Raw genomic sequence first — 71,270 nt, forward strand, 5'->3', positions numbered from 1 at the left:
GTCCAACAGGCTCCACATGTTTCTGCACTACTCTACTACTGTGCTGAGAGGAGACTGTACTGAAGCTGTCAGCTGTACCATCAGCCTCTGAGGCTGCTCTGCTCTCTGTGTCACACACTGCTACTGTACATGAAGACTGCTGTCAGCTCGGCTCAGCTCCACTCATCACTAACTTCATTTAGAGCAAACAGAGCTCTGCTGTAACAGGAAGCAGCAGAAAGTCAGAGGCTTCGCCGTGAGGAGCGCAGACCTCTCTGTCATGTCAGGTGTTTTCAGGAAGGGACGTCACTTCACAGACCTTCACAACTCGAGTCAGCATCAGACGGACACACGCACAATAAACATCCACGGTAGCTGGAATTTCCCTCTCAGCTCCGGTGTTTCCTAGTGGAAAACGCCAGGACATGAAATGAAAAGAGTGAAACGATCCGTTGCCTTGAAATCCAAAGAGGAAAGCGACGGCGGGGATCCACACGGTGTGTATCCAGAAGTAAAGCATGGTGTCCTTTAATCAGCTGCAAAAGCTCCGCGCTCTTCCCGACGAAGCTCCGTGTCCAGCGGTTCATTTCCAGAAGAGAAAGCGCTGCAGATGAAGCCGAGCGGAGGAAGAAATCCCAGTGTGAACGCTGCTGATGAACACAAGAGCTGGAGACTCTGTCTCTGCTTCTTCTGCTGCTTTCACACGGACATTAGCGACCCCTACCGGAACTGTTATCCAGAGAGGAAGAGACTGTGTGTGTGTGTGAGTCCTCTGTCTCTGTGTGTGCGCTCAGTATGTTGCTACTAAAGCAGCGTTTTATGGTTCAGGACTGACAGCAGGACTAATCTGGACAAGTCCAACTCATTTCATTCAGCTCCACAACCATGATTTGTCACATGGAGTGAAGTGAAGCCAGTGAAGAGGAGGGGAGAGAAGCTCCTGACCTCTAAGAGCCTTGTTTCATAATTCATTTCCAGCCCACAGTGTTTCTGTCCTCCAGCAAACCTTTGCATGTCAGTGTGTCAAGCTGATGTTGGTGAATCTGAGGCTGTGTTGACTGAGAGAAGAAGCTGTGAGATCTTTTAGACCCTGAGGACTCACTCTGGACTGATTTGATAGATGCTCCACAAATAAAAGTGCTTCTAAACTCAACTAACTACTACTCCTCATAGGGACTGTCTGCAGGAACTGAAGCTGCTTTTGGTCAAACAGATATTCATGTGTTCACTGTTCACTCAGGACCATTCAGCTGGGTTGGTGAATTCAGCACCAAGGACAGCAGCAGCTGAACTGTACACAACTGACAACAGATAGATGGAGTGTGTACAACATTCATGTTAATATATCTGCTGAAATCCTGTTGGAAGTAGCATAAAGTGGCCTCCAGGCTGATGGCAGTAACCTGCTGCAATTAGCCAATAATGAGCCCATTAGCCTCTATAATGAAGTTCACACATATTATTATTTGCAACACAGGATGAAGACAATTAGTTAAAAAAAAAGAATCATTTGAAGGTTTATGAGAGTTGCTTCTTTGACTACTTGAAGCATTAACAAGCTCTCAGTCAGCACCATGGAAAGAGGCAGAGACGACTGCTGTTCTCTCTACAGTACAAAACAATTATAACTGTTTACAGTTTATTTTTCTCAAATGGTTCCATTTTTTCAGTGTTACTTCAAATTGATGAAATCACAGTTCCATTATCATCTCTTATTTTCATCCTACATTTTTGTTTTTTCGCAGATCCCAAGTCCAGTTTGTCCCAAGTCTGGACATAAAAGCAGTTAAAACACAGTCATGCAGAATGTAGATCATTTTCTCAAACAGCTGCACCAGCACTGAGTTAGTCACAATTATTTCTATAGTCACTGCTATAGTTAAAGTTATAGCCCATAGTAGGGCTGGCTCAGGCAACTGAACCATCCCTTAGTTATGCTGCTTTAGGCCTAGGCTGCTGGGGGACTTCCCGTGATCCTCTGCACACCTCTTCTCTCTTTCTCTCATCAGACCCACTCTCTCATGTATTAGCATTTATTCCATGTCATTAACTCTGTCCTCTCTGTCCCGTAGTCCTGTGCTTGTTTCTCTCTGGTCTCTCTTTCTCTGTACCTTACTGCAGCTTTTTGCTTCTGTGCTCTGTTTCCTATCAGAACTGTAATCTGCTGAGCACACAGTATCCACTAACTGTTCTGTAATCTGAATGCTGGCCCTCTAACACTGTTCACTGCCAACCCTGTTTGTATCATATTTTATATGCAGCATGTCCTTCTCCTCCTCTTCTCCATTCCTAGCTGTCCTATCTTCCTCCTTTTCCTCCTTTCACCCAGCCCAGCCATCAGCAGGAGGGTCCCCCATCTGAGCCAGGTTCTGCTCAAGGTTTCTTCCTGTTAAAAGAGTATTTTTCTTGCCACTGTCGCCTTAAGTGCTTGCTCTGGGGTCAGACTCTGGGTCTCTGTAAAGCACTTTGAGACAATTTTGAATGTGGAAGAAAAACAAAAATATGAAAAAAAAGTACAATAAAACAGACCAGCAGGTGTTGACAGAGGGTTCCTGTGTGATGATGTGTGTGTCTGCAGGCTGTCAGGATGTCTGATCACTGAGGAAGACTGAGCTTCTCTGGCCTCAGCTCTGAGCTCTGAGGGCCAGCATCCAGATTACAAAACAACACCACATTCACTGAACCTCTGTATCCTGGGTTTAGTCTCTGGTCGTCTGGTTCCTCAGTGTCTCTGTGTAGGGTGTAGCAGAGAGAGTCTCCTCCTGTTAGAGAAACTCTCTCACTGTTGAACAGGTAGTTCAGTCTGTACATGTCTGTCTCTTTCACTCACACACACCTTTTTAGATTCATGTATTAAAGCAGTTTATTTGTTAAACTCTTCTAAATGATTCCTTGTAAACCTCTTCCTCTTCCAGTCCTTTAAAGATGGAAGCTACGATTATTACAGGAGAAAAATGTTGCTGACTTTTACTTTTTTAAGATTCTATTCATGACCTTGTCCTTTTACATTAAAAGCATCATTGTGAACATCAGTGTTTTGTCTTTCTCTGAATCTTGGGACAACTGAGCTGATTCAGTTCAAACTAAAATGCTGCCACAGTTTATCTGAAAGATCTGAGAAAAAACAAAGAAACTTTTTAGCTTCATGTGTCATTTTTACAGTGCATACCGGGTGTTCACCCTGTTTTTCATGTTTACAGTGAATCCTCTGGCTGCTGATAATACTTGTGTACTTTTACTGCTGATGTTGTCATTGGTCATTTTCATTTTCACACTGCATCACATATTTCTGACAGTCCTTTCCCTTGTGATGTTTTCCATGTTGTCACCCTATTTGTTGCAGTGCAGCCTAACTTCCACTTTACATCTGCTGCTTTTTATTTTTTACAAGTTCATGTCACTGTTGTAATATTTTACAGTGCATCCCCTGGTTGTAAGTTAGTCCAGAGCTCATCTATGACCATCATTGGTTATTGGATATATCCTGTGTCACCTTTGTTGCCATTTTACACAGTGCACAGCCTCCATTAAATTCTTTTAAAGCATATTTCCTATAATAATCAATGTTTAGCCAAGCCATATAAATACTAAACACTTCATATAATGTATGTTTTGCACATTGGTAATTAATTTTACACAGTATTTAACATACGTTATTTTAGTAATAAATTAATTTAAGCAACAAATAAATCTGGTGAGTCACTTGGGAGCCGAAAGAGCTGCTCTTCTTAGTGAGCCGAGCCATAAGAACCGGCTCTCTTAAAAGAGTCGGAATTCCCATCACTGTACTCCACGCTTGCTGAAAGTTTACTTTCACTTTGACCGAAGTTTGTGGCGCGGATGATTTTCTCTGTCTGAAGGTAAATGTCCGCACTTTGAATGTTTTACTCGTCAACACTTCCTGTAGTTACCTGAATTATCTGATATTCGAGTTTTTTGGATGTTGTGTTTTTGTATTTTTGTTTTTTTAAACTGCGTTGAGGTGTTCAGTTGTGTAGACTCTGAGTTGTGAAGTGGCAGGAAGAGGTCCGTTATTTCACATGGCGGCGCGAAGAGACGCAGCGGTTTGTGTCTCTTCATTCATTCATTATCCACCATGTTGTGTGGATATTTGCAATAGAAGCGGTGGAGTCAGAGTAGAAGCAGAGTGAGCTGATGGTCAGTAGCTGAACACGGAGCCTTTGTTAGTCTGTGTCTCCACTTACTGCTGACTGAAGGCAGCTTTTCCTGCCTGAATCAGCCTGTGGAGGAGGCGGACCTGAGCCGCTGCTCTCCCGCAGTCTGAGCCGCTAAATGCGGTCTGAGCTCGGCCGGACAGCGGCTGGAGAACAGCTCTGACTTTCTCTGTCATTAGATGAACTCTACGGGACTGAGCTCAGAGGGACTGACAGGGTTTTTCAGGCTCTATGTGATTTTCAGAGAGACAGTTAACACTCCATCCACAGAGTCAGAGGCCTCCTGGTCCTATCAGGACAAACTCTACCTGATGAATTAGATGATAAAGACCCAAATCCATAAATACTCTCACAATAAAGCATCTCAGCAGCTCTGATAGGTGATTATATCTCTGTGGCTGGTCACAGTACAAACAGAAAAACTGTCTGTCAGGACATATTGTTATATACTGTTTTTATTGATGTCTATCTGTGTCTCCTGTTTGGTTTGGTTTTGGTTTGTTGTTGCTGCTTCATTTAGTTCAGACTTTACTATTAGAAAAGGTAGGAAAGTGCCAGGGGCCCCAACTAAAAGGGCCCCTGGCACTTAATAATACTGAGGAGAAATGACCTGAATCTCAGTTGTTTTGTGTGGAATAATCACCTGCAGCTGTTTCATCAAGTCATTTTCTACAGAAACACTGCAGACAAACAGATTGTCAGATAAAATCAGTGGATCTCAGTCCATCTGTGTGTCAGTGAATGGAAATGGTCGTCTCTGAATCGTGTGTGAAAGATATAAAAGGAGTTTAACCACGTGACTCTGAATAAGACACTTCAAAACATTTACCAGTATGGCTCCTGTCCAAAAAGGTGGGAAAAGACACTGGACCTGTGCTATGGGTCGACACAGGGGGTGTATAAATCTCTTCCTCTCCCTCCTTTGGGCTCCTCTGATCACAGCTGTGTGCATTTGCTGCCCACATATAAAACTGTTTTAAAGAGGGAGAAGAAAAAGATCAGGGACATAAAGGTCTGGACAGATGAGTCAATGCTCTGCCTCCAGGGATGTTTTAATTGCACGGACTGGGATGTTTTCACACAGTCCTGTGGGGATGATTTGGACTCACTGGTGGACATAACATGCTCATACGTGGTCTTTTGCAGGGATATGATCATTCCCTGTAAGCGTGTTAAAATATTTCCCAGCAACAAACCATGATTTACCAAATCAGTCAAAGCAGGATTAGAAATCAAAACTGGAAAACAAGATGGCAGCAAACAAACTTCAGCCGGGGCAAGTATGAAAACTACTGCAGGCCTTCAGAGCACAGAGCGCAGTACTCGTGTCTTTTTAGATGGTTGGAACTCAGACACAGAGCTGGATAATGCTCTGAATTGTTTTTACTGTTGTTTCAATTTTAGCACAGAAACTCAGCAACTGAAACATAAAGTTAAAGACACTATGCACTTTAACATTGAGCTGTGTGATGTCAAAAAGACGTTCTGTGTGGTAAAAGTGAACAAAGGTCACGGCCCCGATAATATATATGGATGTTTAGTGAAGTCCTGTGCACATGAACTGAGTCCTGTGTTTCAATATATTTTTAATAAGTCCTTACAGACACAACATGTCCCTAAGCTCTGGAAAGATGCTGTGGTTGCTGTCCCAAAACACTGAATGATGTTAGAGCAGTCACCCTGACTTCAATTTGAATGAAAACCTTAGAGAAACTGGTCAGATCTGAGGTCCTGAAGCAAACTGAACATGCAGTAACATGTAACATGAACAAGTAACATGAACCTGAACCTGAGGATGATTTCAGTTGATGTGCAGATGAATGATTTGTGTTTTCTCTCCAGATGAAGGTAGAAAGTGTGTGTGAGCTGATGTGGATGTGAATTCAGCATCATGAATCAGTGTGAGGACAGAGAGGAGGGAGCCCCTCCCCCTAAAAGAGTCTATGTGGGGACCATGAGATCCAGACCAAAAGCTCAGAGGTGAGATGAGGATCTCTAACTGTCCATGACTCTTCTCCATGTCAGAGCTCAGCACTCACATCACTGCACCATCATTATTCACACTCAAAGCTCTGTGTGTGTTGTGTTGAAGGCCAGAGCAGCAGCACACACCAGACTCTGCTGGACCTGAGCCCAGCTGTGTGTCCATGAAGAGTGACTGGTCAATGGTTGAGCCCATTAATTTCAAAGGACAGCCTCGCTCTGCTGCAAAGAAGTGAGCTGCAACTGACTACATGTTTTCTTCTTCACTATGAGAACACTGTATGAATAATAGATATGTTGTCCCTGTCCCCATGTCCCTGATGGTCCTAATCTCTGTGTCCACCAGGATCCATCAGAGACCAGACTTCCCTGTACCTGAGCCCAGCTGTGTGTCCATGAAGACTGACAGGTCAATGGGTCTCCCCATTGATTTCAAAGGACAGCCTCCCTCTGCTGCAAAGAAGTGAGCTGCAGCTGAGTTTAAAATGTATCAGACAGCTGTCCTGTATAACTGGTCTTCTATGAAAGATGAAGTGATTGTGTTTTGTCTCCAGGCTTCATGAATGACACAGTACATGAACATGATCAGGCTGAAACACAGGCTTTAGTGGCAAAGCTGATGTTTCTCTTTTCAAGAAAAGCACTTCTTATGTTCTTATATGTGTCATTCAGATCAGAACTAAAACCCCCTGTAACTCAGCACCTATCCAGTTCCAGTGTTTGTGTTAGTGTCCTGTAGCAGAGGTGAGACTTCTGTCAAACCCAGTGTGAGTCCTTAAAACTCCTCATTTAAAAGGTGGACTTGTTGTGATGACTCTAGGTCATGAGGTACAGAACTGATTGCTTGTTTCCTCTCATTGAGAATGTCACAGCACAGTAGTGTTTGCTTTAATCAGGACAGTCACCACAGAACATAAAAGCAGCTGTTGTTTGTGTACAAAGCATAAAACGCTCACAGATGCTGCAAACATAATGTGAGCTAATTCTTCATGATTCCTCCACAGAGTGGACCAGGAGAGCTCAGAGGTTCCCAGTGCTCAGTCTGCCCAGCAGCATCAAACACACCTGGACTCCATATTTATGGTCTGTACATGGACAACAACTACTTTGACATCTGTTGTGTTGACAATAATCTCCATGCTGCACTTTTTAGAGCAGTGGATTGTCAGTGTGTCCAACATGGATCTGATGTTTGGCTCCATGGTTTTACTTTGATTGTGTCATTCATATAGTTTTCTGTTCCAGCTGCTGGAGGAGAACATTGTCACTTTTGTGAAGAAGGAGCTGAAGAAGATCCAGAAGGTTGTGAGTCCAGATTACCCAGAATGCTCAGAGAGTCAGAGGGAGGATGAGGAGATGTTGGACGCTGAGGATGAAGAGCAGAGGAGGAGCAGCAGAGAGGCTTTTGTGAAGATCACAGTGAACTTCCTGAGGAGAATGAAGCAGGAGGAGCTGGCTGACTGTCTGCACAGCAGTAAGAGGATTTCTCTAAAGATTCAACATGAAAGACAAATGGGACATTTACTAATGTCTCAAGACATGGAGGGAAATATGTTCATGTGTGTTCTTTAGGGGGATGAACATGTCATGTTTTCTTTATGAATCAGTCATTGATGTTGTTTCTTGTTTGTTCATTCAGGACATGTTGCTGCAGTTTGTCAACGTAAACTTAAATCTACTCTGAAGAAGAAGTTCCAGTGTGTGTTTGAGGGGATCTCTAAAGCAGGAAACCCAACCCTTCTGAATCAGATCTACACAGAGCTCTACATCACAGAGGGAGGGACTGGAGAGGTCAATGATGAACATGAGGTCAGACAGATTGAAACAGCATCCAGGAAACCAGCCAGACCAGAAACAAGCATCAGACAAGAAGACATCTTTAAAGCCTCACCTGGAAGAGACGGACCAATCAGAACAGTGATGACAAAGGGAGTGGCTGGCATTGGGAAAACAGTCTTAACACAGAAGTTGACTCTGGACTGGGCTGAAGACAAAGCCAACCAGGACATACACTTCACATTTCCATTCACGTTCAGAGAGCTGAATGTGCTGAAAGAGAAAAAGTTCAGCTTGGTGGAACTTGTTCATCACTTCTTTACTGAAACCAAAGAAGCAGGACTCTGCAGGTTTGAAGAGGTCCAGGTTCTGTTCATCTTTGATGGTCTGGATGAGTGTAGACTTCCTCTGGACTTCCACAACACTGAGATCCTGACTGATGTTACAGAGTCCACCTCAGTGGATGTGCTGCTGACAAACCTCATCAGGGGGAAACTGCTTCCCTCTGCTCGCCTCTGGATAACCACACGACCTGCAGCAGCCAATCAGATCCCTCCTCAGTGTGTTCACATGGTGACAGAGGTCAGAGGGTTCACTGACCCACAGAAGGAGGAGTACTTCAGGAAGAGGTTCAGAGAGGAGGAGCAGGTCAGAGGGATCATCTCCCACATCAAGACTTCACGAAGCCTCCACATCATGTGCCACATCCCGGTCTTCTGCTGGATCACTGCTACAGTTCTTGAGGATGTGTTGGAAACCAGAGAGGGAGGAGGGCTGCCCAAGACCCTGACTGAGATGTACATCCACTTCCTGGTGGTTCAGTCCAAACTGAAGAATGTTAAGTATGATGGAGGAGCTGAGACAGATCCACACTGGAGTCCAGAGACCAGGAAGATGATTGAGTCTCTGGGAAAACTGGCTTTTGAGGAGCTGCAGAAAGGAAACCTGATCTTCTATGAATCAGACCTGACAGAGTGTGGCATCGATATCAGAGCAGCCTCAGTGTACTCAGGAGTGTTCACACAGGTCTTTAAAGAGGAGAGAGGACTGTACCAGGACAAGGTGTTCTGCTTCGCCCATCTGAGTCTTCAGGAGTTTCTGGCTGCTCTTCATGTCCATCTGACCTTCATCAACTCTGGAGTCAATCTGCTGTCAAAAAAGAAATCACCTTCCAACAGTTCTAAACTGTTCAGAGACAAACCTGATCCAACACAGCTCTACCAGAGGGCTGTGGACAAGGCCTTACAGAGTCCAAATGGACACCTGGACTTGTTCCTCCGCTTCCTCCTGGGTCTTTCACTGCAGACCAATCAGACTCTCCTACGAGGTCTGCTGAGACAGACAGGAAGTGGCTCACAGACCAATCAGCAAACAGTCCAGTACATCAAGAAGAAGATTGAAGAGACTCCCTCTGCAGAGCAAAGCATCAACCTGTTCCACTGTCTGAATGAACTGAATGATCGTTCTCTAGTGGAGCAGATCCAACAGTCCCTGAGTTCAGGACGTCTCTCCACAGATGAACTGTCTCCTGCTCAATGGTCAGCTCTGGTCTTCATCTTACTGTCATCAGAAAAAGATCTGGACGTGTTTGACCTGAAGAAATACTCTGCTTCAGAGGAGGCTCTTCTGAAGTTGCTGCCAGTTGTCAAAGCCTCTAACAAAGCTCTGTAAGTGTATAGGTAGTTGGATTTATTCATCATTATATAAAGACTCTGCTATTTTATTCAGCAGGAGGGAAAATAAATTCCTCTCTTCTTTAATTTCTTATCATCATCTCTGAGCTCTGAGCTTCATCACATTGAATCTGAATTAAAATAATGGATCCTACATTAAAGAGCCAAGTCTCAGCTTTAATTTGAGCAGGTTGACATCAGTATAGAAAGAACTGTGTGGGAGATTCAGCCCTTTTAGTGCTTCAAAAGTAACTGGACAAATACACATGAAGTGAAACAAACTCGTCACATTTAATATTTAGTGTAAAATCCTTTGCAGTCATTGACTGTAGTATCCATTATTATATTTTAAAGTGAATGTGCTGAGATCCCAAATAACATATCATGTCTAATTGTCCAAATAGTTACGGCACTGACTGTGCATGTCTGTTTATTACTGATTGTATCATATTTAACTGTCATGTCTCCAACTTGTTGAGAATAAAACAAAGGATTTGAATCAGAGCCAATGAAAGATGATCATCAATGTAGAAACTCCTCATTGGTTAGCAGGTGGATAAAGTGCTGATATTTCTGCTTCACTCAACAAATCTGTGTTTGATGTTTGGCCCAGTTTTCAAATGCAGGTCTGTTCGTTTGCTGTGAGCTGCAGAGCAAACTGAGAGTTTTGTTCCTTTGATTGTCCTTTCAACACAAATGTTATTTGACTTTTTCTTCATTGTTTCCTCTTCAGACTGAGCAGCTGTAACCTCTCAGAGAGAAGCTGTGAAGCTCTGTCCTCAGTTCTCAGCTCCCAGTCCTCTAGTCTGAGACACCTGGACCTGAGTAACAATGACCTGCAGGATTCAGGAGTGAAGCTGCTGTGTGGTTTTCTGGAGAGTCCACACTGTAGACTGGAGACTCTGAGGTCAGTTCACTGTCTGTTACTGTTGTAGATCTTATATCTTTAATCCACAACTGAACCTGGTTTATCTTCATCCAGAACTTGAATCTATTCATCTTGAATGAATGAGATTTGAAATAGTTGTTGTTCCATATTGTGACTTTTTCTTATCTCAGACTAAGAATTATTCCTTCAGTTTCACTTCATTTCAGTCTTTTGTCATGAATAATGTCTGTTGACTTCAATGAAACCTTCAGAACTCACACACTCGTATTTGTCACAGTCAGCAGACTAATGTTTTCTAAATGAAGTGTAGAAAATGTCCAGTGTGAGTTGTTCAAAGTCCATTTTTATCACAACAATATACAGAAGATCCTCACAACTAATATTTGTGCCAATCAATTGAAAAACACTTGAAGTTCATTTCAATGAAGTGTCAGAAATGTCAGTTTGTGTGTGTGTGTGTAAATTGTGGTCTTTTCTCATTGAGTTGAATTGACTTGTTAAATGTGTTAAGGAGCAAAGACCACAGTGTTGGTTTATAGATAGATAGATAGATAGATAGACTTTTTTCATCCCTCAGGGTGAAATTATGTTACAGCAGCAAGTGAAACACAAAAAGAAAGGAAAGGACAAGTTGACAGCTAACTGGCAGCACTTAGCAACTCTACAAAATACAGTGTAACAAAGTATAAAGACATTAAGAGTGAATGTGTATATATATACATATATATATATATATGACAAGAAAAATAACAATATTAATAATAAAATAAAATAAAAAAATAAAAACAGGGAGGAGAATAATATGTACAATAATATATACAATGTTGTAAAATTATAACCTGTCAGGTGTGCAGTGTGTACATTTATAATAGAAAAATAGAGCCATGGTTCTCTAATGGTGGTATGTACAGTTGTGCAGCAGTGTATAGTTATGTACACATAATATACATATACTAGGGGTGTGCGATATGACGATATTAGATCGTGAAGGATTAGAAAGTGTTGACGATCTGCCAGAGGAGAGAGATCATATTATCGTCTATAGGGCACATTCATTCCGCCTCACGTGAACATGACCAACCAATCATGGCGAAGTACGAGCAGTGCTGATTTTTTTTTTTTTTTACTAGCCCCGCTGTTTCAGTCAAGCTGTAGCGGGTAGCCTTGGCCAAAAACGAAAGTGAAAGCTTGGAGTTGGTCCCCAAAAAGAACTCCACTTCAGTCGTATGGACAGTGTTGGGGAGTAACGGAATACATGTAACGCCGTTTCTGTCTTGGCCAACACATTCCTGTCCCGGCTCTGTTTTGCCGGCTGTGGCTCAAGTTTTCGCTCCTGCTGCTCCTCGTCTGACTCCATTCTGACCGACTGATCAGGCGAATAGCTCGTTTATTTACGTTTGTTTTCGTGGAGCTGGGGCTTCTGGGAAATGCATCGGGTTGCCTTCGTTCATTTAGAGAATAAATATAAAGTTGTGAAACAGAGAAGTATACGGAGCCCCTCTGGTGACATTGGATAAAAAAATAATAATTACGAGATAGTAACGCGTGGCCACGAGATAACGCGAGGCCACGAGATCGTAACACGTGGCCACGAGATATTTAATGCGTGGCCACGAGATAGCGTTATTATCTCATGGCCTCGCGTTATTATCTCGTGGCCACGCGTTATTTTTTTTTTATCCAATGTCACCAGAGGGGCTCCGTAGAAGTATCGTCACGTAATCCATTGATTTCAACAATGTAACTGTATTCTGAATACTATCTATTTAAACTGTAACTGTAATGGAATACAGTTACTCATAATTTGTATTCTGAATACGTAACGCCGCTACATGTATTCCGTTACTCCCCAACACTGCGTATGGAACTGGTTTGGGTTTTCTCCAAACGACAAAGCGCAAACAACTGTCATTTGTAAAGTTTGCACAGAGAAGGTTCGAGCTTCGGATGGAAACACAACGAACCTCTTTAACCACCTGAAGAGGCAGCATCCGGAACTATTTGCTGAGAGCCAAGCAGCGAGGCCAACCACACATCAGCCAGTGGTAACGGCTAAAGACATTACACAGAAACAACCAACTATAACACAATTCAATTCAATTCAATTCAATTCAATTTTATTTATATAGCGCCTTCCACAATCAAAATTGTCTCAAAGCGCTTTACAGAGACCCAGAGCCTGACCCCAGAGCAAGCACTTAAGGCGACAGTGGCAAGGAAAACTCCCTTTTAACAGGAAGAAACCTTGAGCAGAACCTTGCTCAGATGGGGGACCCTCCTGCCGATGGCCGGGCTGGGTGAAAGGAGGAAAAGGAGGAAGATAGGACAGCTAGGAATGGAGGAGAGGGGGAGAAAGACATGCAGCATAATACAGACAATGTGGGTCAGTATTTACATTACAGTTAGTGAACAGTTATTGGATAATGTGTGCTCAGCAGATTAGAATTATGAAACAGAGCACGGAGGCAAAAAGCTGTCATGACTGGTAATTATTTACATTACAGTTTGCAAAGAATATTAATCAAATATTTATCTGTAGCAGAACGGAACATTAAACATGTTAGAAATAGATCATTGTAAACAATAAACAGCAGCAGGTGGGTGGAGCCAGGACCATAGGACAAGCAGCTCCGGAGCCAGAGGTACCTGCAGAAAGGTACAGAGAAAGAGAGACCAGAGAGAAACAAGCACAGGACTACGGGACAGAGAGGACACAGAGTTAATGACATGTAATAAAGGCTAATAAATTTGAGAGTGGGTCTGAGGAGAGAAAGAGAAAGAAGAAGAAGTGCGCAGTAAATCATGGGATGTCCCCCAGCAGCCTAGGCCTATAGCAGCATAACTAGGGGATGATTCAGTTGCCTGAGCCAGCCCTACTAAGGGCTATATCCTTAACTGTAACAGTGTCTATAGAGATAATTGTGACTAACTATAAGTTTAATAAATAACTAGGACTGTAACTACAACTAATTATAAGCTTTATCAAACAAGAAGGTTTTAAGCTTCGTTTTAAAATTAGAGAGGGTGTCTGCTTCCCGAACCCAAACTGGCAGTTGGTTCCATAGGAGAGGGGCCTGATAGCTAAAGGCTCGGCCTCCCATTCTACTTTTAGAGATTTTGGGAACCATAAGCAAACCTGCATTCTGGGAACGAAGCAATCTGTTAGGATGATATGGTACTATCAGCTCTTTGAGATATGAAGGAGCCTGGCCATTGAGGGCCTTATATGTAAGGAGAAGGATTTTAAAATCAATTCTGGATTTTACAGGAAGCCAATGAAGAGAAGTTAGTACAGGAGTAATGTGATCTCTCTTGCTAATTCCAGTCAGTACTCTCGCTGCAGCATTTTGGATCAGCTGGATGCTTTTTAGAGAGTTAACTGGACATCCTGATAATAGGGAATTACAGTAGTCCAGCCTAGAAGTAACAAAAGCATGGACTAATTTTTCAGCATCACTCTGCGACAGAATGTTCCTAATCTTACTGATATTGCGCAGGTGAAAGAAGGCGGTCCTAGAGACTTGTTTTATATGTGAGTTAAAGGACAGATCCTGATCAAAAATAACTCCAAGGTTCCTCACAGTTGTACTGGAGGCTAAATTAATGCCATCCAGAGTAACTATATGATTAGATAAACTGTTTCTGAGGTGTTTGGGACCAAACAAAATAACCTCAGTTTTGTCTGAATTCAGAAGAAGAAAGTTACAGGTCATCCAGGCCTTTATGTCTTTAAGACATGCCTGAAGTATGGTTAACTGATCTGTTTCGTCTGGTTTCATAGATAAATATAGCTGGGTATCATCCGCATAGCAATGGAAATTTATTCCATGCTTCCTGATAATATTGCCTAGGGGAAGCATGTATAAGGTGAACAGTATCGGTCCAAGCACAGAACCCTGTGGAACTCCATGACTTACTCTGGTATATATGGAGGGATCATCATTAACATGAACAAACTGGTATCTATCTGATAGATATGATTTAAACCAGTCTAGTGCTCTTCCTTTAATCCCAATAACATGTTCCAATCTATCCAATAGGATATTATGATCAATGGTGTCAAATGCAGCACTAAGATCTAGCAGGACAAGTATAGAGACGAGTCCATTATCTGATGCTATAAGAAGGTCGTTGGTAACTTTCACCAGTGCTGTCTCTGTGCTATGATGAACTCTAAATCCTGACTGAAAAACTTCAAACAAACCGTTCCTATGTAGATGGTCACACAACTGAGTTGCAACAGCCTTTTCAAGAATTTTAGAATTAAAGGGGAGATTGGATATAGGTCTATAGTTTGCCAAAATGTCAGAGTCCAGAGAAGGCTTTTTAAGTAAAGGTTTGATAACTGCAACCTTAAAAGCCTGTGGAACATATCCTGTAACCAACGAGAGATTTATCTGATCTAATATGTGAGTGCCAATCAAAGGCAACACATCTTTAAGAAGTCTGGTCGGGATAGGATCCAAAAGACATGTTGATGATTTAGATTTAGAAACTATTGAAGTCAATTCAGCTAGATCTATGGGAGAGAAACAGTCTAACGACAAATCAGGACTGGCAGACATTTCTAAAGATGCTGTTCTAGACATACCTACATCATTAACAGTTGTAGGCAGGATGAGATGGATTCTGTCTCTAATGTCTACTATTTTGTTGCTAAAGAAGCTCATAAAGTCATTACTAGTGAGAGCTAGAGGGATGGATGGTACAACAGAGCTATGGCTCTTTGTCAGCCTGGCTACAGTGCTGAAAAGAAACCTAGGGTTGTTCTTGTTTTCCTCTATTAATGATGAGTAATAGGCAGTTCTTGCCTTACGAAGGGCTTTTTTATACGTTATAAAGCTGTCTTTCCAGGCTAGGCGGAATTCCTCTAAATTAGTGGATAACCATTTCCTTTCCAGCTTTCGTGATATCTGTTTTAAAGTACGTATTTGTGAACTGTACCATGGAGCTAGCTTCCTCTGATTACTGACCTTCTTTTTCAAAGGGGCAACAGAGTCAAGGGTTGAACGCAATGAAGCAGCAGTATTATCAACTAGATAGTCTATATCTGCTGGAGTAACGTTTAGGCCATTGCCCTCTGTAAAACTGGCACATGGCAGCGGAGATAATGAAGATGGAATAGCTTCCTTATATTTGATAACAGCATTATCAGACAGAAATCTACAGTAGTTAATTTTTTTCTCAGATGCTGTGCAGTTCATTATTGTAAATTCAAATGTTACTAAAGAATGATCAGATAAAACAGGGTTAAGAGGGAATACTGTCAAATATTCAGCTTCTATGCCATAGGTTAGTACAAGATCAAGGGTGTGATTAAAACAGTGAGTTGGTTTGTTAACATTTTGTAAAAAGCCAATTGAGTCTAATACTGAATAGAAAGCAGTCTTAAGGCTGTCATTGTGGGTATCGACATGAATATTAAAGTCGCCCACTATAATTACTCTATCCGCACTAAGCACTAAATCAGATAAAAATTCAGTGAATTCAGACAAAAACTCTGAGTGCAGGTGGACGATACACCACAGCAAATAGTACTGGTTTTTCTGTCTTCCAATTTGGATGTGAGAGGCTGAGGATAAGGCTTTCAAATGTACTATATTTCGGCTTAGGTCTAGGATTAATTAATAAACTTGAGTGGTAGATTGCTGCCACTCCTCCTCCTCGGCCTGTGCCTCGAGGAATGTGATAATTAATATGACTAGCAGGGGTTGACTCATTTAGACTGACATACTCTTCCTCCTGCAGCCAGGTCTCAGTCAGACAGAATAAATCAATCTGCTGATCCATTATCAAATCATTCACTAACAGAGATTTAGACAAGAGAGATCTAATGTTTAATAGCCCACATCTGATTGTGGTGTTTTTAGGTTCAGATGCTTTTGTAGTATAAATTTTTTTGAGGTTTTTATGAGTAACACCTCTTGCATTTTTTAATTTATGCACTTTTTGTTGACGGGGAGCAGACACAGTCTCTATAGGGTAAAGGGAATCGTTAGAATGGTAGGAATAATAAGAATCATGAGAATCATGGGTGGGTGACAGCTCTAGAGAAACTGCAGAGAAGCGTGTAGGACTGCAACTCTGCATCCTGGTCTCAACTCTGGGTTGTCATGACTTTGGTTTTCTAATGAAATCTGTCATATTTCTAGATATGAGAGCTGCACCATCCAAAGTTGGATGGATGCCGTCTCTCCTAATCAGACCAGGTTTTCCCCAAAAAGTTTTCCAGTTATCAATGAAGGCCACGTCGTTTGCTGGACACCACCTAGACAGCCAGCGACGGAATGAAGACATGCGGCTAAACATGTCATCACTGGTCAAATCGGGCAGGGGTCCAGAGAACACTACAGAGTCCGACATTGTTTTGGCAAAGTTACACACCGACTCCACATTAATTTTAGTGACCTCCGATTGGCGTAATCGGGTGTCATTACCGCCGACGTGAATAACGATCTTACCAAATCTACGTTTATCCTTAGCCAGCAGTTTTAAATACGATTCAACGTCGCCCGCTCTGGCCCCAGGGATGCATTTAACTATGGTCGCTGGAGTCTCTAACTTCACATTTCGCAAAATGGAGCTGCCAATAACCAGAGTTTTTTCCTCAGCGGGTGTGTCGCTGATTGGGGAAAATCTGTTTGAAACATGAAGCGGTTGATGGTGAACCACGGGCCGTTGTTTCATGCTATGTTTCCTTCGGACTGCCACCCAGCCGCCCTGGCTTCCCGGCTGCTCGGGAGCTGCCGGGGAACGGCTGACAGGAGCTAACGTAGGACGGCTAGCTGTAGCTAATTTAGGCTGGTCCGCATCAGCTACAGGGGACTGACTAGCTAGCGCTGCTACGGGGCGATTATCTATGGTGCGGAGCCGAGCCTCTATTTCCCTAAGTCTCGCCTCCAATGCTACAAAAATGCTACATTTATTACACATACCATTATCGCTAAAGGAGGCAGAGGAGTAACTAAACATCTCACACACCGTGCAAGAGAGAGGAGAGACAGCAGGAGAGATAGCAGGAGAGAGAGAAGCCATTGCTAACAGCAAGCCTTTGATAAAAGCACGCTGTGTGAGAGAAGTAGCAAACGGTGGAAAGAGGTGACTCTTTTATCTTTAGGGCTAAGTTTTTACATAGAGAATAGTTTGGTTCTAAATTAACTTCACTGTAAAAATGAACTGATAAAATCGTGATCATGATTTTACCATTAAAAAACCGTGATGTGATATTTTTGCCATATCACCCACCCCTAATTTCTCCTAAAGACAGATCACATCTCTCTGATCACATCATGTTGAAAAGAATTCAACCTTATTGGTTTGTTAATTGTGTTTGTGCTCCATCAGTTTTGTGTTGACGACAAATCATCATTCAGTCGTCTGCCACGCTCGTCTAAATATTTCATCCTTTCATATTTAAATATGTGCAGCTCTGATATTGTCAGTCCATTAGTTTCATTTGTACCTTTTGGTAAAAGTCAGCCCATGTTGCAGCTAATGGACGTGAAGCTAACAGCAGCAGGTAGCTCACAGAGAGAGATCATCTCTAGCAGCTGTCACTGTTCACTGAGCTCAACTGGAGAAAAATATCCTGGAGTCAGAGAAAAATCCTGGACAGTAAAAATGTTTTTCTAATGGAGACGGCCTCATGATAACTTAGTGGAGTCAGATCAGAGTTCTCAGTTATTCCAAATGGTTTTCCTTAGGGCTCCAAATAAAAGTCAAAGACTTGAGCAGGGTTTATCTAAAGGGCAACAGGAGCAGAGTCATGATGGGGACATGTTGGACAGGACAGTTTTTCAGCTTCCAGAGGTTGATGTTGTGGTCCATCAGTCAGTGAAGGTGAGGCTGTAGAGTGTGTGAGGGACATGAATTCTTCTGGAGCTTCTGGAGAGGAGAAAGGACTCTCTGTTGTCATGACTACAAAAAGAAGGCAGCTGAGACCAGTCACAGTGTTTGGGATTTAGAGCAGGTACACACTGGATATAGATGTGAAAAAGCTGCTGTTCCCTAACAAATCCCACTTTATTTAACAATCATCTGACTGTTGAATCTCTGAGAAATGAAACATGGAGTGAACGAAGAGATCTTTGGATGACAGAGTTTAGGAAAGTTTTCAAAGCTCTGTTATGAATGAAAACCACTTTGTGCTCAGTCTCTGTTGAGTTGAATGAATGTTTTCGTTGTGGATCCAGGAAATAGACTCTACACATGAGAGACATGATAGAATGTGTTGAACTGCTCCTTCCTCCACCAGCCTATAATACCAAACTGCAGTGAGGACAAGCTCAGCGGGAGTCTGTTCTCTGAGCAACTAATTCCAGTAAGAGCAGTTTCCAATGAGCAGATCTCACACACCGACAAACTACAGTCTCCATGACTGGAGCGTCTGGGGTCAAAGGTCAGAACCACCCTCAGGACTTATTACAGAAGACAGTGCAACAGTGATTCATCAGTGTACAGATACATGTCAGTAAAGAAGCTGAGAATTGAAGGACGACACCAACAACTCCTTTAATCTGCTTCTGACATCTGACTGTTGTTTTCAGATCCGGCTGTGAACATGTGGACTTCTCATTTTAACTGCACAAACCTACTGAGCTACTAAATATATTGATCCTCTAATGACAGACCTGACTGATATGAATCTGTGTTGACATGAAAAGGTGTGTGAATGTTGTGGTGACATGTGGATGATGTGTGTAGAAGGCTGACATGATGATAATCCACAGCAACAGAAGGACACAGTCACTCTGCTCATGTTAGAGAGAAGCTCATTGATTAGGACATATCTGATTGGATTATCAATGATTTTCATCTTCATCTGTTATTCTTTATTCAGGTTGAGGGGCTGCAGGTTGTCAGAGATCAGCTGTGCTTCTCTGGCCTCAGCTCTGAAGTCCAACCCCTCCCATCTGAGACACCTGGACCTGAGTGAAAACTGGGACCTGCAGGATTCAGGAGTGAAGGATCTGTGTGGTTTTCTGCAGAGTCCAGACTGTGGACTGGAGACTCTGAGGTCAGACTCCATTGTTTACTTGTGTGCTGAGATGAATATGATGTGAAAGTTGTGCTTTATTCAGTATTTATTAGGTCAAATCTCCTTCAGAATTTCTAACATTCAAAGTGTGAAATGGTTGAAAGGAAGTTGTGAAAGTGCTGACTCTGATTTTCAAAGTGATTTTTAAAGCTTTGAAAATGATTTTGATTCTGACTCTTACAGTCCACATTGACAGTGTCAGCAGTTTGACTGAGTTGAGCTTGTGTTATTCACAAAGTCTCATTGAGATCAGGATGTTTGACAAGAACTGATCTGTACAACACGTGTGAGCAGGTCTGAAGGCACAAGTGTTCATAGCTGCTCCCAATGGCCTCACTCACAGGCACAGTGAAAAGCCTGCTGTCACAGAGAGGACACGTCACCATGGTTTAAATACGGAGAGGACATTTTCACACAGTGTCTCCTGAAGACATTCATAGAGCTACACTCAGCTGCTGAGCTGAACAGGGACACAAATATTTGTGGAAGCAATGAAAACAGAGCAGAGAGAGAAGTTCAAACCCTGGCTCCTTTCTCAGCTCCACACAGCCGACCAATCACTGAGCCCACTGGGTGTCAACGTCCCACTGTGTCTTTATCACAGGGACACAAACTGTGGGACACAGACCCCCCCTAAGCTGACAGCCACCAGGAAGGTGGGGCCAGGAATCCCAGAATGCAATGCTGGAACAGCAGATTCAAATGTGTGAGCAGAGAGTGTTGGATGAAGCTGAACTTGCTTTGGACCAAAGACACATGACTGGAATGTGATGAAATGTCTCATTCAACACACTGCACATGTGCTGAATGTCTGCAGCTTCTCAAACTCTCAACACAAACTTCAGTCACACTCAAAACATCAAAGGCTCAAACTATTATTTCACACAATATGAAAGATTTCATTTGAAACCTTAGTGAACACTTTGAAAACTTTCTTCCAAACTGTTAAACCTGAGTGTGAATGTGGGACTTTTTGAAGGAGATTTGAGCTCAGAGATTTGATGCTGATCCACACTGAGCATCTTGTTCAGCTTCATATTTCAAACTCATTGAATGAAGATTCAAAATCCAACACTTGCTAATTGACTCTTTACTTTGGAACAATTTCATCTTCACCTTCAGTTGACTTTTATATTTCTTCACATACAAAGCAAATATTCCACATTAAGACAGAAAGAAATGTTTCTTCACTCTTTGTGATCTGTGATGTTTATAGTGACTGAAGTTAATGAGAGCTGTGTTTGACTTTTAGTATCTGACTGTTTTTAAGCTGCATCCTGTTGGTTCAGGTGGTTGAAAAGCTCCTTAGTGGCAAGGCACCGGGGGTGGATGAGATCCGTCCCAAGTACTTCAAGTCTCTGGATGTTGTAGGGCTGTCTTGGTTGACAAGCCTCTGTAACATCGCGTGGCAGTCGGGGACAGTACCTCTGGAGTGGCAGACAGGGGTGGTGGTCCTTCTTCTTAAGAAGGGAGACCGGAGGGTGTGCTCCAATTATAGGGGGATCACACTCCTCAGTTTGGAGTTTCCACTGACTGTAGCAGAGCAATGTTGAGCTACAGATTTCAAAGCTTCATTTAACAAGAAAAAAGCTTCACTCTTTAAATCACATCCAAGTTTTTTCCACACTCACATCAACAAATATATATTCAGTATTTTCTTCTTCCAACACGTTTAGAAAGTGATGAGACTAAAGTCAAAGTGACTCAGATATTCAGAGCAAACTCAGCATGTTTGTGAGGTAATGGAGGACGGCTGGCTTGTTTATGACAGCAGACAGGATGGTGTATCGATCTGGATTCAGGAGGAGATATAAGGAGATGTTTATTCTTCTGTTTTCCCAGCAATGTTTATTGTCACAGTTCAATATTCAGCATTGCAATTAATCTAGAATAACATAAAGGCGGTAACATTTAGTAGTAATAAACCACTATCCAGTCCTCCTTAACATAACTAGGATACCGACTGAAATAACAACTTAATATTTTGCCCTGGAAATTACCATCAGGACGCCCTAACACGGCCAGAATATCTCACATTGTGCTAAACTTGTACACTTTTATTAAACCCACAGCATGTGAGCATTATAACAAGCAACAGACACTTACGTTCTGTCATTAACTTGATACTCTGAATCATGAACTGGAACAAACACATAGATAGGAATACGGACAACGACCATGGCAGGTAAAGGCGAACTCTAACTAACTATACTGTGCGTCTAACGCTGTGCGCTTCTTCACTCTCAAGGCACAAAAAAGTGGCCTCAGCTCTTAAGTCCAACCCCTCCCATCTGAGACACCTGGACCTGACAGGAAATGACCTGCAGGATTCAGACCTGAAGGATCTGTCTGATCTTGTGAAGAGCCCAGACTGTAGACTGCAGACTCTGAGGACAGTAGAGGGTTGGAGTCAGTCCATGCTGCTTTCATCAGTATTGTACTAAACACAGTTCGTATCAAAGCAAAGATCCAGTGTCTCCTGTAAACCTCCAACCTTCTCAGTGGCTGCTTTCCTCATTGAAGCTGTGAGAGGAGAACAGGGACAGGCTTCAGGATTGGACAGAAAGACAGAGACACAGAGGACAGTCAGCCAGTCAGATATTAGTAATCAGGAACACCAAAGGTCAGTCAGCTAAGTTTTGTCTTAACTCTGGCTTTTCAGTTTAACGGACATGGATGGAATATAGTATTGTTCAAGATAATAGCAGCACAATGTGACTAACCAGAATAATCCCGATTTTTAGTATATTTTTTATTGCTCCATGGCAAACAAGTTACCAGTAGGTGCAGTAGATTCTCAGAAAACAAACAAGACCCAGCATTCATGATATGCACGCTCTTAAGGCTGTGCCATTGGGCAATTAGTTGAAAGGGGCGTGTTAAAAAAAATAGTGTGGCATTCAATCAGTGAGGTCATCAATTTTGTGAAAAAACAGGTGTGAATCAGGTGGTCCCTATTTAAGGACTATTTTGAACAATACTGTATGTGTATTGAGCTCATGAACTAAGATGAATATTTTTAAGATCAGCACATGGAACAAAATAATTTCATCTAGTGTGCAACAAACCTACAGAACCCAATGAAAGACAAGCTCAGTAGGTTTCACTCAGAATCTTCCAAATCAACACAGTACAAATATCTACCAATGAAACAGAAATAGTGAATGATTTTGCAGCCAAGTACAAAAAATTAGAATAATCTATCTTGGGAAAATATACAGTGAAAAATGATGAAGCTTAGCTCAGAGGACCAAACTTCAAAAATTCATGACTGAGAGGTGTCAGATACAGGATCAGTTAATAATAAGCAGGGTGAGACTGATCTCGGATTATCACTGTTGGGTTTAATGAAGCTAACTCAAACAAAAGCGGATGATTCTCCACTCACTTTGTAATTGTTGTGGTTGTGTCCGTCCTCACAGGGTCGACGACAGGGAGATTAAAGCTTCTGGAGACAAAGCATGTGAGTACTGAAACAGTGTCTCCTTTCCATCAGTCTGTCCTCAGTAAAATCTGAGTGTACAATGAGCACGTGGTTCGAGCTCTGGAAGACAGGCTGTGTTTACTTCAAGGGAATCTGGATCCTTAAAGTCTTAAGTCTAGATTCTCACTCCTGACTTGAGTCCTGGTGGGGATGATATGGAATCTAAACAGGTGGATGTTGGAGTCAGGTGAGCAGGATTGGTGGGAAAGTCTGAGGACATCTGGTGGACAGGTGGGGATTGTCAAGTCTGGAATATATCTCAGAAATGCCTGGGTCTGGGGAAGTGAGACATATCTGGAGACAGGGACAGAGCGGCAGGCTGAGTAGAAGAAAATAAACCAAGGCAGTTACTGTGACAACATGAGGTAAAATTGAATTATTAAATAAAAAGGAGGAATTGATCATTACAGAGATCTTCAGTCTGCCGGTCGCAGTTTGACCACAGTCAAAGTGATGACAGGAGACTTTGAGCTGCTGCTCATATTATCTGACTCAGATCCGATGAAGACAGTAACAGTAAACTCAGATTTCTGACATCTCGTCCCTTCAGGCGACTCTGATCTCAAACAGGAACCAAACACAGCAGACTCAGAGCTGGATGTGTCTGACCACAACACAAAGCTGATGAAGGTGAGAGAAAGATCGTTGTATCCTGATGCTCAGATTCAAGGGCTCGACTCGCTGCAGGCAATGGAAAACAAGCATTCAGTACTTCACCCTCTGTACAGGGGGGAGAGAAAGGCATCAAGTGTCTCTTTGGATGAGGAAACTAAACCATCTGTTGTGTGGATTCTGACTCTGTACCAGTTCAGTCCTCAGCAGCCTTTATCCACAGACTGCAGAGTCTGCTGTGCTTCAAAGCACACAGATGTCCTTTGTAAATAATTACAGTGGCACCTTATACTTGTGTCACACTATTTGTCCACTCAGACTTAATTGTCCCTCTGATCTGTACAGTGAGCTTCAGTTAAGTATGGACTATGGAAGAACATTTGTTTGCTTCACTGAACAGAAGTTGGTTATTTCCAGTAAAATGATGATGTTTCTTTCTGAATCCCAGCCTCCATCAAGCTTCACTCCTGAACTGCAAACTGAATCTGCAAAAGTCTCATACAGGTAATGATAAAGATAGTAGCTCCTTCTTCCTCCACAGCTTCACTGTGTTGAGCCATAGCAGTCAGCTGATGTAGTCTCTGCAGGCTCCTGTCCCTCTCTCTCCTCCAGTAACAACCCCAGGGTCATATAGTGATATTGTGTTTGTGCATGTGTATGTGCTGTAAACTCCTCTGTGTGTCCGTCTTATTTCGTTTTTCTCACCTGCATGTTTACCTTGTGTGTCAGTCCGTCCCACTGAAGACAGAGAATGATCGAGGAAAACGTTTTTAGAGAAACAAGTAGTTTCCTCTGAATCGTGACCTGAAGTGACATCAGTTTCTGATGATGACAGTGCAGCTTTACCAGCTGTCAGTCAGCTTTAACAGCCCTGTTTTGTCTTTTGACAGTTTGGACTTTGTATTTGCACATGCGTGCACAGTTGAGTACTGAACTGAACCTGCAGTTTGTCCCCTCTTTCCTCTGGGCTCTCAGGGCTCATGAAGTGGAGTCTGATTTGGGACGAGCTCAGTTTTTGAGTTTCAGGGTTTAAGTGGTTTGTTATGGTCATTCAGCCTTCTGTGTCCTACAGGTTCAGGTGTCCTGGTCCAGGTGAGTTCCAGTGTACTGTAACTGGACTGGTGTTTGTAATGGATCAGGAGGCGGAGCTTCTCTACAAGACTGTCCAGTGGGATGAGAGCCTCCTCCAATCAGCTGGCAGGACAGCTGCGGGGCCACTGTTTGATATCCAGTGTCCTGAGGATGCTGTCTGTCAGCTCCACCTCCCACACTGTGAAACTAAGGATGGTGAGCAGATTATTGTGCTTTGTTAGAGCAGTGATCAAACCCTATAGTCCCGTTCGTGTCCCCTGCAGCTGCAGAGTTCATTACAGCCACAGTCACTGCAGACATCTGTCCCAGCAGCCACTCTGTAACGTATGTCAGAGAACTGCCTCAGTGAGGTCAGTAAGATCTCAAGCATGATGAGGTTTATCAGAGCTCACTGGGGCACACTCGGTTTATACGTGGCTCTACAAAGCTCAGTTTGTTAGTTTCATTTTTATTTTCACACAGTTCCGTATCAACTGTAGAGTTTTACAGTAAAAACGACAGTAAAAAACATCAAGGAGCTGTGAAGAGTTATATAATCACCAAAGCAATGACATGACATTTTCTAGAAGAACATGGGTCTACTGTACATAAACAAAACAAAACATCATATTATTTTGAAAGTTTTCTTTGATAGTGAGGGAACAAACCCATTTTCTCAATTTATTGATAAAATGATATTTAAAATTCACGGCAACAGAGTCAGATATGTGATGTCAGTCTTATTGTTCTCATTAACAATATGTTTGTACTGACACTGAAGAAATAACATTTTAATACAGTACTAATTAATTCAATTCAATTCAATTCAATTCAATTTTATTTATATAGCGCCTTCCACAATCAAAATTGTCTCAAAGCGCTTTACAGAGACCCAGAGCCTGACCCCAGAGCAAGCACTTAAGGCGACAGTGGCAAGGAAAACTCCCTTTTAACAGGAAGAAACCTTGAGCAGAACCTGGCTCAGATGGGGGACCCTCCTGCCGATGGCCGGGCTGGGTGAAAGGAGGAAAAGGAGGAAGATAGGACAGCTAGGAATGGAGGAGAGGGGGAGAAAGACATGCAGCATAATACAGACAATGTGGGTCAGTATTTACATTACAGTTAGTGAACAGTTATTGGATAATGTGTGCTCAGCAGATTAGAATTATGAAACAGAGCACGGAGGCAAAAAGCTGTCATGACTGGTAATTATTTACATTACAGTTTGCAAAGAATATTAATCCAATATTTATCTGTAGCAGAACGGAACATTAAACATGTTAGAAATAGATCATTGTAAACAATAAACAGCAGCAGGTGGGTGGAGCCAGGACCATAGGACATGCAGCTCCGGAGCCAGAGGTACCTGCAGAAAGGTACAGAGAAAGAGAGACCAGAGAGAAACAAACACAGGACTACGGGACAGAGAGGACACAGAGTTAATGACATGTAATAAAGGCTAATAAATTTGAGAGTGGGTCTGAGGAGAGAAAGAGAAAGAAGAAGAAGTGTGCAGTAATTCATGGGATGTCCCCCAGCAGCTTAGGCCTATAGCAGCATAACTAGGGGATGATTCAGTTGCCTGAGCCAGCCCTACTAAGGGCTATATCCTTAACTGTAACAGTGTCTATAGAGATAATTGTGACTAACTATAAGTTTAATAAATAACTAGGACTGTAACTACAACTAATTATAAGCTTTATCAAACAAGAAGGTTTTAAGCTTCGTTTTAAAATTAGAGAGGGTGTCTGCTTCCCGAACCCAAACTGGCAGTTGGTTCCATAGGAGAGGGGCCTGATAGCTAAAGGCTCGGCCTCCCATTCTACTTTTAGAGATTTTGGGAACCATAAGCAAACCTGCATTCTGGGAACGAAGCAATCTGTTAGGATGATATGGTACTATCAGCTCTTTGAGATATGAAGGAGCCTGGCCATTGAGGGCCTTATATGTAAGGAGAAGGATTTTAAAATCAATTCTGGATTTTACAGGAAGCCAATGAAGAGAAGTTAGTACAGGAGTAATGTGATCTCTCTTGCTAATTCCAGTCAGTACTCTCGCTGCAGCATTTTGGATCAGCTGGATGCTTTTTAGAGAGTTAACTGGACATCCTGATAATAGGGAATTACAGTAGTCCAGCCTAGAAGTAACAAAAGCATGGACTAATTTTTCAGCATCACTCTGCGACAGAATGTTCCTAATCTTACTGATATTGCGCAGGTGAAAGAAGGCGGTCCTAGAGACTTGTTTTATATGTGAGTTAAAGGACAGATCCTGATCAAAAATAACTCCAAGGTTCCTCACAGTCGTACTGGAGGCTAAATTAATGCCATCCAGAGTAACTATATGATTAGATAAACTGTTTCTGAGGTGTTTGGGACCAAACAAAATAACCTCAGTTTTGTCTGAATTCAGCAGAAGAAAGTTACAGGTCATCCAGGCCTTTATGTCTTTAAGACATGCCTGAAGTATGGTTAACTGATCTGTTTCGTCTGGTTTCATAGATAAATATAGCTGGGTATCATCCGCATAGCAATGGAAATTTATTCCATGCTTCCTGATAATATTGCCTAGGGGAAGCATGTATAAGGTGAACATTATCGGTCCAAGCACAGAACCCTGTGGAACTCCATGACTTACTCTGGTATACATGGAGGGATCATCATTAACATAAACAAACTGGTATCTATCTGATAGATATGATTTAAACCAGCCTAGTGCTGTTCCTTTAATCCCAATAACATGTTCCAATCTATCCAATAGGATATTATGATCAATGGTGTCAAATGCAGCACTAAGATCTAGCAGGACAAGTATAGAGACGAGTCCATTATCTGATGCTATAAGAAGGTCGTTGGTAACTTTCACCAGTGCTGTCTCTGTGCTATGATGAACTCTAAATCCTGACTGAAAAACTTCAAACAAACCGTTCCTATGTAGATGATCACACAACTGAGTTGCAACAGCCTTTTCAAGAATTTTAGAATTAAAGGGGAGATTGGATATAGGTCTATAGTTTGCCAAAATGTCAGAGTCCAGAGAAGGCTTTTTAAGTAAAGGTTTGATAACTGCAACCTTAAAAGCCTGTGGGACATATCCTGTAACCAACGAGAGATTTATCTGATCTAATATGTGAGTGCCAATCAAAGGCAATACATCTTTAAGAAGTCTGGTCGGGATAGGATCCAAAAGACATGTTGATGATTTAGAATTATCATACAGGTTCACAGAGTAAAGAGCAGGTGGTCTCTCAGGTCATCTGGATTTATCCTCTGAGGATCCTGAATATATTAAAAACCATTATCTTTTCTTTGTTGTCATTTCTTGTAGCCTGATCCCCCACGTTCAGAGGTTTGTCCCCTCTGAACCTCACCCCAGCTGACTGAAAGCAGTCTGACCTGCAGCAGCAAGGGCCCAGTCCCTCACCCGCTGCCCACCCACTAACTGTGGGCAACTGTTTAATTCTTCAGTGACAAGACTGAGTGTCCCACATATAGAATAAAGTGATTGCTGCTACTGTATTGAGGCTGTTGTCAGTAACACGGATGTTGAACTCCTTTGTGTTTTCACAGCTCTGCTGTCTGAAGGCCTGCTGTCAGTCGTCCACATCACTGGTGATGGAATGACCATCCTCGAGCCGCTGGAGATCACAGACACTCACGTGATTGTCAGCGTCCCTCATCTGTCTTCCTTTGGTCTAGTCTGGGACATTTTAGGGAGGTTATGGAACAACATGAAAACAATTAATGGCCAAGTTTTGCTGTTCCTCCGACCACCAAACCCACAAACACAGAGGCAGAACCTCAATGTGTTTCTCCTGCCGAGCAACGTCCCTCTGGAGGAGGTAAAATGTTTATGAAATGTTACAGCTTCACTGTCAGTCCAAACTCATCAGTATCTATCAGACCTGTGAAACAAATAAAAAACAGTTACTCACCTGATAAGATGGAATTTCCTTTTTTAAATAATTTTATTGGTGAAACTCGAGAAAACCTCTGTGATTTAACAAAGATTGACAAGAACTGGATAAACATTACATTACAGGGACTGTCAGGAAAGCTGTGCACTGATGTGTAGCTACACCCAGCCCAGTATCTCCCTCACTGCTACCAGAAGTCAGGAGAACATATGAAAGAGAAAATCTCTGATTTCTCTGATCAGTGGGGCTCTGCTGCTGATCTGCCTTCTAACTAAAATGTTCTCATGTCTTCTAAGGTAAGTGCAAAACAGCGAAATTCTGAGTACATCCAGGCACCTTCCAAATGCAAACTCATCAAAGACCAAAGCTACACTGTTCACTGTCCGGTGGCCTTTAAAGTACAGCCTGAGGTGAGTATTTCAGATGAACATGATTCATAAACTGCTGCTGGGTACCTTAAGTTTACTTTGGATACGCTAAAGATCCTGACACTGGTGCTACTGGTTTTCAGAAAGAAGATTTTGACCTGGATTTTGGACCAAATTACCACCCAATATTTGAGGTCCGTCTGCCTACAAACATAGAAGAAGCAGCTGTAACAGTCCGAGACCAAACAAGTACAGATGTGTGGAAGCACGAAGTTGAGCTTACCGGTAAATACTTCATCTACCTGCAGCATCACTCGGCCTGATAGAAGAGAAAAGAACAGAAGACAGTAGAGTAATGTCATAGTTACTGATTGATCCATAGTGCCTTTACACTTGTTCTGCCTGAGATCAACGTCAGCCTGCTCTTATTCTACGGCCCACTGTGTAACCAGCGTGAGTGGATCTTATTGTTCATGGAGCTCCAGGACCAGTCTGTTTAAAATTAGTAAGAGATGGTTGAAAACTCTGACCTGTGAGTCAAAACGTTCCACTGAAGAGCTGAATGAGGAGAAGCTGAAAGTAACTTTGATCAAGAACATGTAGGTATAAATGCAGGCATAAATGCAGTGGAGCACATCTGGATGTGGTCGTAGTTCTCTGTGCTGGAATGTAACTAAGTACAGTTACTCCAGTACTGCAGTTCAGATTTTAGGTGTTTGTGCTTATGGTGCAGCAAACTTCACTATGTGTCAGAGGGAAATATTCTGCTTTTTACTGCTTCACATTTCTTTGACAGCTACAGTTTCTAGTTACTTCTAGTTACTTACTAATTAATTAATTAATTAAGATGTTTGCATACAAAACATATAAAGGTCTGAGTAAACATGAAGCTTTACTGATGATTAAACTGTTACAAACAGAAGTGCTGCCTGTAGAAATACCAAAGATCTAACAGTTCCAGCTGCTCACATGTGAGAATTTTCAGATAAATAATATGGAGGAAATAATCAGCCTTTAAAAGTTCAAATTCAGCTTCACCTCAACCAACAGCTTCAATGCACAAACAACAGTTTAATCAAACAGTAGAACCGCAATCACAGGGACGTGTCTGTGTGATTGACAGCATGTGGAGGGGCTTGTCCATAGTGTCTGGTGATGTACAGAGCAGAGGCTGCAGCAGACAGAAAACAATTCTGTTCATTTCATTTGCACTTTTGTAATTAGATCTGTTTGAAAGTGATTATCAACCAAAGTCTTTCTCTGGTTTTCTTCCAGGTCCAAGGAGGATAACTGTACAGAGGAGCCTCCCAGCAGAGGACAGCCTTCCAGCAGAGGACAGCCTTCTAGCAGAGGACAGCCTTCCAGCAGAGGACAGGCTGCTCTTAGTTCGCGGGCAGTTTGTTAAAAGAGTGTCTGAATCTGTTCTAAAGCAGCTTCTGGACAAACTTCTTGAGCGTGGCGTTATAAATGATGATGAAATGCAGTCAGCCCAAACCAAAAGCAAAGCAGATAAAGCACGAGACGTGATGGACACAGTGCGAAGAAAGGGGACTGAAGCCAACTCTGTTCTGATCGCTGCCCTCTGTGAGGTGGATCCATGCCTTTCCAGAGTGCTCACCTTAAGATGAAGCTAAAGCCACAAACTGTTGACTGTGAGAATGAATTTCACATTATTTACACGGCTTCACCAACTGTTGAGTGTCTGTTAACAGTGAAAGAAGCAGAGAGGGATTTCAGACAGTGAGGACACAGGGTGGAAGCTGAAGGTCTCACTGTTTACAGTCAGATCCAGAGTCTTCTCCATCTCTGGTGCAGCTGAATGTCTCTTCATTCAGCTCCACAGTTACAGATGGTCTCAGTGCTTCTGTCTCCTGTGCAGCAGTAATGAAAAGGTTTGATTCCTCAGGATCAGAAGCCAAAGCACCTGCAAAACCAGCCTCTGTTAGGGGTAGACGGGGTCTCCCTCCTCCTCTTGTTCCTGCTGTTTCAGGAACAGGACAGAGCGTGGGGACATCATGACTTACCTGTGTTGACGAACGTTTACCTGTTGGTTTGGTTTACTCACGTCTGTTGTCTTACCTGTGCCCCAGGATCTCCAGCTCAAACATTTGCTCAGCTGGTCTCTGGAGACGTGGTCCCCGGCTCTGTCCTTCACCATCTGTGGAAGGAACCTGGACTCACGTCCTCCCTCAGACCACAGCAGCCTGAGCCGTCTGCCTGAACTCCCTCTGAGCCTAAAGCCTGACTCTCAGAACAAAATGAAACAGTTGAACTGCCTTTTGTCTCTGCTCTGAGTTCTGTTCTGTTCTTTGGGTCTAGTCTTAGAAATAAAGTCTCATGATTCTGATTGTTGTGCGTCACACTGATTGCATATAAATTATTATTTTTTATCTATAAATAATATATTATTATTTATTTTATTGTCCTAAAAATTATTATTTTCTTTTAATGTACTGAACGTTTTTAATTTATTTGCAATAAATAAATAGATGTTTTTTTTAAAAACAGAAATAAATGAACAAATAGATGTGAAAATAAATAAATAAATCAGATTTCTGCTTTGTTCTGATGCTCCTCTGACTCCATATGTGACATCATACTAACTGCTCAAATAATGTGACTTGATCTCTCCTTATGGAAGGTCAGAGGTCACACTCTGTGGTAACGGTCTCACACTGAGTCCAGTTCAATATTTACCGTTCAGATTCAGACGGATCGTTGGTGACGTCTGATCACCGAGGGCGTTGGTGGCCACGCAGAAATAAACTCCTTCATCTGTGGCGTTGAAACCGTAAACGTCTCCTTCAGATACATTGATGGATCCACCTGGGATCTGCTTGAACCAGGTGAAGTGGCTGATGGGAGGATTGGCTCTGCTGGAGCAGGTCAGGTTCACCTGGGTACCTGCTGACACCCCACCTGGTGGACTGATGGATGCTGAGGTGTCCTTGGGGGTATCTGGGCAAAATATAAAAAGACAGAGGAGAGAGGAGGAGCATCAGGCCCTGCATGGAAACCAGCTGACAGCTCATGAATCTTCAGGTGCTGAAGGGTTTCTTACATGAGACACTGAGAGTCACTTTGCCCTCTGCTGGTGAGACAGCTGTCCCTCCATTCACAGGATATTTGGCAGAGCAGGAGATGCTGCGTCCATCATGTTTGTCTGACAGAGTGATGTTCTCCTGGATTTTAACTGTAAAGGTTCCATCTATGTTTTGCTCCAGTTTGTTCTGAGACTCATGTGGGACAGCCCAGGTGAGTGTGGGAGGGGACTGTGGACAGGGAGAGACAACTGAGCAGGTTATACCCACAGACTCCTTCTCCTTCACATCACCTAAGATGTGAATCCTGGGGCTCGGAGCAGAATCTGTGGTGAAACAACAAACACTCATTTTACACCAAAGAAAACAAACAATCCGGTTTGTGTCAGCTCAACATCTGAGAAACAAACTCAACATTTCAGAAAAAAACATTCAAACCTGAGACCTCACTGTTTAAAAGTCTCTGGATGGGATAAGGAAAACACTCACTGAGCACTTTATTAGGAACACCTGAGCACCTGCTTATTCATGCAGTGATCAGTCAGCCAGTGCAGATACAGGCCCAGGGCTTCACTTCATGTTCACACCAAACATCAGAATGAGGATAAAATGTGTCTCACAGCTGTGGTGAGCGAAGAAGGAACAACACGTCCAACACAGACTCTGAACCGCTGCCTTGTATCAACAGTCCAGGCTGGTGGTGGTGCCGCCCCCCATGGAGTCCCAGTGTCAATGTCAATGTCATGTCAAAGCCAAAGCTCTGACAACAACATTAAAAACAAACGAATAAAAATAAAAAAAAGAAGTAACTGTCTGTGTCAGCTGTGGTTAAACTGGAAAACAGAGTGGTGCAGTTTTTCTGACTCGGGTTTCCAGTGATGTTTGCTGCATATTTGTTCACTGACCCGGTACCATTGAATATCACATTGTTTGGATTCAACTGAAATCTGTAGTCATTTTTAATCCACACTCCAGAGGAGGCTCTGCTACTGTTAAAGCCTTTTTCAGGATTAGCACTAAAGGTACATGGGATTTGCAAACAAGATCCTCTCAGTGCTTCCATCTTCTGTGGTGCAGTAATGAAGAGGTTTGGCTCCAGAGAACAATCAGCCAAAGCTCCTGTAAAACCAGATTCATGATTAACATCATGTGATTAATGTAACATGGAAAATGCTCCATGAGGTGAAAGTAAACTGAGCAGACTTCAGCAGCAGAGTGTTGCATCATGGTCTTTTTTTATTTTTCTTAATGATTAATAATAACCGCCCTTCACCCCCCAACAGGTGATGTCTGAGGCCACATACACCCACAGTCAGTGCTGTCACAGAGAGAGAAACAGACCATAATATTCACCTTAAAGTGACTGAAGCAGCAGCTCACCTGACAGAAAGAAGAGGCTCAGCAGCACGCTGGCTGTCACCATGTTCACACACTGGACCAAAGTCATCACCTGGATTTACAAACACAACCATTCAGTGGATTTTACCAAACACTGACATCAGGAACTTCTCTTGTGCAGCCGCTCGTCTCTGAGTTGTGAGTTTGTGACGAACATCATGTGCAGAGCTGCACAGTGAAACATCACATTTCACATCAACGGAGAATGTTTCCACAGACGCCGAGCTAAAGTTTCACGAGTGTCGTTCTGCTGAACCAAACCACAGCCAATAAAATGACCACATATCACATCAGGTGTTTTTCAGTGTCTGAACAGTAACAACAGGATTTAACTCTCTACGTTAACAAGGTTCAGAGTAAAACGTTGTCTCACCAAACGAGCCCACAGCAGAGAAGCAGCAGCACAGATCCTCTGAGGCGAAGGAACGAGCTGATGCTGATGCTGATGCTGATGTGCAATGAACTAATTACTCAACTTCCCTGTTAAGGAAACTTCCTGTGATACCAGACCAATGAGCAGGTCCATATGGTTTTTATAGCAAAGACATGCAAATTCACACATTTTCTGCTCATGGACTGTGAATAGATTTAACCCTGACTCACAGCAGGTCTCACTTCTGTGCAGCCACTTCTGTGTTTTACACACCACAGTAACAGCAGTTAGTGATAATGACATAATTAAAATAATATAATAAATAATGTAATGCTAGAATAACACAGAGATGAGAACATTAATGTTGTGCACAGTGTTTGCTGACCTGCGTACAGTTCTGTTGTTTTATTGATGTTTTTATTTATTTAGTTATTCAACCTTTATTTAAGCAGGTAAGTCGACAGAAAAGCAATTCTTATTTACAACCTGGCCAAGAGGCAGCATGAAGGGCAGAGACAAAACAGTAATTAAAACCAGTGCATCTGTGTGTGGGAGAGGAGTGAGGGCCGCTTCACCAGTGAGCACAGGCTGCACTGAAGTGCTGAGCCCCGGTCACAAAGCAGACAGCAGAGTGTAAATCACATGCTGCTGGTGAAGGAGGGTTTTGGAGGCTGACCTGTGAACCATGATGTCGTCCAGCCAGATGCACTGATACTTACAGCAGTTGACAAAAAGGATCTCAGAGGCAGGGAGAAGATTTTAAAGGAACACTCAGCCTGTGACAGATTTCTGCTGAAGATCATGCATTTTGCTTCGTTAGTGTTTCAAACTGTTTCATCACTTTCTAACCAGATAACTGATATGATGAGTTGTTGTGAAATAGGTTCTCTCAGAGCCTGTGGTGGGCTGGGTGCGCACACACACACACACACGTGGGCAGCGAAAAAAACTTTCCAAATACCTTCACTGCTTCAAAGTGTATCTATTTGCTGTCTCAGTGGTGACAGTGAGTGAATGAGTGAGTGGGAGTCTCTCATAGTGAGACACTGAAGTTATTTTACATCAAAACAGTAAATTTCCAAATGAAATTTTAAATCCAGTCATGAGATTGAACTGGGATGAGGACAAACACAATAACCTTATAACTAATATAGTCTTTTACATTTAGACATGTGGTCTGAATCACTTCATTTATTAAATCATAAGTAATCTGTTATGCTCAGTCTTAGAATCGGGGCAGGACTCAAAAGCAGACCGGATTGCTGTGTTAACAGTCTTTATTCCAAAAGAAACAACAAACAAATGAGGTGACAAAATGGCAGCAGGTGGATTCCAGGGCCGAGGAAAAACGTCAGCAAGAATGGTGGTGAGTGAGCTCGGGAAATAGACCGGAGGATTCTGCAGCAGAGGAGAGGACACGGAGGTTAGTATGGTCTGGAGCAAGGAAACACAAAAGGTAAGTAATCAGCAAAAGAAGATCTAATGGCGTAAGCACAGAGGTAAGTCACCACTGGAGATGACGGAACGATCTGGCGATGGTCAACAGGAAAGCCGAGCCTCTTATAGTCTGGAGTGTAGAGTAATCACGCCCAGATTGCGCACAAGTGTGTGCACTCAGGTTGAAAGTGAGGAGCTGCCCTGGAATCCACACCTGTGAACACACCCACACTGAAGAACACACCCCCACGCAAACACAGAAAGAAAAGAGAACAATCCCAGGGGCAGCCGGGCTGCCTCATGACATAATCACTATAATATACTGTAAAGTCATTTTGAACTTTTAGGAACTAAACATGGTTCTGATAAAGATTCTGTGAATTTAAAATAAACTCCTCTCTCCTTTCAACTCGGTGACAGATGACAGTTCATTTGTTGACTGACTTTAATAATATTAACCACATTCATGTGTGAGGTTCTGCTCCAGCAACGTTATCAAAGCTTAAATTGACCTAAAATTATTTCATAGTCTTGGTTATAAAGAATGTGTCAATACAAAGTGTATATATTGGATCAATATATTACTAATATATGCATTAATATATTTGTAGCACTCTTGTAGTAGTTGTATGTTGCTTTAATCAAACTGTAAAATGGACAAAGCGGCATTATTAATGACGTTCTCCTGTCTATGCGTCATTGGAGCAACACAATCACGTGTTGACGTCTTAACTTTCCAACTTACATCAAACTGTGTCACAAACAACAAAATGACACAAAAATATCGATATTGTGGCTTCCGCCCACTGGCTACATTGTCCACAGGCTTAAGGTAAACAAATAAAACATGTACTACTGCAGCGTCTTCTTGGTAAATGTTAGCAATTAGCTGCCAGCGAGGTAAACCTAACAACTAGAGCTAAACATTAACACAACGCACAAAGGAGTAAATGGAGAAATCTCTTTGTACTCTAACCCCAAGAGACCCTAAGTTACCCTTCATTATGCGCGTTGTGTGGCATACAACGGAATTATCAATGATGCACTCCTGTCTATGCGTCATTGGAGCAACACCATCACGTGACGACGTTCGCTGACCAGGAACGACTCCAAATCACCAACTCCCTCTTGTGGTGAAACTACAACATTACAATGCCTGTACTATTTATGTTGGCCCACACTACTTAGTTATAAATAAATGAACAGCTGAGCAAACTAAACAATTAATAACTTGTAAATATGAAGATAAGGGTTCAGGAAGCAGACACACTCTGTAATTTTAAAATTAGGCTTAAAACCTTTTTGTTTGACAAAGCTTCTGATTAGTTGTAGTTACAACTTTAGTTATTATGACTAAACCTATAGTTAGTCACAATTATTTCTATAGACACTGTTACAGTTAAGGATAAAGCCCATAGTAGGGCTGGGTCAGGCAACTGACCCATCCCTTAGTTATGCTGCTATAGGCCTAGGATGCTGGGGGACTTCCCATGATCCTCTGCACACCTCTTCTCTTCTCTCTTTCTCTCCTCAGACCCACCCTCACATTTATTAGCCTTTATTCCATGTTATTAACTCTGTGTCCTCTCTGTCCCGTAGTCCTGTGTTTGTTTCTCTCTGGTCTCTCTTTCTCTGTACCTTTCTGCAGGTGTCTCTGGCTCCAGAGCTGCATGTTCTCTGTCTGTGGTCCTGGCTCCACCCACCTGCTGCTGTTTATTGTCTACAGTGATCCATTTCTAACACACTACTATGTTTAATGTTCCATTCTGCTACAGATACATGTTGGATTAATATTTTATACAGACTGTAATGTAAATAATTACCAATCATGACAGCTTTTTGCCTCTGTGCTCTGTTTCCTATCATAACTGTTATCTGCTGAGCACACAGTATCCACTAACTGTTCTGTAATCTGAATGCTGTTCCTCTAACATTGTTCACTGCCAACCCTGTTTGTATCATGTTTTATATGCTGCATGTCCTTCTCCTCCTCTCCTCCATTCCCAGCTGTCCTGTCTTCCTCCTTTTCGTCCTTTCACCCAGCCCGGCCATCAGCAGGAGGGTCCCCCATCTGAGCCAGGTTCTGCTCAATGTTTCTTCCTGTTAAAAGGGAGTTTTTTCTTGCCACTGTCGCCTTAAGTGCTTGCTCTGGGGTCAGACTCTGGGTCTCTGTAAAGCGCTTCGAGACAATTTTGAATGTGGAAGGTGCTATATAAATAAGGAGGATGCTAAGCTGACATCCATTATGGACAACACCTCTCACCCCCTGCACCAGACTGTGGAGTCACTGAGCACCTCCTTCAGCAGCAGACTTGAACATCCACAGTGTAGGAAGGAACGCTACCGCAGGTCCTTTGCATGCACATTTCTTGTTTTTCTGCACTTCATCCTTTTTTTTCAGTTTTTCTTGTGAGCTTCCTAACAGGTGAATTTCCCCACTGTGGGATCAATAAAGTCTTATCTTAAAATTGAATTGACTTGAAAAATACTTACTGATTGTATTTAAATTTAACTGTCATGTCTCCAACTTGTTGAGAATAAAACAGAAAGGATTCGAATCAGAGCCAATGAAAGATGATCACCAATGTAGAAACTCCTCATTGGTTAGCAGGTGGATAAAGAGCTGATATTTCTGCTTCACTGAACAAATCTGTTTGATGTTTGGTCCAGTTTTCAAATGCAGGTCTGTTAGTTTGCTGTGAGCTGCAGAGCAAACTGACAGTTTTGTTCCTTTGATTGTCCTTTCAACACAAATGTTATTTGACTTTTTCTTCATTGTTCCCTCTTCAGACTGAACAGCTGCAACCTCTCAGAGAGAAGCTGTGAAGCTCTGTCCTCAGTTCTCAGCTCCCAGTCCTCTAGTCTGAGACACCTGGACCTGAGTAACTATGACCTGCAGGATTCAGGGGTGAAGTTTCTGTCTGCTGGACTGGAGAGTCCACACTGTACCCTGGAGACTCTCAGGTCAGGATCAGGAAGTTCAGCAGAACTTTCTAGACTCAGACAATTATTCATCATTTTCTCTTAAATCCTACAGATGATGTTTAAGGAACTTGTCTTAAATACATTGAACCTAGACCAAAATGGACCAGAACCAAAAACAAAAATGTGAACAAAAAAGTACAATAAAACAGACCAGCAGGTTTTGACAGAGGGTTCCTGTGTGATGTTATTTGCTGTCAGGATGTCTGATCAGAGAGGAAGGCTGTGCATCTCTGGCCTCAGCTCTGAGCTCTGAGGGCCAGCATTCAGATTTTTTACATTTTACATTTTTACAGTGTATACCTGGTGTTCACCCTGTTTTTCATGTTTTACAGTGAATCCTCTGGCTGCTGATAATACTTGTGTACTTTTACTGCTGATGTTGTCATTGGTCGTTTTCATTTTCACATTGCATCACATATTTCTGACAGTCCTTTCCCTTGTGATGTTTTCCACGTTGTCACCCAGGTTGTTTAACAGTGCAGTCTAACTTCCACTGTACAGTACATCTGCTTTTTTTATTTTTTACAAGTTCATTTCACTGTTGTAATATTTTACAGTGCATCACCTGGTTGTAAGTTAGTCCAGAGCTCATCTATGACCATCATTTTTTATTGGATATATCCTGTGTCACCTTTGTTGCCATTTTACACAGTGCACAGCCTCCATTAAATTCTTTTACAGCATATTTCCTATAATAATCAATGTTTAGCCAAGCCATATAAATAATAAACACTTGATATAATGTATGTTTTGCACATTGGTAATTCATTTTACACAGTATTTAACATACGTTATTTTAGTAATAAAATAATTTAAGCAACAAATAAATCTGGTGAGTCACTTGGGAGCCGAAAGAACTGCTCTTCTTAGTGAGCAGAGCCATAAGAACCGGCTCTCTTAAAAGAGTCGGTATTCCCATCACTGTACTCCACGGTTGCTGAAAGTTTACTTTCACTTTGACCAAAGTTTGTGGCGCAGATGATTTTCTCTGTCTGAAGGTAAGTGTCCGCACTTTCAATGTTTTACTCATCAACACTTCCTGTAGTTACCTGAATTATCTGATGTTCGAGTTTTTTGGATGTTGTGTTTTTGTATTTTTGTTTTTTGAAACTGCGTTGAGGTTCTTAGTTGTGTAGACTCTGAGTTGTCACTGTAAAGTGGCAGGAAGAGGTCCGTTATTTCACATGGTGGCGCGAAGAGACGCAGCGGTTTGTGTTTCTTCATTCATTCATTATCCGCCATGTTGTGTGGATATTTGCAGTAGAAGCGGTGGAGTCAGAGTAGAAGCAGAGTGAGCTGATGGTCAGTAGCTGAACACGGAGCCTTTGTTAGTCTGTGGCTCCACTTACTGCTGACTGAAGGCAGCTTTTCCTGCCTGAATCAGCCTGTGGATGAGGCGGACCTGAGCCGCTGCTCTCCCGCAGTCTGAGCCGCTAAATGCGGTCTGAGCTCGGCCGGACAGCGGCTGGAAAACAGCTCTGACTTTCTCTGTCATTAGATGAACTCTACGGGACTGAGCTCAGAGGGGCTGACAGGGTTTTTCAGGCTCTATGTGATTTTCAGAGAGACAGTTAACACTCCATCCACAGAGTCAGAGGCCTCCTGGTCCTATCAGGACAAACTCTACCTGATGAATTAGATGATAAAGACCCAAATCCATAAATAGTGTCACAATAAAGCATCTCAGCAGCTCTGATAGGTGATTATATCTCTGTGGCTGGTCACAGTACAAACAGAAAAACTGTCTGTCAGGACATATTTGCTGTTTTTATTGATGTCTATCTGTGCCTCCGCTGTTTGGTTTGGTTTGTTGTTGCTGCTTCATATAGTTCAGACTTTACTATTAGAAAAGGCAGGAAAGTGTCAGGGGCCCCAACTAAAAGAGCTCCTGGAATAATATGGAGGAGAAATGAACTGAGTCTCAGTTTTGTGTGGAACAATCACCTGCAGCTTGTTTCATCAATTCATTTTCTACAGAAACACTGCAGACAAACAGATTGTCAGATAAAATCAGTGGCTCTCAGTCCATCTGTGTGTCAGTGAATGGAAATGGTCGTCTCTGAATCGTGTGTGAAAGATATGAAAGAGGAAAGAAGAGCCAATCAGTGGAGGAGCAGCTGATATTTCTACAGGACAAATGATGGAGACATTTAAATTTTTTAAAAAAATTTAAATACCAGTATGTCTCCTGTCCAACCAGGCGGGAAAAGACATCGGACCTGTGCTATGGGTTGATACAGGGGGTGTATAAATCTCTTCCTCTCCCTCCTTTGGCCTCCTGTGATCACAGCTGTGTGCATTTGCTGCTCACATATAAAACTGTTTTAAAGAGGGAGAAGAAAAAGATCAGGACAAAAGTCTGGACAGATGAGTCAGTGCTCTGTCTCCAGGGATGTTTTAACTGCACAGACTGTGATGATTTCACACAGTCCTGTGGGGATGATTTGGACTCATTGGTGGACATAACATGCTCATACATGGTCTTTTGCAGGGACATGATCATTCTCTGTAAGCGTGTTAAAATATTTCCCGACAACAAACCATGATTTACCAAATCAGTCAAAGCAGGATTACAAATCAACTGGAAAACAAGATTGCAGCAAACAAACTTGGTTCAGCATGAAAACTACCGCAGGCCTTCGGAGCACAGAGCGCAGTACTCGTGTCTTTTTAGATGGTTGGAACTCGGACACAGAGCTGGATAATGCTCTGAATTGTTTTTATTAGTGGTGTGCAATACTGCATATTTTGGTATCGATCCAATACCAAGTAAATACGGGCCAGTATCACCGATACTGATACCGATACCAATACTTTTCAATAAATAAGGTGGATGCGTCATTGAATTGCTAAATCTCAATTAATTTTCATGACCTTAAGTGTTTTTTGTGATGTTTCCTTTTTTATTATTAAATAGTTAAAACCCAGGACAGAATTAGGACAAAGTTTATAATTAAATAGAAAATGCTTTATCAATTTTTTTTCAGAAAAATCTTAAATAAAAAGTGCACGCAAACCAGTAAACAAATTAAAACAAACAAGTACTGTTGAGAAATATAATACAAAAATTAAATAAAAATTCTCAACAACAAAAACAACAACTGGTCAAAATATAAATAATAGTGTTTCCACTATACCTCACGAGCTTTTTACAAATCCCACATTTTGCTGTTGTCTCGTTTTCGGCTTGAAAATACAGCCACACGGCGCTCCTCTTCCTCTCTGCCATTCTTCTGTTGTATTTTCTCCCTGTGCTGATGAACCTGAGCCGGCAACTTGCTTGTTTGCTTTGTGCATCTAAGTCACGTCACGTAACTCACGTGACAGCGCAACATCTAGGGGGGAGGGGGAGCAAAGTGTGCCTGCTCTGCGCTGACAGAGGAGCAGCGAGTACGGCGACCTGGCTGTTTCCTCTTTGCTGAAACCACAGCATTGCAAACAAGAGCGGAGCTTAAAGTAAAGAATCGATCTCACCAGGCTAGTATCAATCCAATACCAATACCAACTTGGTATCGATACTATCGATATTTGGATCGATCCGCCCACCACTAGTTTTTATTGTTGTTTTGATTCCCTTGATTTTAGCACAGAAACTCAGCAACTGAAACATAAACTTAAAGACATTATGCACTTTAACATTGAGCTGCGTGAAGTCAAAAAGTTCTGTGCAGTAAAAGTGAACAAAGGTCACGGCCCCGATAATATATGTGGGCGTTTAGTGAAGTCTAATCCACATGAACTGAGTCCTGTGTCCTGTGCATTCAGTCCTTACTGACACAATATGTACCTAAGCTCTGGAAAGATGCTGTGGTTGCTGTCCCAAAACACTGAATGATGTTAGAGCAGTCGTCCTGACTTCAATTTGAATGGAAACCTTTGAGGAACTGGTCAGATCTGAGGTCCTGAAGCAAACTGAACAGGCACTGGATCCTCTGCAGTTTGCATACAGGCCTCACAGAGGAGTGGAGGATGCTACAGTGACTCTGCTCAACATGCTTTTTAAACATCTGGATTTTAATGGGACACACACCAGGCTTTTATTTGTGGACTTGTCTTCTGCTTTTAATACAATCCAACCTCACATTTGAATTGAAAGGCTCCTACAACAGTTTGATTTAAATAATAATCTGGTGGGTTGGATTCTGGATGTTTTAACCAACAGGACACAGAGAGTGAGGGTCAACAGTACATTGTCTGACCAAAGGTGTTCTTCCACTGGCTGTCCTCAAGGGTGTGTGTTGTCACCACTATTGTTCATTTTATACACAAACGTGCCAGAGCAGACATGACAGCAGAAGCATCATAAAGTGCTGATGACTCAGTTATTGTTAGTCTCCTCCAGGACGGTGAGAGCAGCCATGCACCAGTCATTGATGATTTAGTTCAGTGGTGTGAGGAATCCTACCTGCAGCTAAATGCTACAACAACCAAAGATATGCTCATTGATTTTAGGAGGAAACCCCACAGGCACCAAGTCACTTTAATTAAAGGTCAGACCATTGAGTATGTGCAGTCTTACAAATATCTTGGGACTATCAATGACAGCAAAGTGACTTTTGAGGAAATTGTGGTTTGTAAAAAGGCTTAGAAATGTTTACACTGTTTAAGGAAACATTTTCACATTGACTGAGCCATAATGAGCATGTTTTCTCGCTTTTATAGAATCCATTTTATCATTTTCTTTAGTGTCATGGTTCAGTCAGACAACTTTAAAACAGAGGAAGTCCTCAGACCAAATAGAAGTGGTCTAGTCTGCTTGATGAGTCCCAGCCAAGCCCAGTGTCCCTCTACAGCAGACAGGTACAGAGGACAGCTTCCTCCATTTTAAATGATGACTCCACCCTTTGCACTGCCACTTTCAGCTTCTTCCCTCCGGGCGGAGGTTTATCGTCCCAAGATGTAAAACCCAGCGATATAAAAACACCTTTGTTCCTGCTGCTGTCACAGAGTTGAACAAGCTGCAATGATACATTGTACATACTTACTTATTTATGGATTTATTTCATATTTATTTATTATGTGGGTTAAAATATTTTTTCTTTCTCCTTTTCAACTTCTTTTAAACTAACAGTTTGTATTATTTTACCATTTACAATTCTTCATTGACCCTTCTCTCTCTCTTTGATCCTGATTGGTGGAGCTTTGAGCACTTTTACTTTGATCATGTTTATAGTCAGCTGTGTTAGTTTTTGTTACATTTCTTTGTGTTTTATGTATATGTGTCAAAAGGATGTCATTATCTGATCATCTGACTGCAAAACAAATCTACCTACAGGTACAAATAAAGTAACATGAACCTGAACCTGAACCTGAGGATGATTTCAGTTGATGTGCAGATGAATGATTTGTGTTTTCTCTCCACATGAAGGTAGAAAGTGTGTGTGAGCTGATGTGGATGTGAATTCAGCATCATGAATCAGTGTGAGGACAGAGAGGAGGGAGCCCCTCCCCCTAAAAGCAGTCTGTGTGGGGACCATGAGATCCAGACCAAAGCTCAGAGGTGAGATGAGGATCTCTAACTGTCCATGACTCTTCTCCATGTCAGAGCTCAGCACTCACATCACTGCACCATCATTATTCACACTCAAAGCTCTGTGTGTTGTGTTGAAGGCCAGAGCAGCAGCACACACCAGACTCTGCTGGACCTGGACCTGAACATGGACCTGAGCCCAGCTGTGTGTCCATGAAGAGTGACAAGTCAAAGGAAGACATCATTAATTTCAAAGGACAGCCTCCCTCTGCTGCAAAGAAGTGAGCTGCAGCTGAGTTTAAAATGTGTCAGACAGCTGTCCTGTATAACTGGTCTTCTATGAAAGATGAAGTGATTGAGTTTTGTCTCCAGGCTTCATGAATGACACAGTATATGAATATGATCAGGCTGAAACACAGGCTTTAGTGGCAAAGTTGATGTTTCTCTTTTCAAGAAAAGCACTTCTTATGTTCTTATATGTGCCATTCAGATCAGAACTAAAACTCCCTGTAACTCAGCACCTATCCAGTTCCATTGTTTGTGTTAGTGTCCTGTAGCAGAGGTGAGACTTCTGTCAAACCCAGTGTGAGTCCTTAAAACCCATCATTTAAAAGGTGGACGTGTTGTGATGACTCTAGGTCATGAGGTACAGAACTGATTGCTTGTTTCCTCTCATTGAGTATGTCACAGCACAGTAGTGTTTGCTTTAATCAGGACAGTCACCACAGAACATAAAAGCAGCTGTTTGTGTACAAAGCATAAAACACTCACAGATGCTGCAAACATAATGTGAGCTAATTCTTCACGATTCCTCCACAGAGTGGACCAGGAGAGCTCAGAGGTTCCCAGTGCTCAGTCTGCCCAGCAGCATCAAACACACCTGGACTCCATATTTATGGTCTGTACATGGACAACAACTACTTTGACATCTGTTGTGTTGACAATAATCTCCATGCTGCACTTAGAGCAGTGGATTGTCAGTGTTTCCAGCATGGATCTGATGTTTGGCTCCATGGTTTTACTTTGATTGTGCCATTCATATAGTTTTCTGTTCCAGCTGCTGGAGGAGAACATTGTCACTTTTGTGAAGAAGGAGCTGAAGAAGATCCACAAGGTTGTGAGTCCAGATTACCCAGAATGCTCAGAGAGTCAGAGGGAGGATGAGGAGGTGTTAGACGCTGAGGATGAAAAGCAGAGGAGGAGCAGCAGAGAGACTTTTGTGAAGATCACAGTGAACTTCCTGAGGAGAATGAAGCAGGAGGAGCTGGCTGACTGTCTGCACAGCAGTAAGAGGATTTCTCTGAAGATTCAACATGATGGACAAATGGGACATTTATTAACATCTCAAGACATGGAGGGAAATATGTTCATGTGTGTTCTTTAGGGGGATGAACATGTCATGTTTTCTTTATGAATCAGTCATTGATGTTGTTTCTTGTTTGTTCATTCAGGACATGTTGCTGCAGTTTGTCAACGTAAACTTAAATCTTCTCTGAAGAAGAAGTTCCAGTGTGTGTTTGAGGGGATCTCTAAAGCAGGAAACCCAACCCTTCTGAATCAGATCTACACAGAGCTCTACATCACAGAGGGAGGGACTGGAGAGGTCAATGATGAACATGAGGTCAGACAGATTGAAACAGCATCCAGGAAACCAGCCAGACCAGAAACAAGCATCAGACAAGAAGACATCTTTAAAGCCTCACCTGGAGGAGATGGACCAATCAGAACAGTGATGACAAAGGGAGTGGCTGGCATTGGGAAAACAGTCTTAACACAGAAGTTGACTCTGGACTGGGCTGAGGACAAAGCCAACCAGGACATACACTTCACATTTCCATTCACGTTCAGAGAGCTGAATGTGCTGAAAGAGAAAAAGTTCAGCTTGGTGGAACTTGTTCATCACTTCTTTACTGAAACCAAAGAAGCAGGACTCTGCAGGTTTGAAGAGGTCCAGGTTCTGTTCATCTTTGATGGTCTGGATGAGTGTCGACTTCCTCTGGACTTCCACAACACTGAGATCCTGACTGATGTTACAGAGTCCACCTCAGTGGATGTGCTGCTGACAAACCTCATCAGGGGGAAACTGCTTCCCTCTGCTCGCCTCTGGATAACCACACGACCTGCAGCAGCCAATCAGATCCCTCCTGAGCGTGTTGACATGGTGACAGAGGTCAGAGGGTTCACTGACTCACAGAAGGAGGAGTACTTCAGGAAGAGGTTCAGAGAGGAGGAGCAGGCCAAAAGGATCATCTCCCACATCAAGACTTCACGAAGCCTCCACATCATGTGCCACATCCCGGTCTTCTGCTGGATCACTGCTACAGTTCTGGAGGATGTGTTGGAAACCAGAGAGGGAGGAGGGCTGCCCAAGACCCTGACTGAGATGTACATCCACTTCCTGGTGGTTCAGTCCAAACTGAAGAACGTTAAGTATGATGGAGGAGCTGAGACAGATCCACACTGGAGTCCAGAGACCAGGAAGATGATTGAGTCTCTGGGAAAACTGGCTTTTGAGCAGCTGCAGAAAGGAAACCTGATCTTCTATGAATCAGACCTGACAGAGTGTGGCATCGATATCAAAGCAGCCTCAGTGTACTCAGGAGTGTTCACACAGGTCTTTAAAGAGGAGAGAGGACTGTACCAGGACAAGGTGTTCTGCTTCGTCCATCTGAATCTTCAGGAGTTTCTGGCTGCTCTTCATGTCCATCTGACCTACATCAACTCTGGAGTCAATCTGCTGTCAAAAAAGAATTCATCTTCCCAAAGACTCAAAACAATAACAGGTAAATTTGCAGCCTTCTACCAGAGGGCTGTGGACAAGGCCTTGCAGAGTCCAAATGGACACCTGGACTTGTTCCTCCGCTTCCTCCTGGGTCTTTCACTGCAGACCAGTCAGACTCTCCTACGAGGTCTGCTGACACAGACAGGAAGTGGCTCACAGACCAATCAGCAAACAATCCAGTACATCAAGAAAAAGATTGAAGAGACTCCCTCTGCAGAGCAAAGCATCAACCTGTTCCACTGTCTGAATGAACTGAATGATCGTTCGCTAGTGAAGCAGATCCAACAGTCCCTGAGTTCAGGACGTCTCTCTACAGATAAACTGTCTCCTGCTCAGTGGTCAGCTCTGGTCTTCATCTTACTGTCATCAGAAAAAGATCTGGACGTGTTTGACCTGAAGAAATACTCTGCTTCAGAGGAGGCTCTTCTGAAGCTGCTGCCAGTTGTCAAAGCCTCTAACAAAGCTCTGTAAGTGTATAGATAGTTGGATTTATTCATCGTTATATAAAGACTGCTATTTTATTCAGCAGGAGGGAAAATAAATTCCTCTCTTCTTTAATTTCTTATCATCATCTCTGAGCTCTGAGCTTCATCACATTGAATCTAATTAAAATAATGGATCCTACATTAAAGAGCCAAGTCTCAGCTTTAATTTGAGCAGGCTGACATCAGTATAGAAAGAACTGTGTGGGAGATTCAGCCCTTTTACTGGTTCAAAAGTAATTGGACAAATACACATGAAGTGAAACAAACTCATCAGATTTAATATTTAGTGTAAAATCCTTTTCAGTCATTGACTGTAGTATCCATTATTATATTTTAGTCAATGTGCTGAGAGCCTGAAGAACATAACATGTCTAACTGTCCAAATACTCACGGCCACAAGCTGCAGAGCAAACTGAGAGTTTTGTTCCTTTGATTGTCCTTTCAACACAAATGTTATTTGACTTTTTCTTCGTTGTTTCCTCTTCAGACTGAGCAGCTGTAACCTCTCAGAGAGAAGCTGTGAAGCTCTGTCCTTAGTTCTCAGCTCCCAGTCCTCTAGTCTGAGACACCTGGACCTGAGTAACAATGACCTGCAGGATTCAGGGATGAAGCTTCTGGCGGCTGGACTGAAGAGTCCACACTGTACCCTGGAGACTCTAAGGTAAGATCAAGTTCCATTTTGTTTGACTGCAGGTATTTCTTGAGTCCATCAATGCTGACTTTAGAGAGGCCCATATCTAATGATTTTCACAGTTTATACAGTCTTTGAGTTTTTGTGTTTAATTTTGCTCTGATTCAGCTTCATATTTTGTAGAGCTCACACATATGAACTGTGGGTTTAAATACACAATCTCATTGATGCTTTTGTCACTGAGTGACCATGACAGTGTAAAACACTTCTCCGTTGGGGAGCAGCCACAACAAAACCAAAAACATCTTTATTACAAAATTAAACTAAAAAGTAATAGATAAAAACTACTCCATAGGATCAAGTTAATAGAGTCCAACAGGCTGTTCACTCGCCCAGAAGGACTCTGTGTGGCTTTTGGTTGATAGCTTAATAGAAAACAAAGTAGGAAATCCGTCAGGGTGGTCAGCTACCTATCAGTGTCTGTTTGTGTGTATGAGTCCCAGAAAGCAAATCGACAAATCTTGTGTGGGGCAATTACAAACAATATACAAATACACTGGTGGAAAAAAGTTTTCAGATTTGTGATATATTGCATTATCAATTACTCTTAAGTTTCCAAATGCAATTTGTTTTTGTACAGTCACAGCCACAATACTAAACCAATCCTAAAATCAGCCATTAAAAACTTAAAATTGATTAGCTCCATAAAAATACTTAAGAAATTTTGAGTATTGAGGTACCACTGACCCACTAATAAAGATCATCCTTTTTATTGAAGACAATTTTTGTTAGGGTGCTTTGTATCTATATAAAGCCAGCACATTTGAAAGTTCTTCAGATCAAAAACAAGGAACTTAACACACCAAAAGATAAAGATTCTCAGCCAGGAAGGGTACAGCTGCCGCCAGATAGCGAGAAAGTGCAGATGCAGTCCTTCAGTAATTGGATACACACTTAAGAAATATAGACAAACAAACAGTTTGGAAGACAAACCAAGATCTGGGCATCAGTGTCTTCAGCGAGAAATGACTGCATGCTGATCCGAATGGGCAGGGAAAACTGCCGAATGACGAATCACGTGAGCTTCAGCAACAGTGGTCAAACCAAACTGGTGTCCAGTGTTCCACCCGCATTGTGCGTGGCCAACTTCTACATCATGGCTTAAGGTCCTGCAAGGCTGTTAAGAAGCCCCTGATCAACGAGAGGCAGAGGTTAGCTCGGCGCTGCTGGGCCCAAGCACACAATGACTGGACAGCCAGGAACTGGAAGAAGATTCTGTGGTCGGATGAGTCCAGTTTCCAGCTTAATGCTCCTCGTGCTAATGTGAGGGTACGCAGAAGGCCAGGTGAGGCATTATCTCCAACGTGTACAGTACCTACTGTCAAGGGATGTATGAGTATGATGTATGCTGCTGGCGTTGGTCACCTCACTGTATAAGGCCCTCAATGGCCAGGCTCCTTCATATCTTAAAGAGCTGGTAATACCAGATAGGTTTTCTTATGGTTCCCAGAATCTCTAAAAGTAGAATGGGAGGCCGAGCCTTTAGCTATCAGGCCCTCTCCTGTGGAGCCAACTGCCAGTTTGGGTTCAGGAAGCAGACACCCTCTCTAATTTTAAAATTAAGCTTAAAACCTTTTTGTTTGACAAAGCTTATAATTGTAATTACATTTTTAGTTATTATGACTAAACCTATAGTTAGTCACAATTATTTCTACAGACACTGTTACAGTTAAGGATAAAGCCCATAGTAGGGCTGGCTCAGGCAACTGAACCATCCCTTAGTTATGCTGCTATAGGTCTAGGCTGCTGGGGGACTTCCCATGATCTTCTGCGCACTTCTTCTTTTCTCTCTTTCTCTCCTCAGACCCACTCTCACATTTATTAGCCTTTATTACATGTCCTTAACTCTGTGTCCTCTCTCTCCCGTAGTACTGCTCATTGTCTACAATGATCCATTTGTAACACGTTTAATGTTCCACTCCGCTACAGATAAATTTTGGATTAATATTCTATGCAGACTATGTAAATGCTCTGTCTCCTATCATAACTGTAATCTGCTGAGCTCACAGTATCCACTAACTGTTCACTAACTGTAATCTAAATGCTGGCCCTCTAACATTGTCTATTGCCAACCCTGTTTGTATTATGCCACATGTCCTTCTCCTCCTCTCCTCCATTCCTAACTGTCCTATCTTCCTCCTTTTCCTCCTTTCACCCAGCCCGGCCATCAACAGGAGGGTCCCCCATATGAGCCAGGTTCTGCTCAAGGTTTCTTCCTGTTAAAAGGGAGTTTTTTCTTGCCACTGTTGCCTTAAGTGCTTGCTCTGGGGTCAGGCTCTGGGTCTCTGTAAAGCGCTTTGAGACAATTTTGATTGTGGAAGGCGCTATTTAAATAAAATTGAATTGAATTGAAATTGAAATCAAAGTACTCTCCACGAGGTGACAACAAAAGTAGCCCCGGTGACAGACTACATCTAAAAAGAGTTAAAAAAAATCATAATTTGGAAGTTACAGCTATACTACACAATACTGAAAGTGCTTTGAGATGTTTCTCAATAAAAGAGAAGTTGAGTAATTCAGCAGCTGACTGTTTTTTTAATGGTGCAATAGGTTTATGGCGAATTTTGGATTACTGTTGTCAAATGGAAACTCAATCGATTGGTAATCGGATCGAGACCTCAATAATCGTAATCGAATTGAATCTGGCAATTGGACCCATTAACCACCCCTACTATGCACTGTCACAGAGGGGGCATAAAACAAGCCCATTTGAGCGCCAAAAACTCAAGCTTCCCTGAATGTAAGCAGTAGTACCCAATAACTCTAAGTTTGCCTTCCTGCCTCTGATACAAGACTGCTCCCAGTCCTTGTTCTAAAGCATCAATATGGAGAATGAATGGATCTTCAAACCTCGGATAAGCCATTACAGGTGGGTTAGACAGAATATCGACTAGATAGTTCAGAGCTTTCTGGTCAGTGTCATTCCACACGATTTTCTTATGTGCAGGGAGCTGTCCTACCCCTGCAGACCAGACGGTGGGCTTTGACTGAGGGCTTGGGGTTACATCTGTTGAGAGGAGATCATACAGGCATTTTGCATGACGAGAGAAATCCTGCTCATAGCTCCTATAATAACCCAAGAAACCAAGAAGTTTGTGCAGTTCTTTAATGTTTGTAGGGGGTTTTGTCCTAAGCATTTGTACATCTGCTATTTCCCTACTGTCCATCTTGTAGCCTTCCGCTGAGATAACTTTGCCAACATAACATACCTCATTCTTGAACAGGTCACATTTGTCAGGCCTCTTAATTCCCCAAGCTTGCTGTCGTTTGAGGACAGACCTCACATCCTGAACATGCTGTGTGAATGTCTTACTGTAAACTAACACATCGTCTAAGTATGGAATGCATATTTTGTCTCTGATTCCATCCAGGCTCTCTTCCATACTACGCTGGAAAGCTGAGGGTGCGTTTGTGAGTCCAAATGGAATCCTATTCCATTCATACAGCCCCCATGGGGATGTAAAGGCTGTGAATTTCTTTTGAGTCCTCACTGACACTTCTTTGGTGATAAGCTTTGCCTTGGTCCAGTACGCTGAACCACATGTTTCCACCAAGACCATCAAGTATCTCCTGTATGCGTGGTATGGGGTGCCTCTCTGGGATTGTCTTTTTGTTAAGACCTCTATAGTCAATATAAAGTCTTAGGGTCCCATCTCTATTCGTCACGCAAACTACCACAGCTGCATAAGGGGAGGTGGATTTGCAGATGAAGCCTTTGTTTAACAAGTCCTGGTTGTGGTTCTTAACCTTCTCATACAATGGGCAGGGTATAGCATTATATGTTTTGGCTACTGGTACCTCATCAGTTATCTTAATGTCCATTTTGAATTTTTTATGTAACTGACATCATCTTTGTGTCTCGCAAATGCCTCTGATTCTTTTCTCAGCATTTGTTTGACCAGTGCCTGTTGTTCACTAGTCAGGTGGCCCACAGCTTGTCTCGGGTATCACCTTGTGACGGTTCTGTGGTGGACCGTGAAGAAGATTGAGAATTTTCAACAACTACGGGATTAACCTGGTGTTCCTCTGAGGACACAAGGTGTTATCTGTTATCCTCTGTATGCTCTCTATCAAAGTTTTACTTGGCATTGTGATATCATGTTGCATTGTATTTTTCACATATATGTTTATGTTTTGAGTCCTTCATTAACTGCCAAGTTCTAAATTAGTTCAAAGAGCATTTCATTTTTCACTTTAAGATCTGTTTTGACAAATGCTGGACAGAGAAAGTCCAGCATTTCATCATCACTCAGCAGATCACTGATGGAACAGATTTTTGCATCAGGTAGGTTTTGGGATTTCCATGTCTCACTCATGATTGACACTTGTGCTCCTGTGTCCCACAGTGCTTGAGTTTTAACACTGTTCATTTTGCACCAGACTGTGCAACTTGCTTGTGTTTTGTACACGGGTGGTGTGATAAAGGTGGCTGTTCTCCTTTAAATTTCACCTTTGACAAAGGGTTACTCTCCCTTGACTGTGCATAGATTTATGGGCTCTGTTCGGGGGTTCAGTTTTGGATCAGCTTGGGACTTCGTGGCGAATCTCCCCGTCGCAACCTCTGATAGTTTCCCGCGGGTTGTTGCCTGACCCCCGCTCTGCACCCTCTTGCCCAGTGTGTGTCACTGCCGCACTTAAAACAATGGTTGCACTTCTTTTTGTCCTGCTCACATGCAACACATTGTCTCTTTGGTCTCTTAAAAGCTTAGCTGGAGCTCTGGCTTGGTCATTATAAATAGTTTTTCTTCCACGTTGAACAGTTTGCACAAGGGATGCTACTTGGCTTGTGAGCTCCCTGATTGCTGTGTTGTTCTCCTCCATTTTTGTAAATAGGGCGTTCTCTTTAATTGGTTTATTAGCTTTAGCTGAAACTGTGGCTGACACAGGGTCATTTTCACTTTCTTTTCTCTACTGTGCTCGGCCTTCGTTGTGGGTCCTCTCACTTTCATTATACTGGGCAATCTGCATTTTCTGCAGTTATCAGGCCGGGCTCGGACCGGGGACTCAAATGCAACAACTCAATGCTGGCTCAGGTGAGTGAAAGGAAGGTTTATTCACAAGCAGGGGTCGGTACGTGGTGGTCAGAAGAATAAGGCAAAGGTATCCAAATCGTTAGGCAAACTTGAGAAACACAAGGAGAAAAACTGGGTCGAAAAACACTAGAAAACACACGAGGAAAATACTGCTGGAACGCTTGCCACAAGGACGAAGACGAACTGGCAGGGAACAAAGGGGAAGACACGACTTAAATACAAGAGGGGGTGGAGAGACAATGGGAAACAGGTGCAACACCTTAGGGCAGGGCCAGGTAATCAAACAGGCGGGAAACACAGGAGGGCAGTAAGTAATTCTGAAACGAGACAGAGGTTAGAGCAGCAAAGTAAAACAGGGGCACACAAACTAGGATGACAAGCAGGAATGAAAGCCATAACCTGATTCAGGGGCTAGACGTGACAGTACCCCCCCCTCTAGGGCCGACTCCTGACGGCCCAGGTAGGTCAGGATGGTCCCTATGGAAGTCCCGAATGAGGGTAGGGTCCAAGATGTTACTAGCAGACACCCAGCACCTCTCCTCTGGACCGTATCCCTCCCAGTCAACTAGATACTGGTGGCCTCGGCCCCGATGTCGCACAGCCAGCAGCTGCCGAACAGAATAGACAGGGTCACCATCAATGAGTCGGGGGGGAGGAGGAGACTTGGAGGCGGGAACTAAGGGGCTCTCTTGAGTGGGTTTGACTCGGCTTACATGAAAGGTCGGGTGTATCCTCATGGTCCTAGGGATCCTCAGCCTAACAGCCAGTGGGTTAATCACCTTGGAAACTGGGAAAGGACCAATGAAACAAGGGGCCAGCTTCCGAGACTCCACTCTCAGGGGCAAGTCTCTAGTCGATAGCCACACTCAATGGCCAGGTCTGTAGGCTGGGGCTGGGATTTGATGCCGATCTGCAGCCTTTTTGTAACTCTGTGAGCTGTGCCATAGCATCTGACGGGCCTTGTTCCAGATTCGCCTACAGCACCTCACTAAAGCCCAGGCTGATGGTACCTTGATCTCCTTCTCCAGGGCTGGAAACAGGGGTGGTTGGTATACGTAGGCGCACTGAAAAGGAGACATACCAGAAGAAGAGCAGGGCAGTGTGTTATTCTACCCAAATCAGATGTTTACACCATGACGTGGGATTCTGGGAGGTAAGACATCGCAGTCCCGTCTTGAGTTCCTGATTAAGACACTCGGTCTGTCCATTAGATTGTGGATGGTACCCAGAGGAGAGACTGACTGTGGCACCTAGCAGCGAACAAAACTCCTGCCAAAAACAAGAGACAAACTGGGGTCCCCGGTCAGAAACCACATCCGTGGGAAAACCATGGAGTCTAAAAACATGACAAAGGATGGCCTCTGCTGTCTCTTTGGCAGAGGGGAGCTTGGGCAATGGAATGAAGTGCACCATTTTAGAAAAACAATCCACAACAGTAAGGATAGTGGTGTTACCGTCTGAGGGAGGAAGTCCTGTGACGAAATCCAGTGAAATATGAGACCATGGGCAATTGGGCACAGGAAGAAGTTGTAGCAAGCCATATGAGGGACGTCGGGATGTCTTGTTTCGGGCACAGACAGGACAAGCGGACACATACTCCTTGACCTCTGTCTCCATAGACGGCCACCAGAAGCACTGTTGGATGATGAACATTGTTCTTCTGGTTCCGGGGTTACAGGAGATGTGGGAGCTGTGAGCCCAATGGATATGGAATGGAATCCTGAGAACGTAAACCAGAGGGAACAAATAGCCGGTTTGGGGGAACCCTGTCCGGTACATCAACACTCTCAAGGGCACATTTGACTCGTTTCTCTATTGCCCAGGTGACCGCCCCCACCACACACGAGGAAGGCAGAATGGAAGTGGGAACCTTAGGGCTGGGGTCCGGGTCAAACAAACGTGACAGAGCATCAGGCTTAGCTTTCTTTGACCCAGGCGATAGGACACAGTGAAATTAAATCTGTTGAAGAATAGGGCCCACCTGTCTTGATGGGCGTTAAGCCTCTTAGCGGACCGGATATACTCTAGGTTCTTATGGTCAGTCCATACAAGGAATGGTAGCTCGGCCCCCTCCAGCCAGTGTCTCCACTCTTCCAATGCTACTTTGATAGCCAGCAACTCCCTGTCTCCCACGTCATAATTCCTCTCTGCTGGGGATAATTTGTGAGACAGAAAAGCACAGGGGGTGAAGTCTATTGTCTCTCACTGACCTTTGGGAGAGGATGGCTCCAGTACCAACATCTGACGCATCCACCTCCACCACAAACTGGCGTTTAGGATCAGGAAGGTTCAGAACAGGTGCAGAGGTGAAGCTCTCCTTGAGTCTCTTGAACGCTTTGTCCGCCCTGGTGGACCACTGAAAAGGTGCCTTAGGAGAAGTCAGTTCATGCAAAGGCGCAGCGACCATACTGAAATTCCTCACAAACTTCCGATAAAAGTTAGCAAACCCCAGGAAACGCTGGACCTGTTTTCTATTACTGGGGGTAGGCCATTCTGCAACAGCACTGACCTTGGCCGGATCCATCTGCACCTCTCCTTCGGAGATAATGAACCCCAGGAACGACACTGTGGAAACATGAAATTCACATTTCTCAGCCTTGACGTACAATTGATTGTCCAGAAGTCGTTGGAGGACCTGTCGAACATGTCGAGTGTGGGTCTCCTCATCGGGGGAGAAGATGAGTATGTCATCCAGATACACAAACACATACACATTCAGCATCTCCCGGAGAACATCATTCACCAAGGCCTGGAACACAGCTGGAGCATTGGTTAGTCCAAATGGCATCACCAAATACTCGTAGTGACCACTAGGAGTATTGAATGCAGTCTTCCACTCGTCCCCCTCCCTAATCCGAACCAGGTGATAAGCATTTCGTAGATCCAGTTTAGAAAACACTCTGGCTCCTCTCAACAGTTCAAACGCGCTGGAAATCAAAGGGAGCGGGTACCTGTTCTTGATCGTGATGGCGTTCAATCCTCGATAGTCAATGCAGGGACGAAGGGTCCTGTCTTTCTTGTCCACGAAGAAGAACCCAGCCCCGGCTGGAGATGAAGAAGGGCGAATGATCCCTGCTGCCAGCGAAGAGTCAATATATTCCTTCATGGACTGCACTTCAGGTTCAGGCAGAGAGTAGAGTCTCCCCTTGGGAGGGGATGTTCCAGGGAGGAGGTCGACGGCGGAGTCGAAAGGGTGGTGAGGAGGTAGAGAGGTGGCCTTGGACTTGTTGAACACCTCCTTGAGGTCCCAATAATGTGAAGGCACGTGGGAGAGATTAGGAAAATCCATCTCAGAGGCATCCTGGGAAACCTGAACGGAACTGAAAGGCTCCGAGGGAACACACTTCTCACTGGGAAAACAAGTCTCTTCGCAGCTCTCCCCCCAAGAAACCACAGTCCCTTTAACCCAATCAATTACTGGGTTGTGTTTTAACAACCAAGTGTGTCCCAGAATTAGGGGATGAGAAAGAGCTCTATATAAAACTTATTGTCTCTGTGTGGTGATCGGGGAAAGAAAGTTCAACTGGCTGTGACATGTGGGTTACCCGGCAGAGTAAGCGTCAGTATCTGACCCCGAATCCATCAACACAGCCTGTCTAAGGGAGAGAGAGGGAGAAGAAAGGGTAACGACAGGCAGGGTACGAGAGGGACAATCAGAACTTGTGGTATGGCTCACCAGTGCCCTCTTCCTCACTGATGAGCCCAGTCTTTTACTGGGCAGGTGGCCAGGAAATGTCCCAACTGCGCGCAATAGAGGCACCGCCCCTCGCGTAGGCGGCACTGTCGCTCTTCCGGGGTCAGCCAGGTCTGTCCCAACTGCATGGGTTCCTCTGACGTGGCGGGGGGCGCTGGGTGGGCAGGTTGCAGATGCCAAGGAGCGGACTCCAAACTGGAGTGCTGCCTCCTCAGGTGAGGCAGGGACTCACTCTGTCTTTCTTTGTTTCTCTTCATTAGTCTCTTATCGATCTTAATCGTCAAGGCGATGAGGGAGTCCAAGTCCGCGGGAAGCTCTAAAGGAGCGTGCCGGTCTTTTACGGCGCTGGATAGCCCGTGAATGAATGTGTAGAGTATCGCCGACTGATTCCAGCCGCTCTCAGCTGCTAGGGTGTGGAGATGAATGGCGTTGTCGGCGACCCGTCTTTTCCCCTGTCGCAGTCCGCACGAGCTGCCTCTTGGCCGGGAGTTATATGCTGGAAGATTTGTGTGAAAGTCTTAGAAAACAAAGGGAAAGAGGAACACACCGGTGATCTCCGATTCCACTCCGCCGTGGCCCAGGCTTCGGCTCTACCGGTAAGGTGGGAGATGACGTACACAATCTTGGCTCTGTCTGTCGGAAAAGCTGCGGCTTGCAGCTCGAAGTGCAGGTCACACTGGGTCAGAAACGCTCTACAATCACCCAAATCTCCAGAAAATTTGTCCGGCCAGGAAAGGTGAAGTGGTAATACCAGGTAGTGATGAGGGGGAGCAGGGTCTGGTGCGGGCGCTGCTGGAGAAAAGACTGGACCGACCGCTGCCGCAGGACCGGGGACTCAAATGCAACAACTCAATGCTGGCTCAGGTGAGTGAAAGGAAGGTTTATTCACAAGCAGGGGTCGTTACACGGTGGTCAGAAGAATAAGGCAAAGGCATCAAAATCGTTAGGCAAACTCGAGAAACACAAGGAGAATTAAAGCTGCAAGCAGCGATGACGGGCCCTCGCACCCCTTGCGACCCGCCGGAGTCGCAGCCGGCCCAGCCAAGTACCAGAGTCCCCCTATGTCCTCTCCTCTTCTCCCCAGTACACGTCATAGTACAAACAGGTCATTTCCTGTTACCAGCAGGGGGCGCCACGAGTAAGGCGGGAGTTTGACATATGGAGCCGCTCTGGGCAGAGCACTCATCATGCTCATAAAGTTTGAAGATGTTTGGATAAAGTATGTGGACGTGAGAGCCATTCAAAATGTCATGGCAAATTCACCAAACGCCACCGAACTTTGGCGAGCCACAGAGGCCACGCCCTTTGACTTAGAGAAAAGTCTGTTATAACTTTTGATCATCATGGTCTTGAGGTGAGGTCCACCAGATATGAAGTTGATCGGGTGAAATCCCTAGCACGAGTTCATCCGCATACCAATGGTGGAAAGCACTGAAATTTGGCCGCCAAAATCAAAATGGCCGACTTCCTGCTAGGTTGAGGTCATGGTATCAAGAGACTTTTTTGTGCGTCCGGAGGTGTTCTTTATGTGTACCAATTTTCATCTTCGTACTCCAAAAAAACCCATATGGAGAGGGGTATTTTAAATCTTCAAGGGGGCGCCGTTGAGCCATTTTGCCCCGCCCAATTACAAAAACCCCATCAGAGTGTAGGATCAGCCCCCAAGAACGTGTGTATGAATTTTTATGATCATAGGAGGTTGTTAAGGTCATTACAAATCCAAACGTAATTTCACGGCGAGGGATCGTCAGTTGCCGCGCCGCCACACAGATGCCATTGCACCCAGCTTCACGGCCTTTATAATGTAGCTTCACCAAGTAGTTGGGAAGGTTGTAGAGCAGAAACAAAGCCGATGGTGTCAACTATTAAGGAGCAGTACACTTCAGAGTAAAAATAGGTAATTTCCTGTTACCAGCAGGGGACGCCACGAGTAAGGCGGGAGTTTGACATATGGAGGCGTTCAGGGCAGAGCCCTGATCATGCTCATAAAGTTTGAAGATGTTTGGATAAAGTATGTGGACGTGAGAGCCATTCAAAATGTCATGGCAAATTCACCAAACGCCACCAAACTTTGGCGGGCCACAGAGGCCACGCCCTTTAACTTAGAGAAAACTCTGTTATAACTTTTGATCATCATGGTCTTGAGGTGAGGTCCACCAAATATGAAGTGGATCGGGTGAAATCCCTAGCACGAGTTCGTCCGCATACCAATGATGTAATTCGCCAAAATCGCCAACTTCCGACCACAATGGCGGACTTCCTGTTGGGTTGAGGTCATGGTGGCAAGAGACTTTTTGGTGTGTCTCGGTATGATCAACATGTGTACCAATTTTCATGCACCTATGACAAACTAAGCCCAATGGGAGGGGGGTTTTGAAAATTTCAAGGGGGCGCTGCGGAGCCATTTTGCCCCCCCCATTTACAACGACCACAAAATATCAAATTTTTCACCAGACCTGATGAGTGTGCAAAATTTCAGGCGTTTTAGAGCATGGGAAGGTGTTGAAAAATGCAGTTGTTTGGGAGGAATAATAATAATAATAATAATAATTAAAGCTGCAAGCAGCGATGACGGGCCCTCGCACCCCTTGCGACCCGCGGGAGTCGCAGCCGGCGCAGCCAAGAGTACCAGAGTCCTCCTATGTCCTCTCCTCTTCTCCCCAGTACACGTCATAGTACAAACAGGTTATTTCCTGTTACCAGCAGGGGGCGCCACGAGTAAGGCGGGAGTTTGACATATGGAGCCGTTCAGGGCAGAGCCCTCATCATGCTCATGAAGTTTGAAGATGTTTGGATAAAGTATGTGGACGTGAGAGCCATTCAAAATGTCATGGCAAATTCACCAAACGCCACCGAACTTTGGCGAGCCACAGAGGCCACGCCCTTTAACTTAGAGAAAAGCCTTTGATAACTTTTGATCATCATGGTCTTGAGGTGAGGTCCACCAGATATGAAGTTGATCGGGTGAAATCCCTAGCACGAGTTCGTCCGCATACCAATGGTGGAAAGCACTGAAATTTGGCCGCCAAAAACAAAATGGCCGACTACCTGCTAGGTTGAGGTCATGGTGTCAAGAGACTTTTTTGTGCGTCAGGAAGTGTTCTTTATGTGTACCGATTTTCATCTTCGTACTCCAAAAAAACCCATATGGAGAGGGGTATTTTAAATCTTCAAGGGGGCGCCGTTGAGCCATTTTGCCCCGCCCAATTACAAAAACCCCATCAGAGTCTAGGACCAGCCCCCAAGAACGTGTGTATGAATTTTTAGGATCATAGGAGGTGGTTAAGGTCATTACAAATCCAAACGTAATTTCACGGCGAGGGATCGTCAGTTGCCGCGCCGCCACACAGATGCCATTGCACCCAGCTTCACGGCCTTTATAATGTAGCTTCACCAAGTAGTTGGGAAGGTTGTAGAGCAGAAACCAAGCCGATGGTGTCAACTATTAAGGAGCAGTACACTTCAGAGTAAAAATAGGTCATTTCCTGTTACCAGCAGGGGACGCCACGAGTAAGGCGGGAGTTTGACATATGGAGGCGTTCAGGGCAGAGCCCTGATCAAGCTCATGAAGTTTGAAGATGTTTGGATAAAGTATGTGGACGTGAGAGCCATTCAAAATGTCATGGCAAATTCACCAAACGCCACCAAACTTTGGCGGGCCACAGAGGCCACGCCCTTTAACTTAGAGAAAAGCCTTTGATAACTTTTGATCATCATAGTCTTGAGGTGAGGTCCACCAAATATGAAGTGGATCAGGTGAAATCCCTAGCACGAGTTCGTCCGCATACCAATGGTGTATTTCGCCAAAATCGCCAACTTCCGACCACAATGGCGGACTTCCTGTTGGGTTGAGGTCATGGTGTCAAGAGACTTTTTGGTGTGTCTCGGTATGATCAACATGTGTACCAATTTTCATGCACCTATGACAAACTAAGCCCAATGGGAGGGGGGTTTTGAAAATTTCAAGGGGGCGCTGCGGAGCCATTTGGCCCCCCCCATTTACAACGACCACAAAATATCAAATTTTTCACCAGACCTGATGAGTGTGCAAAATTTCAGGCGTTTTAGAGCATGGGAAGGGGTTGAAAAATGCAGTTGTTTGGGAGGAATAATAATAATAATAATAATAATAATAAACATTAGAAAAACAATAGGGCCTTCGCACCACTCGGTGCTCGGGCCCTAATAATTAAAGCTGCAAGCAGCGATGACGGGCCCTCGCACCCCTTGCGACCTGCGGGAGTCGCAGCCGGTGCAGCCAAGAGTACCAGAGTCCTCCTATGTCCTCTCCTCTTCTCCCCAGTACACGTCATAGTACAAACAGGTTATTTCCTGTTACCAGCAGGGGGCGCCACGAGTAAGGCGGGAGTTTGACATATGGAGGCGTTCAGGGCAGAGCCCTCATCATGCTCATGAAGTTTGACGATGTTTGGATAAAGTATGTGGATGTGAGAGCCATTCAAAATGTCATGGCAAATTCACCAAACGCCATCGAACTTTGGCGAGCCACAGAGGCCACGCCCTTTAACTTAGAGAAAAGTCTCTTATAACTTTTGATCATCATGGTCTTGAGGTGAGGTCCACCAGATATGAAGTTGATCGGGTGAAATCCCTAGCACGAGTTCATCCGCATACCAGTGGTGGAAAGCAGTGAAATTTGGCCGCCAAAAACAAAATGGTCGACTTCCTGCTGGGTTGAGGTCATGGTGTCAAGAGACTTTTTTGTGCGTCCTGAAGTGTTCTTTATGTGTACTGATTTTCATCTTCGTATTCCAAAAAAACCCATATGGAGAGGGGTATTTTAAATCTTCAAGGGGGCGCCGTTGAGCCATTTTGCCCCGCCCAATTACAAAAACCCCACCAGAGTCTAGGACCAGCCCCCAAGAACGTGTGTATGAATTTTTATGATCATAGGAGGTGGTTAAGGTCATTACAAATCCAAACGTAATTTCACGGCGAGGGATCGTCAGTTGCCGCACCGCCACACAGATGCCATTGCACCCAGCTTCACGGCCTTTATAATGTAGCTTCACCAAGTAGTTGGGAAGGTTGTAGAGCAGAAACCAAGCCGATGGTGTCAACTATTAAGGAGCAGTACACTTCAGAGTAAAAATAGGTCATTTCCTGTTACCAGCAGGGGACGCCACGAGTAAGGCGGGAGTTTGACATACGGAGGCGTTCACGGCAGAGCCCTGATCATGCTCATAAAGTTTGAAGATGTTTGGATAAAGTATGTGGACGTGAGAGCCACTCAAAATGTCATGGCAAATTCACCAAACGCCACCAAACTTTGGCGAGCCACAGAGGCCACGCCCTTTAACTTAGAGAAAAGTCTCTTATAACTTTTGATCATCATGGTCTTGAGGTGAGGTCCACCAGATATGAAGTTGATCGGGTGAAATCCCTAGCACGAGTTCATCTGCATACCAATGGTGGAAAGCACTCAAATTTGGCCGCCAAAAACAAAATGGCTGACTTCCTGCTGGGTTGAGGTCATGGTGTCAAGAGACTTTTTTGTGCGTCCCGAAGTGTTCTTTATGTGTACTGATTTTCATCTTTGTATTCCAAAAAAACCCATATGGAGAGGGGTATTTTAAATCTTCAAGGGGGCGCCGTTGAGCCATTTTGCCCCGCCCAATTACAAAAACCCCATCAGAGTCTAGGACCAGCCCCCAAGAACGTGTGTATGTATTTTTAGGATCATAGGAGGTGGTTAAGGTCATTACAAATCCAAACGTAATTTCACGGCGAGGGATCGTCAGTTGCCGCGCCGCCACACAAATGCCATTGCACCCAGCTTCACGGCCTTTATAATGTAGCTTCACCAAGTAGTTGGGAAGGTTGTAGAGCAGAAACCAAGCCGATGGTGTCAACTATTAAGGAGCAGTACACTTCAGAGTAAAAATAGGTCATTTCCTGTTACCAGCAGGGGACGCCACGAGCAAGGCGGGAGTTTGACATATGGAGGCGTTCAGGGCAGAGCCCTGATCATGCTCATAAAGTTTGAAGATGTTTGGATAAAGTATGTGGACGTGAGAGCCATTCAAAATGTCATGGCAAATTCACCAAACGCCAGCAAACTTTGGCGGGCCACAGAGGCCACGCCCTTTAACTTAGAGAAAACTCTGTGATAACTTTTGATCATCATGGTCTTGAGGTGAGGTCCACCAAATATGAAGTGGATCGGGTGAAATCCCTAGCACGAGTTCGTCCGCATACCAATGGTGTAATTCGCCAAAATCGCCAACTTCCGACCACAATGGCGGACTTCCTGTTGGGTTGAGGTCATGGTGTCAAGAGACTTTTTGGTGTGTCTCGGTATGATCAACATGTGTACCAATTTTCATGCACCTATGACAAACTAAGCCCAATGGGAGGGGGGTTTTGAAAATTTCAAGGGGGCGCTGCGGAGCCATTTTGCCCCCCCCATTTACAACGACCACAAAATATCAAATTTTTCACCAGACCTGATGAGTGTGCAAAATTTCAGGCGTTTTAGAGCATGGGAAGGGGATGAAAAATGCAGTTGTTTGGGAGGACAAATAATAATAATAATAATAATAAACATTAGAATTACAATAGGGCCTTCGCACCACTCGGTGCTCGGGCCCTAATTAAAGCTGCAAGCAGCGATGACGGGCCCTCGCACCCCTTGCGACCCGCGGGAGTCGCAGCCGGCGCAGCCAAGAGTACCAGAGTCCCCCTATGTCCTCTCCTCTTCTCCCCAGTACACGTCATAGTACAAACACGTTATTTCCTGTTACCAGCAGGGGGCGCCACGAGTAAGGCGGGAGTTTGACATATGGAGCCGTTCAGGGCAGAGCCCTCATCATGCTCATGAAGTTTGAAGATGTTTGGATAAAGTATGTGGACGTGAGAGCCATTCAAAATGTCATGGCAAATTCACCAAACGCCACCGAACTTTGGCGAGCCACAGAGGCCACGCCCTTTAACTTAGAGAAAAGCCTTTGATAACTTTTGATCATCATGGTCTTGAGGTGAGGTCCACCAGATATGAAGTTGATCGGGTGAAATCCCTAGCACGAGTTCGTCCGCATACCAATGGTGGAAAGCACTGAAATTTTGCCGCCAAAAACAAAATGGCCGACTTCCTGCTAGGTTGAGGTCATGGTGTCAAGAGACTTTTTTGTGCGTCAGGAAGTGTTCTTTATGTGTACCGATTTTCATCTTCGTACTCCAAAAAAACCCATATGGAGAGGGGTATTTTAAATCTTCAAGGGGGCGCCGTTGAGCCATTTTGCCCCGCCCAATTACAAAAACCCCATCAGAGTCTAGGACCAGCCCCCAAGAACGTGTGTATGAATTTTTAGGATCATAGGAGGTGGTTAAGGTCATTACAAATCCAAACGTAATTTCACGGCGAGGGATCGTCAGTTGCCGCGCCGCCACACAGATGCCATTGCACCCAGCTTCACGGCCTTTATAATGTAGCTTCACCAAGTAGTTGGGAAGGTTGTAGAGCAGAAAACAAGCCGATGGTGTCAACTATTAAGGAGCAGTACACTTCAGAGTAAAAATAGGTCATTTCCTGTTACCAGCAGGGGACGCCACGAGTAAGGCGGGAGTTTGACATATGGAGGCGTTCAGGGCAGAGCCCTGATCAAGCTCATGAAGTTTGAAGATGTTTGGATAAAGTATGTGGACGTGAGAGCCATTCAAAATGTCATGGCAAATTCACCAAACGCCACCAAACTTTGGCGGGCCACAGAGGCCACGCCCTTTAACTTAGAGAAAAGCCTTTGATAACTTTTGATCATCATGGTCTTGAGATGAGGTCCACCAAGTATGAAGTGGATCAGGTGAAATCCCTAGCACGAGTTCGTCCGCATACCAATGGTGTATTTCGCCAAAATCGCCAACTTCCGACCACAATGGCGGACTTCCTGTTGGGTTGAGGTCATGGTGTCAAGAGACTTTTTGGTGTGTCTCGGTATGATCAACATGTGTACCAATTTTCATGCACCTATGACAAACTAAGCCCAATGGGAGGGGGGTTTTGAAAATTTCAAGGGGGCGCTGCGGAGCCATTTGGCCCCCCCCATTTACAACGACCACAAAATATCAAATTTTTCACCAGACCTGATGAGTGTGCAAAATTTCAGGCGTTTTAGAGCATGGGAAGGGGTTGAAAAATGCAGTTGTTTGGGAGGAATAATAATAATAATAATAATAATTAAAGCTGCAAGCAGCGATGACGGGCCCTCGCACCCCTTGCGACCCGCGGGAGTCGCAGCCGGCGCAGCCAAGAGTACCAGAGTCCTCCTATGTCCTCTCCTCTTCTCCCCAGTACACGTCATAGTACAAACAGGTTATTTCCTGTTACCAGCAGGGGGCGCCACGAGTAAGGCGGGAGTTTGACATATGGAGCCGTTCAGGGCAGAGCCCTCATCATGCTCATGAAGTTTGAAGATGTTTGGATAAAGTATGTGGACGTGAGAGCCATTCAAAATGTCATGGCAAATTCACCAAACGCCACCGAACTTTGGCGAGCCACAGAGGCCACGCCCTTTAACTTAGAGAAAAGCCTTTGATAACTTTTGATCATCATGGTCTTGAGGTGAGGTCCACCAGATATGAAGTTGATCGGGTGAAATCCCTAGCACGAGTTCGTCCGCATACCAATGGTGGAAAGCACTGAAATTTGGCCGCCAAAAACAAAATGGCCGACTTCCTGCTAGGTTGAGGTCATGGTGTCAAGAGACTTTTTTGTGCGTCAGGAAGTGTTCTTTATGTGTACCGATTTTCATCTTCATACTCCAAAAAAACTCATATGGAGAGGGGTATTTTAAATCTTCAAGGGGGCGCCGTTGAGCCATTTTGCCCCGCCCAATTACAAAAACCCCATCAGAGTCTAGGACCAGCCCCCAAGAACGTGTGTATGAATTTTTAGGATCATAGGAGGTGGTTAAGGTCATTACAAATCCAAACGTAATTTCACGGCGAGGGATCGTCAGTTGCCGCGCCGCCACACAGATGCCATTGCACCCAGCTTCACGGCCTTTATAATGTAGCTTCACCAAGTAGTTGGGAAGGTTGTAGAGCAGAAACCAAGCCGATGGTGTCAACTATTAAGGAGCAGTACACTTCAGAGTAAAAATAGGTCATTTCCTGTTACCAGCAGGGGACGCCACGAGTAAGGCGGGAGTTTGACATATGGAGGCGTTCAGGGCAGAGCCCTGATCAAGCTCATGAAGTTTGAAGATGTTTGGATAAAGTATGTGGACGTGAGAGCCATTCAAAATGTCATGGCAAATTCACCAAACGCCACCAAACTTTGGCGGGCCACAGAGGCCACGCCCTTTAACTTAGAGAAAAGCCTTTGATAACTTTTGATCATCATGGTCTTGAGGTGAGGTCCACCAAATATGAAGTGGATCAGGTGAAATCCCTAGCACGAGTTCGTCCGCATACCAATGGTGTATTTCGCCACAATCGCCAACTTCCGACCACAATGGCGGACTGCCTGTTGGGTTGAGGTCATGGTGTCAAGAGACTTTTTGGTGTGTCTCGGTATGATCAACATGTGTACCAATTTTCATGCACCTATGACAAACTAAGCCCAATGGGAGGGGGGTTTTGAAAATTTCAAGGGGGCGCTGCGGAGCCATTTGGCCCCCCCCATTTACAACGACCACAAAATATCAAATTTTTCACCAGACCTGATGAGTGTGCAAAATTTCAGGCGTTTTAGAGCATGGGAAGGGGTTGAAAAATGCAGTTGTTTGGGAGGAATAATAATAATAATAATAATAATAATAAACATTACAAAAACAATAGGGCCTTCGCACCACTCGGTGCTCGGGCCCTAATAATAAACATTAGAAAAACAATAGGGCCTTCGCACCACTCGGTGCTCGGGCCCTAATAATAATAATAATAATAATTAAAGCTGCAAGCAGCGATGACGGGCCCTCGCACCCCTTGCGACCCAGCGGAGTCGGAGCCGGCGCAGCCAAGAGTACCAGAGTCCCCCTATGTCCTCTCCTCTTCTACCCAGTACACGTCATAGTACAAACAGGTTATTTCCTGTTACCAGCAGGGGGCGCCACGAGTAAGGCGGGGGTTTGTCATATGGAGCCGTTCAGGGCAGAGCCCTCATCATGCTCATAAAGTTTGAAGATGTTTGGATAAAGTATGTGGACGTGAGAGCCATTCAAAATGTCATGGCAAATTCACCAAACGCCACCAAACTTTGGCGAGCCACAGAGGCCACGCCCTGTAACTTAGAGAAAACTCTGTGATAACTTTTGATCATCATGGTCTTGAGGTGAGGTCCACCAGATATGAAGCTGATCGGGTGAAATCCCTAGCACGAGTTCATCCGCATACCAATGGTGGAAAGCACTCAAATTTGGCCGCCAAAAACAAAATGGCTGACTTCCTGCTAGGTTGAGGTCATGGTGTCAAGAGACTTTTTTGTGCGTCCTGAAGTGTTCTTTATGTGTACTGATTTTCATCTTCGTATTCCAAAAAAACCCATATGGAGAGGGGTATTTTAAATGTTCAAGGGGGCGCCGTTGAGCCATTTTGCCCCGCCCAATTACAAAAACCCCATCAGAGTCTAGGACCAGCCCCCAAGAACGTGTGTATGAATTTTTATGATCATAGGAGGTCGTTAAGGGCATTACAAATCCAAACGTAATTTCACGGCGAGGGATCGTCAGTTGCCGCACCGCCACACAGATGCCATTGCACCCAGCTTCACGGCCTTTATAATGTAGCTTCACCAAGTAGTTGGGAAGGTTGTAGAGCAGAAACCAAGCCGATGGTGTCAACTATTAAGGAGCAGTACACTTCAGAGTAAAAATAGGTCATTTCCTGTTACCAGCAGGGGACGCCACGAGTAAGGCGGGAGTTTGACATATGGAGGCGTTCAGGGCAGAGCCCTCATCATGCTCATAAAGTTTGAAGATGTTTGGATAAAGTATGTGGACGTGAGAGCCATTCAAAATGTCATGGCAAATTCACCAAACGCCACCAAACTTTGGCGGGCCACAGAGGCCACGCCCTTTAACTTAGAGAAAACTCTGTGATAACTTTTGATCATCATGGTCTTGAGGTGAGGTCCACCAAATATGAAGTGGATCGGGTGAAATCCCTAGCACGAGTTCGTCCGCATACCAATGGTGTAATTCGCCAAAATCGCCAACTTCCGACCACAATGGCGGACTTCCTGTTGGGTTGAGGTCATGGTGTCAAGAGACTTTTTGGTGTGTCTCGGTATGATCAACATGTGTACCAATTTTCATGCACCTATGACAAACTAAGCCCAATGGGAGGGGGGTTTTGAAAATTTCAAGGGGGCGCTGCAGAGCCATTTTGCCCCCCCCATTTACAAGGACCACAAAATATCAAATTTTTCACCAGACCTGATGAGTGTGCAAAATTTCAGGCGTTTTAGAGCATGGGAAGGGGTTGAAAAATGCAGTTGTTTGGGAGGAATAATAATAATAATTAAAGCTGCAAGCAGCGATGACGGGCCCTCGCACCCCTTGCGACCCACCGGAGTCGCAGCCGGCGCAGCCAAGAGTACCAGAGTCCCCCTATGTCCTCTCCTCTTCTACCCAGTACACGTCATAGTACAAACAGGTTGTTTCCTGTTACCAGCAGGGGGCGCCACGAGTAAGGCGGGGATTTGACATATGGAGGCGTTCAGGGCAGAGCCCTCATCATGCTCATAAAGTTTGAAGATGTTTGGATAAAGTATGTGGACGTGAGAGCCATTCAAAATGTCATGGCAAATTCACCAAACGCCATCGAACTTTGGCGAGCCACAGAGGCCACGCCCTTTAACTTGGAGAAAATTCTGTTATAACTTTTGATCATCATGGTCTTGAGGTGAGGTCCACCAGATATGAAGTTGATCGGGTGAAATCCCTAGCACGAGTTCATCCGCATACCAATGGTGGAAAGCACTCAAATTTGGCAGCCAAAAACAAAATGGCCGACTTCCTGCTGGGTTGAGGTCATGGTGTCAAGAGACTTTTTTGTGCGTCCCGAAGTGTTCTTTATGTGTACTGATTTTCATCTTTGTATTCCAAAAAAACCCATATGGAGAGGGGTATTTTAAATCTTCAAGGGGGCGCCGTTGAGCCATTTTGCCCCGCCCAATTACAAAAACCCCATCAGAGTCTAGGACCAGCCCCCAAGAACGTGTGTATGAATTTTTAGGATCATAGGAGGTGGTTAAGGTCATTACAAATCCAAACGTAATTTCACGGCGAGGGATCGTCAGTTGCCGCGCCGCCACACAGATGCCATTGCACCCAGCTTCACGGCCTTTATAATGTAGCTTCACCAAGTAGTTGGGAAGGTTGTAGAGCAGAAACCAAGCCGATGGTGTCAACTATTAAGGAGCAGTACACGTCATAGTACAAACAGGTTATTTCCTGTTACCAGCAGGGGGCGCCACGAGTAAGGCGGGGGTTTGACATATGGAGCCGTTCAGGGCAGAGCCCTCATCATGCTCATAAAGTTTGAAGATGTTTGGATAAAGTATGTGGACGTGAGAGCCATTCAAAATGTCATGGCAAATTCACCAAACGCCACCGAACTTTGGCGAGCCACAGAGGCCACGCCCTTTAACTTAGAGAAAAGTCTCTTATAACTTTTGATCATCATGGTCTTGAGGTGAGGTCCACCAGATATGAAGTTGATCGGGTGAAATCCCTAGCACGAGTTCATCCGCATACCAATGGTGGAAAGCACTCAAATTTGGCCGCCAAAAACAAAATGGCTGACTTCCTGCTAGGTTGAGGTCATGGTGTCAAGAGACTTTTTTGTGCGTCCTGAAGTGTTCTTTATGTGTACTGATTTTCATCTTCGTATTCCAAAAAAACCCATATGGAGAGGGGTATTTTAAATCTTCAAGGGGGCGCCGTTGAGCCATTTTGCCCCGCCCAATTACAAAAACCCCATCAGAGTCTAGGACCAGCCCCCAAGAACGTGTGTATGAATTTTTATGATCATAGGAGGTCGTTAAGGGCATTACAAATCCAAACGTAATTTCACGGCGAGGGATCGTCAGTTGCCGCACCGCCACACAGATGCCATTGCACCCAGCTTCACGGCCTTTATAATGTAGCTTCACCAAGTAGTTGGGAAGGTTGTAGAGCAGAAACCAAGCCGATGGTGTCAACTATTAAGGAGCAGTACACTTCAGAGTAAAAATAGGTCATTTCCTGTTACCAGCAGGGGACGCCACGAGTAAGGCGGGAGTTTGACATATGGAGGCGTTCAGGGCAGAGCCCTCATCATGCTCATAAAGTTTGAAGATGTTTGGATAAAGTATGTGGACGTGAGAGCCATTCAAAATGTCATGGCAAATTCACCAAACGCCACCAAACTTTGGCGGGCCACAGAGGCCACGCCCTTTAACTTAGAGAAAACTCTGTGATAACTTTTGATCATCATGGTCTTGAGGTGAGGTCCACCAAATATGAAGTGGATCGGGTGAAATCCCTAGCACGAGTTCGTCCGCATACCAATGGTGTAATTCGCCAAAATCGCCAACTTCCGACCACAATGGCGGACTTCCTGTTGGGTTGAGGTCATGGTGTCAAGAGACTTTTTGGTGTGTCTCGGTATGATCAACATGTGTACCAATTTTCATGCACCTATGACAAACTAAGCCCAATGGGAGGGGGGTTTTGAAAATTTCAAGGGGGCGCTGCAGAGCCATTTTGCCCCCCCCATTTACAAGGACCACAAAATATCAAATTTTTCACCAGACCTGATGAGTGTGCAAAATTTCAGGCGTTTTAGAGCATGGGAAGGGGTTGAAAAATGCAGTTGTTTGGGAGGAATAATAATAATAATAATAATAATAATAATAATAATAATAATAATAAACATTACAAAAACAATAGGGCCTTCGCACCACTCGGTGCTCGGGCCCTAATAATAAACATTACAAAAACAATAGGGCCTTCGCACCACTCGGTGCTCGGGCCCTAAAAACTGAGTCGAAAAACACTAGAAAACACATGAGGAAAATACCGCTGGAACGCTTGCCACAAGGACGAAGACGAACTGGCAGGGAACAAAGGGGAAGACACGCCTTAAATACAAGAGGGGGTGGAGAGACAATGGGAAACAGGTGCAACACATTAGGGCGGGGCCAGGTAATCAAACAGGCGGGAAACACAGAAGGGCAGGAAGTAATTCTGAAACGAGACAGAGGTTAGAACAACAAAGTAAAACAGGGGCACACAAACTAGGATGACAAGCAGGAATGAAAGCCACAAGGGGGCTAGACGTGACAGTAGTAACAGCTCATCACTACTGTTCTCATCCTGCAGATACTCATCTCTGCTCTTATGTTATCATTTGACAAACCAGTCATGATGGGCTGAGAGCACTGACTCTAAACGAACTTTGTTGTATTTCAGGCCAGACTGTGCACGCTCAGATGCAAACAGGACTTTTTGACGTAGATAGTACTCGAACCAGAAAATCAAGTGCAGTTTTGCCAGGTCCCTGTGCAGCTTTTGTTAGTTGTTGATACAGTGCAGTTGCATCCTTTTCTGCATAGTGAGCTCTTAATATTTGCCTGAGAGTTGCTAGAGTGCGACTGCTTCCAACTCACTAAGACTTATCTCCATTACTGCAAATAAACATTTACCATTATCACTAAAGCAGGCAAAGGAATAACTGAACATAAGGTACGTTGAGCAGGAGAGAGCAGGAGAGTGAAAGAGAGAAGCCATTGCTAGCTGATAAGTTAAAGTAACAAGCAGAAGTGAAAAGCGTGAACACAGTTGTGTTTTTTTTTGTGAGAAAGTCGCTAAGAAGAGAGGGAGTTTTAAGTGGTTGAGCACCACTGGTGAATGAATTAATGAAAGATAAGATAAGATAAGATAGACTTTATTCATCCCACAACGGGGAAATTCAATTTT

General features: G+C 43.9%; 3 protein-coding genes and 1 long non-coding RNA gene across 6 annotated transcripts; 3 read left to right on the forward strand and 1 right to left on the reverse strand.

Annotated features, from left to right (window-relative positions):
- The first annotated feature begins 6,321 nt into the window (after nt 1-6,321).
- On the forward strand, nt 6,322-7,201 carry LOC121189270. The gene is made up of 3 exons (XR_005894860.1): nt 6,322-6,369; nt 6,484-6,600; nt 7,142-7,201. It is a non-coding gene; the product is annotated as an uncharacterized LOC121189270 (long non-coding RNA).
- A 12,242-nt stretch (nt 7,202-19,443) lies between these two features.
- On the forward strand, nt 19,444-28,392 carry LOC121189295 (NACHT, LRR and PYD domains-containing protein 1a-like). Its single transcript, XM_041049249.1, has 7 exons — nt 19,444-19,491; nt 22,935-22,975; nt 23,547-23,626; nt 24,057-24,112; nt 24,681-24,895; nt 28,249-28,343; nt 28,378-28,392. The coding sequence occupies exons 3-7, from the start codon at nt 23,621-23,623 to the stop codon at nt 28,390-28,392; spliced, it is 387 nt and encodes a 128-aa protein (XP_040905183.1). The 5' UTR covers nt 19,444-19,491; nt 22,935-22,975; nt 23,547-23,620.
- LOC121189268 lies at nt 28,320-31,310 on the forward strand. Of its 3 annotated transcripts, none has more exons than XM_041049225.1 (5): nt 28,320-28,520; nt 28,892-29,005; nt 29,107-29,248; nt 30,239-30,615; nt 31,054-31,310. In XM_041049225.1, the coding sequence occupies exons 1-4, from the start codon at nt 28,410-28,412 to the stop codon at nt 30,589-30,591; spliced, it is 720 nt and encodes a 239-aa protein (XP_040905159.1). In that variant the 5' UTR covers nt 28,320-28,409; the 3' UTR covers nt 30,592-30,615; nt 31,054-31,310. The 3 variants fall into 3 exon arrangements, with proteins under 3 accessions (XP_040905159.1, XP_040905160.1, XP_040905157.1); XM_041049226.1 differs by having other exon boundaries at nt 30,239-30,279; nt 30,316-31,310; XM_041049223.1 differs by having other exon boundaries at nt 30,239-31,310.
- A 316-nt stretch (nt 31,311-31,626) lies between these two features.
- Nucleotides 31,627-33,228, reverse strand: LOC121189296 (sialoadhesin-like). The gene is made up of 4 exons (XM_041049250.1): nt 33,208-33,228; nt 32,815-33,097; nt 32,025-32,330; nt 31,627-31,921 (listed from the first exon to the last, which is right to left on the reverse strand). Exons 1-4 carry the CDS (start codon nt 33,226-33,228, stop codon nt 31,650-31,652), a joined length of 882 nt encoding a protein of 293 aa, XP_040905184.1. The 3' UTR covers nt 31,627-31,649.
- Between the last annotated feature and the right edge of the window lie 38,042 nt (nt 33,229-71,270).

The sequence above is a fragment of the Toxotes jaculatrix genome, chromosome 11 (genome assembly GCF_017976425.1).
Source record: "Toxotes jaculatrix isolate fToxJac2 chromosome 11, fToxJac2.pri, whole genome shotgun sequence".
Taxonomy (NCBI): Eukaryota; Metazoa; Chordata; class Actinopteri; family Toxotidae; genus Toxotes; species Toxotes jaculatrix.

Coding starts and splice junctions, on each gene's coding strand:
- LOC121189268 (XM_041049223.1), top strand. CDS start 28,410: ATGAAAACAATTAATGGCCAAGTTTTGCTGTTCCTCCGACCACCAAAC. Junction 28,521..28,891: donor GCAACGTCCCTCTGGAGGAG/GTAAAATGTTTA, acceptor ATGTCTTCTAAG/GTAAGTGCAAAACAGCGAAA. Junction 29,249..30,238: donor GCACGAAGTTGAGCTTACCG/GTAAATACTTCA, acceptor GTTTTCTTCCAG/GTCCAAGGAGGATAACTGTA.
- LOC121189296 (XM_041049250.1), bottom strand. CDS start 33,228: ATGCAACACTCTGCTGCTGAA. Junction 33,098..33,207: donor TGCAACACTCTGCTGCTGAA/GTCTGCTCAGTT, acceptor TGTTCTCTGGAG/CCAAACCTCTTCATTACTGC. Junction 32,331..32,814: donor AACCACAGCTGACACAGACA/GTTACTTCTTTT, acceptor GTTTCACCACAG/ATTCTGCTCCGAGCCCCAGG.
- LOC121189295 (XM_041049249.1), top strand. Junction 24,113..24,680: donor TCTGCAAAAGTCTCATACAG/GTAATGATAAAG, acceptor TGTGTCCTACAG/GTTCAGGTGTCCTGGTCCAG. Junction 24,896..28,248: donor ACACTGTGAAACTAAGGATG/GTGAGCAGATTA, acceptor GTGTTTTCACAG/CTCTGCTGTCTGAAGGCCTG.